Genomic DNA, 72,089 nt, shown 5'->3' on the forward strand with positions numbered 1-72,089 from the left:
AAGGGTCGGCCTTGGTGTCGTAGACCCTGTTGATATAGTGAGGAGAACTCACCTGGCACTGCTGATGTCCCGCAGATAAAACTCCAGCTGCTGGTTGACAGATTCCCGGACTGTCAACATCAAACAATACTCAATTAATAATTAGGTTCCAAGCCCAAGGTCCAACTCACACTCCAAAGGCCCAAAAGTCAAGTAATGGGCCGAAGCCCAACATATGGCCCAATTTTCCAAATTGGGACCAGACCTCTACATGGTCTTTCCTTAAGGCCCATCCATTAATTCTAGTCCAAAATCTTGGTATTCCAATGGCCCAATATCTCATAATCATCAAGGCCCAATTATGGCCCACCTATGGCCCAATTTTCCAAAATGGGCCCAAGTCCTTCACATGGGCTTTATCCAAAAGACCATCCAATTATTTTGGTCCATTTACTTGCTCTTGGATAGCCCATCAATAGTCCAATCACCAAAGCCCAATAGAAAGGCCCAACTCAAGGCCCAAGTGAAATTAGGGTTTTCACATGAAATGACGATTAGGGTTAAGAGTTCTTACTTAACCCATTAAGGACTTAATCCATTAAGTCCAATATTGACTTAGGTTAATTGCCAATGATTATTAATTAATATTTTAAATTTATTAAATAGTTCCGGTGCGGGTCCCGATCAATCCCCAAAATTAGGGTTTCATGACATTAGGGTTTTCCAAACCCTAATTAGGGGTTCCAACCCAATACTAGCCCATTAGTCACATGGTTGGGCTTTTAGGTCAATTAGGGCTTCCTTGGGGCCATTAGGGTTAAACAAGTCAGGCCCCACCCACTACCACCTCGGGTAGTTGTAACATCCCTTTTAAAATAGAATAATTGAACAATAAACCCGGAACCCCGAGAAGTAATTTTATTATTATTTTATATTATTATAGCCCAAAATCAAATAATAATTACCGGGATGTTAGCTTCGGGGGTTAAAGAATAAATATCGGACTTAATATGAAAGGGTTTTGGATGGCTGGGGCTAAAAGGGTAAATTTTGTACCTAGGATGAAGAGAATCTGTCAAGCAGGGGCTGCTTAGTAAATATTTCAGACTTGATTTGCAAGGATTTTCAGATGGAGGGTGTAAATGGTAAAATATGGATCTAATTTGAAAGAAAAAGGAAAAGGAGGGGCTATTCATGTTATTATGGGATTAAGTTTGAGACCCGGGTATATAACCCGTGCTATCCCCTGTCGCACCTTGCAACTCTAACCCTAGCCATATGAGACAGCCTCCGCCCTCCTTCTTCTTCACTTCCGGTAGCCGCCACCCCATTGGAGCCCTCCTCAGCCATTGTTGGCATCACCAAGTCCGACAGCCATCGTTCCGCCTGCTGCCTTGTCAGAGAACGCCACACCACCACCCCTTTCATACACGTTTTCCGACCAGCGAAACTGTCCATTGTTGCTGCTACAACTCGCGTCGCTTCCTTCTCTCTTCGTCCTTCGCTTGTTGCGTTTCAGCTACTACCACTGCCACTATTCCATCCACTGCCGACGAAGACGAAAAGGCTGCCTCATGTCGTTATTCAGTCGTGGGGATCGAGTCCGACAACCGTGGAGACCATAGTGGTTCGTGGTTGTGATGAGGTTGCGTGTGTAGTTTCTGTCCAATGGGTGTCGTGAAGAACCACCATGGCAGTCGGCCATGGTGGCTGTCGCCGATGACAAGATGTTAACGCCATGACCGCCGTTATGTTGTTGTTACCGTCGGACCTCCATACGCCGTCGTGAGCTGGGTGGTCATGTTCATTCCCAAGCAAGAGACGTGTTTGTGTGTGTATTTCAGTTGTAGGTGTGTGGTATGTTTGGCCGGAAAACTAAGAAGAGCCACCACCACCACCGTGAGGTGGTGGCTGCCACCATGTGCCACCGTCGGCCACCACAAGGGTGGTTGTGTGTGTGTTAGCTTAGTGTGTGTGTGTGTGTGTTAATTGGGTTTTTGTGTTGTATGATGTAATCGGGAAAGGAATAATGAAAAGAAAACTCATAACCACCACCGTGAGGTGGTGGCTGCCGCCTCCTGCCGCCACCAGTCGCCGTGTTGGGTGGCGGTGTGCCTAGTTTGCGTTTTGACTCGTTTGGGATGCTTGGACAGGATGGGCCTGACGAAACCCTAGTGGGCCCAATGAAACCCTAATGGGCTAGTATTGGGTTGGAAACCCTAATTAGGGTTTGGAAAACCCTAATGTCATGAAACCCTAATTTTGAGGATTGATCGGGACCCGCACTTGAATTAATTACTAAACTGAAAATGTTAATTAATAATCATTTGCAAATTAACCAAAGGCAATATTGGACTTAATGGATTAAACCCTTAATGGGTTAAGTAGGAACACGTAACCCTAATCGTCATTTCATGTGAAAAACCTAATTTCACTTGGGCCTTGGTTTGGGCCTTTCTTTTTGGACCTTGGTGATTGGACTATTGATGGGCTATACAAGAACAGGTAAATAGACCAAAATAATTGGATGAGTTTTAGGATAAGGCCCATGTGAAGGACTTGGGCCCAATTTGGAAAATTGGGCCATAAGTGGGCCATAACTAGGCCTTGATGATTATGTGATATTGGGCCATGGGAACACCAAGAGTTTGGACTAGAATAAAAGGATGGGCCTCAAGGAAAGACCATGTAGAGGTCTGGGCCCAATTTTTTGGGCTTTGGTCCATTATTTGACTGTTGAGCATTTGGAGTGTGAGTTGGGCCTTGGGCTTAGAACCCAATTATTGACTGGGTATTGTTTGATGTTGGCAGTTCGGGAATCTGTCAACCAGCAGCTGGATTTTCATCCGCGGGACTTCAGCAGTTCTAGGTGAGTTTTCCTCACTATATTAAGGGGTCTAAGGCACCAAGGCCGACCCGTTGGATATGATATCCTAGCAGTTGGTAGTATGTTGAGTATGAGATAGTGTTGCATGTTAGTTAGGTAGATCTGTAGGACTACCTGTATTATTATGTGATTATCTGTATGCGCATTAGTTGTGTTATATGTCGACATATTATGTGGGTTGGGTTGAGGTTGTACTGCTCCGTGCGGTAGCCAACAAACCCTAGAGTATTCCAGATATGAGTTGAGGGCCAGGCGGGGCATACCAGACTCATACTGAGGACTCGGGAGCATTCCAGATACGAGCTGAGGGCCGGGTGGGGCATGCCGGACTCGTACTGTGGGCTCGGGAGCATTCCAGATACGAGCTGAGGGCTAGGTGGGGCATACCAGACTCGTACTGTGGGCTCGGTGGCAATCCAGATGTGAATTGTGGGCCCGGAAGGCAATCCAGACTCACACTTTGGGCCCAGGGGTAATCCAGTTTGTAAAGCTGTGGACCCAGTACATGCTATTATTTGTATATGTGTTATGTGCAGTGTATCGGTATTTTGGGGGAACTCACTAAGCCTTGGGCTTACAGTTTGAATTTATTGTTTCAGGTACATCAGGTGATCGCGGAAAGGCAAAGGCGTGATCGTACAGCTCCTCATATTTATGTTTATGTTTCTTGGATACTCTGATATTATACATTTTGAAAACAAGTTTTTGTAATGATTAATGGTTTTGAAATGTTTTTAAAATTTTAAATTTGGCATGATTTTTATGGGTGTTACAAGTTGGTATCAGAGCCCTGGTTTGATTGAATTGGATAAACACTTGTTTGAATCCAGTCTCAAACTAGGATCTGAGAGTTTTTACAAAATGTTTTTGGAAAAAGAAATTATAATAAAATAAAAGTTGGATTAAGGGCATGTGCTCGATCTCTTGTCATGTTCTTGTTTGATTGTTGGCTTGGGATCGGGAACGTGGACCTTGACTTAACTTTGATTTTTAAAAGGAGGATGCAGAGTGTACGATCAGTCGGAGCCAGTAAGTAGACCCCAAAATATCATACGGTTATGTGATATTGTGATATGATAGAACAACATGCTAGTACTAGGTTAGGGATCTTCAGGAATTGCATGATAGAATTGCCTGATTGTATGATGCCTGATAGCCTAGGGTGTTCTTTATATGAAATTGACATCATTACTGTAGTTGCTTAGTGTATGCATCACGGCTGTACATAATTAAGATCTTATAGCCTGAGAATGTTTGGTTTGGCCTTATTTCCTGTTCTTGTTTGATGAAGGGCTTAGGGTAGGATCAGGTATTCGAAAGTCTATAGGGTCCAACGTGATGTATGGTTAGCATACACGAGTGCTGCAGGGTTGGTGAAAGTTTCATGGGTGGGTCGTGAGAGGCCGGGAGGCCAGTGGCGGCAGAATGGCGGCGTGAGGTGGCAACCACCACCCAAGGTGGCGGCAGAATGGCGGCGTAAGGTGGCAACCACCACCTCACGGCGATGACGGGTCATTTTCTTGATTAATCCAGTCGTACAATACAATTTTACAACAATATCCAAATAACACACACACATAAAATAACACACACTCACACACACACACAGCCGCCCTGACTTCTAAAATCCTTTGCAAAATAAATCCCGAAGTTACACTTTAACCCCCAGAGATTCAAATCTTGTCATTTGGCTTCCCGAAACCAACACCCCGCTAATTATTATTTGATTTTGGCTATAAAATAATAATAAAATTACCTCACGGGGTTCCGGATTTATTATTTAATTATTCTATTTTAAACGGGATGTTTCAATTCTTATGGCTAATCAAGTTTTTGGATTCAATTGCTTCAATTGGATCCTTGACCTTGATTAAGGAGTGTTGTGGGTTTTCCCAACCTCCATACTACCTTTGAGGAATTTTGGTATATCATGTTTTATGATTGCTAGAACCAATTTGGGTTGAATGATAAGCTTACATATTGAATCCAAATGATAAACACGCAAATATTCATGGATGTGAATTGCCCGAGTTAACCAATTCTTTTTCATATTTGAGCATCTCACCATCTTGCCTAATTGCAAGCATTTATTGTTTTCAATTCTTTTAGTTTTCAAACAAATCGCAACAACCCCCCCCCCCTTTTTAGTTTAACTTTAGTTGTTTAGTTTTATTTCAGATGTTCGTTTGGATTGTATTGGTAATTAAATACAACCATTTCCCCGTTGATTTGATCCCCTTTTTATCATTATATTAAGTTTTAATTGCAAGCAAAATGGTGTAATTTTCTTGGTGGCTTGACATCCCACCAATCATCGTACATACCCACCTTCTACGCCAATATCCAAAGTCAAAACCCTAGTCAAATAGCCACCTTCTACGCCAATAAGGATTGGTGTATAGAATTACAACATGACCCAATAATAACACACCAAATGTCGAACCAAAACTTGCATAGAAGGATGTCACATCAATTTTGTTTCCTAAATTACTTACAAAAACACTTCAAATTAGTAGAGTTTATTATACATCATCATACATACATCACAAAAGAAGTCCATACAAAATATAGTTTCATTTATTCTATCACACATTCTTAAGGAGGTATTGTTTATAGAATAGCATGAACATTATGAATCATATATAAATGAAGTAATAACATGCAAACACTAGTATAGAAAGCATTTGTTGATGCGGTTAAAATGATTAATTGATGCGGGTATTTAACCGCACCAAAAAATACATTTATTTAATGGTGCGGTTCCAAAACCGCACCAAAAAATAGTCAGCTAAAGTCGCACCAATTAACATGTTCGCCATTGATGCACACCACGCTACTTATGAAGCTTCATTTTTTTGAATTTAGGTATGTTCGGTGAGTGTTTTTCAATCAATGGTTCAATCGTAATATCTTAATCTGATCTTTGAACTTTCTACCTATGATTCATCAACTTCGCTTTCCTCAACTGCAGGTCCATTAGAGGTTTCAATTGTTCCTTCTTTGATTTTAGTTTCTCCAAAAAGAGTGGTTTCAATCTCTCCAATTTCTTTTTCTCTTCCGGTTAAAAATCTTCTCTTGGGAAATCACATTTCACTAACGTTGTTTTCAAGTTCTTTTTCGACAACATTTTAAAACTCACTCTGCAAAAACTAGCTCTATACCCATTGATTGAATGTACTGAAGCAAAGTCTTTGGATCCTTTCTTGGAGATATATCACGGAAGAAGAACTGCAGAGATTCAGAACAAGAAAATATCGTTAAAACTTACCATAGGACATCCATTACAATTAATAAGAGAAAAATAGAGTCTCAAATGTCATTAATGAAAAAAAGATAAATAATGAACATACCTCACATACGTTTTCAAGCATGGAATCGACAAATCTATGATTATGGGAAGAGGCTGCATCTCCAACATTATACAAAAGAGGGAAGATTGAATGAAAATTTTGAACGAAATTTGGAGGGATCTCGTGCGAAATGAAAAATTCAAATGAAATTTTTAGAGGAAAGATTAATGATGTGGTTCAATGTTGTTTTTTGGTGCGATTCAATGTTTTTTAGTATGAATGATTTTTTGGTGCGGTTTTTACAAGATTTTTTGGTGCAGTTTTAGGAAACCGTATCAGAAAATGTTTTAATGGTGTAATTTTGGGAAACCACACTAACAAAACTATTTTATGGTGCAATTCTCTTATTTTTTGATGTTGTAGATATTTAATAAGACGGTTTTTAGACGTGACCACATCAAAAAATAAAAACCCCTCGCACTATTAAATGACTTGTGTACCAGTGAAGCGTACAATCTTCAACCCAATCTAGCCACCTTGTAGGCCAATGAGGATTGGTGTATAGAACTCTAGCAAATCCCAATAATAACACAACAAATGAAGAAATAAGGATGTCACATCAATTTGTTCCTAAATTACTTATGAAAACACTTAAAATTAGTAGAGTTTTTTATACATCATCATACGTACATTAAAAAAAAAGTAGATAAGCACATACAAAATCTAGTTTCATTAATTCTATCACACATTCTTAAGGAGGTCTTGTTTATGGAAGAGCATGGACAACTTTCTTATGAATCATAAATGAAGTAATAACATGCAAACATACAATCTTCAACTCGATCTAGCCACCTTCTACGCCAATGAGGATTGGTGTATAGAACTGCAGCAAATCCCAATAATAACACAACAAATGTCGAACTAGAACTTGCATAGAAGGATGTCATATCGATGTTATACCATTTCTCAGTGTCTTCTTCAACTAATGGATTGGTAAACAGTGAATTAGTCTTGCATCTATTCGCAAGTGGCGGTCCACAAAGACGTGGGTTCTCTTCATAGCTCGTCTCTGTGAAAGTACCAAATTGAGCTTTCATTTCTGGGAGTCTTCCTGATAAATTGTTGTGAGAAACATTGAAAATAGATAAAGAAGTCAACTTAATCAGTTCTGATGGAACTTTTCCAGTCAAACCATTTGAAGAAAGATCTAAGCTTTCAATATTTGCAAGATTTGAAAAAGTCACCGGAATGGGTCCAGTCAGATGATTGTGAGACAGGTTCAGAGCACGAATCTGGATCAAAAACCCTAGTTCTTCTGGGATTTCACCTGTTAATTTGTTGCACGAAAGATCCAATCCTGACATGATATCAAGAACATCGCCCTTGTAGGGGAGAGAGAGGCCTTTTGTTGTAAACTGAACTTCATCTTGTATTTCAAACATTTCACTGCGGTCGTTACTAGTAAATTGTCTATCTAGAACACCCTTATAATAGTAATATGAACTTATAGGGTATGATGAAACAGTTTCTTTCATGAAAGCAAGGTATTTTGGACCCGTGATGTTTCGTAGGCAACTAGGTATCGAACCAGAAAGGGTGTTACCCGATAAATCTATCAAACTCGCATCACTTAACTGACACAAATGATTCGGCAAAGAACCAGTAAACTTATTTTTTCTCAAAAGAAGAATCCTTAGTGTAGATAAGTCACCAAGAAATTCAGGAATGATTCCCGACAAGTTGTTGTTGCCGATGTCCAAAGTCAAAACCCTAGTCAGATTACGAAAGAAGCTCGGTATTGGTCCGATGAATCTATTAGAACCCAAATGAAGATGCTCGACATGTCGCAGGTTTAAGCAAGAAGGTATCGAACCAGAGAAAGAATTATGTGAGATATCAAAAAACGAGAATGAAGCTGTTCCACACGGAAACCGACCTTTAAAACTATTGTTTCTTATCACAAGTTGAGAAAAGGCACCGATTGTACCCATGTTGCTTATCCAAGAGGGGATGACACCTGTAAAAAAGTTATTGCTAATATCGAGAACAGTCATGAATTCAAACTTGTTCTTGCTCTTGATTCCAATCTTCCCTGTGAAATAATTGCTATCTAAATGGACCCTTTCGATGTTGCCCAAGCTTAAGTTTCCTGAGAGTATCTCGCCGTGAAATTTGTTGTTTGATAGTTTTAATATACTTAAAAGAGAGAGATTTGTAAGCAGCCCCTTTGGTACTTCTCCTGATAACTCATTATCGGATAAATCCAGTATCTGTAATTCACTCAAATCACCTATAGAAGATGGGATAACACCATTGAAAGCATTTCTTGAAAAATTGAAGTGAGTTATATTGGGAAGAAACTCTGGTATATCGCTAGGAATAGAATTTATTATGTGATTTCCCGATATATCCAACCACCGCATGTAAGAATTTCTATAAAAAGGCATAGAAATAATACCACCAAATGAGTTGTTCCTTAGATTGAGAACTTCCAGATTTGTGTTATTTTCAATCAACCAATTTGGAAAATTTCCCTCCAACGAGTTGTGAGGTATGTGTAGTTCTTGTAACTTGTGCTGGTGAAGTAGAAAGGTAGGAACAACACTTCCTTTATGTCTATTTATATTGCAGCTTGATAGCACAAGAACTTTCAATTGGAACATTGGAATCCAACCTATAGGATCTTCTGTTTCCATCTCAAATTTGTCATTTGCGCTTATGAATTGAACTGCTTGAAGGTTTGTAAGATTGGAGAATGAGCTAAACGGGAATGAACCTTGGAATTTGTTATAACTAAAATCAATGTACTCGAGAGATGTGAGATTAGCAATCAGTGATGGTGGAAGTTTTCCCCTGAATCGATTCGAAGATATGTCGAGCAGTTTAAGAGATGATAGATTGTTGAAACATTGAGGCAGGATTCCATCGAGCATGTTGTGACTAAGATCCATTTCTTGGAGGTTCTTCAACTCACATAATCCTGCCACAAAGAAAAACTATTGTTTATAGGGAACAGTCGAACACATGCAAGATCATTAGAGAAATCATATTTTGGAGAGAACTAGCTAGGCAACTCAATCTCGGCCTGTGGATGAAAATATATTTATCGGCCCAGATGACAAAGTGGTTGGGCTATTACAAGTAGTTACAAAACGGTTGACTTCACTTGCATGGTAACAGGGCGCGCATAGAAACATTAACCATCGATCCCTTTTAGATTCATAAAAGTGTGCATGAATGATTGAGGTAACTTACCATGATCAGATAATGAGCCATTAAGCTCATTGTTAGTGAATGAGACAACTCGAAGAGAAGATAATGCTTGTATTGATGACGGGATGCTCCCAGCAAAATTGTTGTCACTCAAATCTAAGACCTCGAGATAGTGGAAAGATGACAAAGCTAGATGACAAGAGATGATTACATGTATAGGTTACCGAATATAAACTATGAAACCAATTATGTACTAATCATTTTTTAACGGCCCAAAGTTTTAATAGAAAATAACTAGCAAGATACTAAAGAATGCACGAATATAAACTATGAAACCAATGAAGAAAAAGCATTTACCCTTCATTGGTAGGGTTCCATTGAAACCATTATTTGTCATGAGGAGGACTTCCAAATCGTGCAAATTAGGGAGTTCTGAAGCAGATAATACAATTTAATAAAATGATTAGCCAAAAATATATAATATGAAGATGATATTTAATTAGTATTTTTAGTTTATTTAATGATGACTCTTTTAAGATAAAACATGCCTTGGTCAGGAAAGGATTCTCCCAATGAAACGGAATATGAAAGATCAAGAATCTTGAGGGATGGGAGGGAACTTAAGCATGATATGATGCTCTTGTTGAAATTATTATGTGAAATAACTATACTCTCTAGCTTTTTCAATCTTGATAAGCTCTTACAAACTGTAAAATAAATAAATAAATAAAATAAAAAAATAAATTGTTACTAGAAACCATGCATGGTCTTACAAACTTTTATAGCTATGAAAGAGATTAGGATTTATTAGTGTTCAAGAACTTTATATATTCTGAACTATTTACAATTAAGTAAATCACCATGAATAGCTAGGGGAAGCAAATTCTTCATTTACCTTGGATATTTGGTGTGCCATCAAGCCCAGTATAACTTAAATCCAACTTCTCCATGTTCATTAACTTGGCTAATCCTGTCACACGAAAAAAAAAAAACATATATTATGTATTATGTATGCTATTTTTAGATGTACATTTACAAATATTTCAACGGCTTTATAAAGAACAATATATAAGTACCAGGAAAGATGTTCTAGGTAAATTGTAGTCATAGCCCGTACCTTGAACTGGAAATAGTCCAGATAATGGATTATTGCTAAGATCCAAGTTTCTAAGCGATGAAAGGTTATTTAAAAATGTCATAACACTTGCATTAAATTCGTTGGAGCCAAGATTTAAAGTTTTCAACTTGCTCAATATGGGAACCCTCTCAAAACCTATATTTAAGAATTGAAACAGTCATTCATATAACAGTATGCTCAAGTCTGATATACTGATAAAGTAATTTAGAAGAAGGTATACTTATATCAGTTTTTAATATGTTTATCCATTAATTTAAAAAATTTAAGTTTATAGCTAACAAAATGACTCGATTGTACATCTCTACAACAAAAAATTAGTCTTTACTACCAATTTTCTTTTCCCAAGAAGATGATCATATTTCGAATTTCAACACATGAAATAGTGGTTCTTAAAAGAAGGATTAATTTTTGCATGAATCCAAAATGACTATATTGGCATGATGGTTATAAGATGATATTGACTACCTTGAATCTCAACGGTACCATTAAATTCACATTGGGTTAGATCCAACATCTCCAAGTTTTCTAAAGCTGCGAATTCTGCAATTCATATAACAAGGGTATAACTAACTTTATAATATATATGCATTTATTACAAACAAAATTCTGTCCATTTCTTTTTTCTATGGATCAACAATAGAAAGAAATATTGTAGCCGGCTGAATTGGTAAGATTAATGTTGTAAAGTGGACCCCACATACACATACATGTCCCGTCCATGGGGTCCATTTAGCACCACGCATCGCATGTAGTAATTATGTACCGTAACCTTTGTAATCTCTATATTCTCGCTATATCTTTTACTTAAATGTTTTCTTTTGTTGAAAAAGAAGAAATGAAAAGACAAAAACCTATATACCATTGATAGGGAAGTATCCATTCAATCCAGTGTAGCTAAGATCCAAAACTATGAGTGAAGTGAGTGCCGTCAATGATGGAAGTATGTCATTGTCAAGATCAAAATTTTTGCTGAGGTCAAGTGTCTCTAACTTATTCAAACTCGATAACATTCCAAGTCCTGAAATAGCAAAAAGGTTTTAACTTTGAAAAATGTTACTCGATTATATTATTCAAGAATATGATCTCACTATATGGCCAAAGGAAATAGTACTAAGTCACACTTAAGGCAATTAAGCATAAAGTTACCTGTCTTCATAATCATCTCTTTATCAAGAAAATCATATGACAGATTGAGACTTTTCAACTCTTTAAAATGAAGAAACAAGGACACATTCAATGGCCATAATTTGTTCCCTTGGTATTTGGATTGAAGCTCCATATCAACATCATTCATCCCTCTCAAATTGTACAAGAAAAGATCTGTCACATGTCCAGTGATTATGTTGCAGTTGACCCTCTCCCAATCACAACAGTCGCCACCATGATCAACCCAAGTGGGGAGAAAATGGTCCATTTTAGAATCGTATGTGGATGCTTTGATTTCGAGCAGTGCATTTCTCTCCTCTTCTATGCAATCTCCTTGTGTTTGCCAGACCACAAGAATTTGTATCATCAACGACCAATATAACCATGATTCACACTTACTCAAACCCCAACACTCCATTTTTTAACTTCCGGTTTGCTTTGTGTGTGTGTGTGAATATATATATATATATATATATATATATATATATATATATATATATGTGTGTGTGTGTGTGTGAGAGAGAGAGAGATAAGGAGAGACGTGATATACGATGCATAATATATCATAATTCATCAGTCAATGGTACATTTTCAAACCAACCACCTTCGACGTACGTGTCCCTTTCGGATTATGACACACTCCTAAAGTTTTGTATGACACCGACATTGATGGACTTTTCAGCAAACTTTCATGTTTTTTTTTTATTGCATTAAATATCATTCATTGTACTTTTAAATTCTTTTGGTTGTTTATATAAACAAAAAAATTTATTAATTTACTAGTATATAAAGTTTAAACAACCGTAGTTGTAACAAACCATCCTGTTGACTGTAGTTGAATTTTCAATACTCAACCAAAACTTCCTTCCGTCGACAACATTTTTATAAACAAATAAAGAGTTTGATATATATAAGAATGGTAGGTCACATTTGGAAGAATCCTAGACGATGATGACTTGACTTTAGCCGCTTGCAGGCTTAATGATATGCAGTGCTGTTAAAAATATATAAGTAAATGCATACAGTAGTAACATATTTTATATACTTATGTAAGCAGATTTTACATAAAAGTTTTCACCAATTAAAAACTTTCATGTTGTAATGAACATGACTAAGATATGCCTCTTAATGAGATAAAGTCTGATTCAGTAAGTAGATTCAGACTCTTTGATTCAGGTTTTTGTTACCTCTAATTAAATTGGGTAAGTTATGTATGATTCGGCCAAAACATGTTGCTGGATAATAAAATTCCCACATTTGCCCTGACACCCCCCACCCCTTTTTCATGTCCTTTCTACATATCATGACTTCCTCAATCGCAAGAAGCACTTGCACTAGCCGTTGCTCTAACTCCCACCGCCGTCCCTCCAGCTCTTCCTCCTCCGGCACTGGTCAGGTTTTTTCTGTTTTGACCAAATTGACGGGTTTGATCATTCATGTCTCTCTGTAAAATCGATTTTTCCTATGCTTCAAATCGATTCTTCAATGTTCACCAGACCTTAATTCTTAACATGTGTTGGTATATATACTACAGTTGCTTTTGATAATGTTGATGAAAGTTCAATTTTATCATGGGTTTGTTGTGATTGTTGCACATAGACCCTTGTGATTTTAACCCAACATGTATGAAATTTGATGTTTGTGTGTGATCTATCTAAACAATGATTTGTTCAAAATGACATGTTTGGACTTTTAAACTCAAATGGGTTTTTGGGAAATTGTAGATTAGTGATAGATGAAATTGAGTTCCTGATCACTATGATGACAAAGTTTTCTTGACCAAGCTTTTTCACCCAAATCCTAAGTTGTTGATAGTCATCAAAAGTCCTAATGGCTACAGATACTACATCAAGGTTATTTTTGTCAGTTTAACTTGATTTTCCACCAATGTTTGATGGTTTTAAGGTGAATTGTGTTGATACAATGGCTGCAGGTCATTCTTTTATTGGAAGAGTCCACAAAAAGTTTTCAAGATTTTTCTTTGAGTTTTGTGTGGTTAATATATGGGCTCAGGGTGGTTGTAGCTTAGCATCAACGCTTTTATTAATTTGTAGTGCAAATTCATTTGATGTTAGAATAGTAACCTGTTTTGGTAGTGTCTAGTGGTGCAAAATAGATAAAGGATAGTAGCTTGTTTTGATGGTTTTTTGGTATATATTATAATTATATTTTAAGCAGAATAATAAAATGGACATTTTCATCATATGGTTTAATTCATAAGCATAGTCATTCAAATACAAATGATGAGTAACTATCAAACACCCCCAACTTAAAGTCGTTAGACAAGACAAAACAGACCAACTTATCAAATCAGTGATTTCATAAATAACATCTTTAATAAAATTGTAAGCGTTAAAATACATTTAAGGGTTTGTCATGATTTAGGAAGGAAGTGAATCATTTTTTTGTTAATTTCAATGTTTGAAATGGTAGCCAACAACCAAAGTTTTTCAAAATGTATACTTATAACAGGTGTTATTTGGTATGTTGTGTCTCCACATGATGGCGTGGATGTGGCAATCCTATTCAATAAATAATTATTTTGTATGTGACGAAGAGGAACTCAACAGAACTGTGGGTTTAAATCCCAACCTGCAACACCCATTTCATTTAGGCATCTTCTTCATCCCTTCAAGAAATAATGCATGAAGACTCGGACTGCTGAAGGGGCCTATGGTTGCTCCATTTTTATTAGTTTATAGATCTAAATATTATTGATATGATCCTTGATTAGATTTAAACATAAAGAAAACAACATTCAATGCATTTAACTTAGTTAGCTTTGTTTCTTATGTCGCCAGGGTTTTAATTTTAATTATCAGGGTTTAGTGTATAATAAGATATACGGTACCTGCTTCTCCCAAACCATTGCAACATTGTCTACCTGCAAAACCAAAACAACCAAAAGTAAAAATTTAATGTGGGGCTTAAATACATTGCTTCAATCAAAGATTTATGCAACCTAAAAGATTGATCAAACGTATAAAAAAAAATTTCCTCTTCTAATAGCAGCAAAACACAAGCTGTAGAACTCAAAGAAAATAAAAATGAATCATTATTTCAATTCTAGAAATCAAGATTTCAAAGTATTATTCAGCGTATCATGTATCCACTACAAACACAAGTGGATTTTCTTTCTTAATGTAGCATATACGTTTGGAACTTTCAAGTTAGAGGCAAATGAAAGAAATAGCAATGTACTTTTTATGGATTGTTTATTATGGCCTTCTACTTCCATTTTTTTTCTTATTACAGCATTGTACTTTGAAAAATGTACCCAATCCAATTATAGCAATGTCATCCAAACATAAAGCAACTTTCATTGCGATAATTGGATAGATGCTTCAAAGTAGAATATCCTCATAAGAATAGAGAAAAAAACTGAAACTACAATGTTATAATTGGGTAGCTTTCTCAATAAGAAAAAAAGAAATGAAAGTAGTGCTATAAGGAAAAAAAAAATTAAGGTAAGCCTTGCTATTTCTTGCATTTAGCCCTTAAAGTCACTACTAAAGGGTTATATGACGAGCCTAGGTGAAGAAGGGGCAGAAAGTAACCAAATTTTATGCACTAAAGGAATTGTTTTAACAAATAAATTTATCAACTGACACAATATTCTATAGCAGAAGACGATAAAAGTCAACCTAAGGAAAGCATGTACTCTTCACACTAAGCAAAACAATGTAATGTTGATTGTAAGAACAAAGGCCAGAAACATAGTTATCTATTCTATAGGAAAAATATATATGTCAAAGCCCTAATAAACTAAAAGCTGTTTAACAAAGGAAACCTCCAAATTCCAATAGGAGTAGGACATGGAGAACTTGATCCTTTGACTGAATGTGTCAAATGAAATCCTATTGCTTTCAAAGTTCAAGCCATAGCACATGTTTGGTTGGTGGATTTTGGAGGGATTCAATTCCTTCAAACTCCGTCTTTGATGGATTTCACCATTCCTAGGGGTGGGTGGAAGGAGTTCAAATACATTCTTCCTTTTTTATTAAAGACAGAAATTCCCCTCTACATATTCCATAACTATTAAACCTAATTATAAATAAAAATCTATTTTTATTACTATTAAGTTTCACTGCATTTCCTACCAACTAACCACTTGAAATATTACAATTCCTTCAGATTCCAAAACCAAACACCCTCTTAAATCTTAAAAGCTAACCTTGCAACTCATATCTCCTTTGGGCTTTGGCTGTATAACCAGAAGTGTTTTCATTATTTCCTCCAGTGGCGATTGGAGATAAGCTGACTAAATCCAAAAGCAACAAGCTTACTCATCTCTCATGTGCTTTGAACTTGTCAGAATCTTATCCAAACATCCGAATCATTTGTGTCATCTAATATCACAAGTGATGAAGCATCACACTTCCAGATAATATAGGGACCTAATGTAGAAACCATGACATTGTCTAAGGGTACCTAAAAGGCCAAATCTTTGCCAGATCACTGCACTGGCATGAGCAAATTAGGCATATTATTTCGTTTTCAAAAAACCACCAAACTGCAGCAACAAGGTAATCAACAGTCTTGGCTCGTGAAAATCACACCATGAGTTAGTAAAATCTACACAACAAATAACCCTGCCCAAAGGAGAAGTGATATAGATTATAGATATAGGGGGTTTCTGATTCTGACTATGGAGATTCTAGTAAGATAAGAGTGGGTGGAGGGGTTGATGATGTTGTAAGATCGAAAAGACGATTTTGTTGTAATGTGATTGAAAAAGAAGCATATAAAAATTAGCAACCTAATCAACCCTAAAAGATTTTAAAGATGCATATAAAATTAACAACCCAATCAACCCTAAGAGATTTAAAATGAGCGCACACCTAACAGAGAAAATCATCCAAGTAAACGATAATAAATAATATATAAATAGGGTAGCTAAAAATTTATGTACACATAAATGAGAACCTATTTTACCCACAAAACTGAGACAGAGTACTTGCCTATATGAGAGAGAACTCAGCCCCATGTGAGATGGCCAATCCACCTCCCTTCCTCCAGATGTGCATGGTGATCCCCTGAGTTCTGAAGCATTACAATCAGGTGAAATAAGAACCAAAACAAGATACACGAGATTCACCCCCTTCTGCTTCAGAGTGTCTTCCAAAGTCTCTTCAAATTGCTTCACATGATTTATAACTCAAGAAACCAACCTCAACAAGCCAATAAACAAATTTTGGAGACATATACCAACAATCCTCTTCTCCTAGTTTCAAACACTTGCCATACACAGTGGAAACCTAAAAGTGATTCGCTGCATCATACTTCCACAAAGCTTCTCCGCTAACTTGAAAAAACACTGATGCCATTCAGCACCTAATGACACACCTAAATGGACCTCACAATACCACTACTCATATCGCCTCTCAATGTTCATGGGATGTCAAATCACTAGTAAAAAAACATGAATCTAATAACTTTACTTGAAAAGATTATCAAGTCCCATCGTCCTTAAATGGATATCAACCACATCTGTCACAAAAAGATGCACATATAGGTCAAATCGTGCATAATGAAACTAAATCTTCCCTCTACAGCGATGTCCTAAACAGCTATCTACTTTAAAGTGCCACTCTTCCATACTTCTATCACCTCAAAAGTTATACTCTCCAATTTGATATGATCATTGCTTCGATACTTGGACCTCTATGTTCTAATGTATATGATATAAATGTTTATATTCCAACTCAACACAAGCTTTTGTGTAGTCAGTATGCAGAGATGATAACTTTCATCCAATACAAGTAATTCTCTTCTTCTGCACCACCAAACTGATACTTGTGCACTTCTACTACACTCAGAGCTGAAACAGTTAACTTTGGATATGTAACAACGATGAACCACCAAGTCCAGTTAGCTTTAACTATGTTGGTGATGCAATTTCAAGTAAGAGGATCACAAATGGAAGGGGGAAATTTTGAATATAAATAAAAACAGACACGGCTTAATAATTTCTAAATTATAATACTTTACTACGAGTCTATGACGTAAATGATAGCCACAACAGAGACCCATTGTTGCATTTTGTGGTTAAAAGCAACTCAATATTCCTATTTTACATCACAACGATGGCCAATGAGATTAAACAAAGGATTACCGATGTAAACACAAACTGAGAAGAACCATACACTTCTACCCTCTCCATAACAGATAGCCATGATAACTGAGGGCAGATGGGACATTTGTCACATTTCAACTTGTAAAATAAACCATTTAGATTTCAGCGACGTGTCATTCGGGATTTTTCCACCTCTGCCCATGGTGTAGAGCTTGAACCATACAATGGAACATTGTCACCAGCACCCTGAGGGCATTGAGTAAACTTAATCAAGCAAATGAAAGTTGAAAACTGAAATTACATGTGTGGTGATCAGATGGATATGTAAGACTTTGAATGATGTAGCAAACCTACCATTGGACGCACGTATCCATCACCATAAGCACGCGAATAATTGCCATCAGGATTGCCATAATTCATCCTGTATGATCCACCTAAACAACCAAGTATCAGATAATAGTGAGAAACACTATAAGAAAGTAGAGGTAACTAAGTATATACCAGCACCCCATGATCTAGAATCAGAATTTGTAAGTTCTGCCCGAATCTTTTCAACCTCACGAGCCATGGAAACCAAATTCTTTTCCATTGATTGTTTTTGATTCATCAACTCAGCACTTGCCTTCTTCTCATAATCAATAGCAACTCTACAGGAGGGATCACAATAGTTAAAAAGATCCCATCTTTTAATACATACAAGACATTTACAACAATAACAGGGATGTCAATTGTCAATTGTCAATTGCCAAACCTAACATGCATAAGCTCCTTGTGTAGTCCCTCAACCTCTGCTCTTAAAGCTGGAAGTTGCTTGTTTTCAGCTTGCAGTTTTGCAAGGTCTTTTGTGAGAGTCTGAACTTGCCCAGATAGATCATGCCTAATAGAATTAAGTCTCTCTACTTCACCATGGAATTGTGCAGCTTCTTTTTTCAGAGGTTCAGTGGCACGAAGATCAGCTTCAAGCTTCAGGCCCCTCTCAATTAGCTGTCTTGAATGCATTTCATTTTCTGCTTGAATGTCAGAAATCGCAATGTTCATTCGCCTAAGTTCTTCTCTTGCAGCACCTAACTCTTGTTGCAGAGCAATGCGATCATCAACTAACCTTCGATTTTCACCCAAAAGTCTACGGATTTCATGGTGTTGTATTTCAAGTTCTTCTTCCAACATAATGGGATGAGGTGGCATGGGTCGAGACATAGGAATACGAGAAGGAGGCCCTTCTGGGGGATACCCACGATGATTCTCACGAGGATATCGGTTTCTCCCAGCCATTTATGCTGACCATGATGGAGGGAAAAAACACATAACTCAATAGAAGTGGTGAAGTATAAGTGCATGATAAGGTATTGATAGAATATACACCAACTAAGAGATGGCATGATAATTAAGATCGCATAAATCTATAGTAAGCTTCAACATAAATGCAACGACGTAAATGATTCAAGAATGTCAACTGGTTGATGTTCTAGCACCAAATACGTGTATGAAATCAATGTTAATAAGGAACTTCTTTCCAGAATCAGCAACAAGTAATCAACTTAAGGGGAAAACTTATCTATACTGTGTTACAAAACGAAAACTGCATCTCAAATTTAACCTATATATCCACTGCATAACAAAAACACGGCTATGATATTTCCCAATTAAAACCAATTGATAAATCAGATGATGAACCAAACTATTATAAAATCCAACACAGCTACAACTACATAATAGATCTGTTTGTGTCCTCCAGAACAGAGGTAAATCAACATTTACCGCAAAGAAAACCAATAAATACAGTTACTTTGCCCAAGCTAACACGAAAATCGATCGTTTACAGATATTGAATGTAAAACCCTAGTACGAATGAAAAGAACATGTGATTACGTAGCAAGATGAATTTATCTATGGGACAAAATTTGAAAACAGTAATAAGACTGTGAATCAAACCTTCTTGAAGGTGATGGAAGCGCCGATCGGCGTTTAGATATTTCCTGAGATATTTGCGTTGCGGTTTCTAGCTTCTGCTTGCGAAGAAGGCTCGTAAGTCGTAGGTTCCAAAAGGACGTGATGCGAGTTCGACAAAAAAATATCTATTTTTCTCAAAAAAGAAAAGAAAATTATGTTGGACTTGCCTACAAAGATTTTTTAAAAAAAAATATGACAACGAGGGCACAATTAATAATAAAATAAAAGAGCAAATTATATTTTGCTGATATGTAATTTTTTTTAACCAAACGTTTGTAGTCCAGCGGAGTTAGTGGAAATGTGTCATTCAGTCATAAATGTATACGGAATGCATAGCAATATCATTTACTCACATCTTACAAAAAATCAAGTCACTAGTTTCTTACAAGATATAGAAAATGGTGTTCAATGGTAACTTGTGAGTTTGGGAAGAAAAAGAGAGATAAAGAGGTGAAGAAAAGTGAGAAATAAAGAGCATTTAAATCTTACGACAAAATATGCAATTTAATAGTAAAATATAGAATATGTGTTTGCCGTTGAAAAAAAAAATTACATCCAATTTTTCCTGATTTTAACATTGATCATCCCTAAATAAATATTGTTCTCACTCGTTTCATCCTTAAGTCATCTAGATGATTATTTTATCATTTTTATAATTTTATTATCACTTACTTCTTGAGATAATATTAATTGGTCCCCCTACCCCACCTCCACTCAAATCTCTAACCCGTCGTTTATTTCTTAAGGATCAATAATCTTTATATAGGCATTATTTTATAAAGACGAAATATGAATAATTATTGCTAGTCAATTACACATAGTTACATACTATTAATGATGTTACTGCCATTATTTTGTGTCATATCAAACACGTTGCTAGACTTAGGCATTATACAATTATATGACATACAACTATTATATATGGCATATTACTGTTACGCACTATACATGCATTATACAATTATATGACATACAACTATTATATATGGCATATTACTATTACATATGACTTATTCCACTACATTATTGTTTTTGACATCTAGTGATAATACACATATGGTGAGTGTTTCCCCACCTCCACCCAAATGCCTAACACGAAACGTCTCTTTAACAAGAGGCAACACATATTTCGCTTAAAAACCACAGACAAGATAGTAACATATTATGCTAGAGATACACAAACATTTACCTTTTTCAAGAGTTTTAGAACTTTCCCTTACTCTTTTATTGCAAAGTTGCACACAATCATCGAGTTGCTCCTAGTATGGAAATAGTTTCAAATCATGAACCACAACGATATAGCTATATAATGAGTCACTTATGCACCAACCATGTATGTAGACTCATAAAAGTAAATCAAGTCATCATTTGATGGAATATACTATTATCAAAATTAGATTGTTTTAACAGTCGATCAATCATTTTCTGCTATTAGGTCATTCGTTATACCCATCACATACCACATATGTGGTGGGTGCCACATCAGCATCACATTCCCCTACCACTAACATGGGATACATATCACTAACACACCACTCCACATCATTATTTTTATTTTTTTTAATTCAAAAATATAATAAAATTACATTTTTTATAATTAAAAAGCATTCATTTTTATTAAACTAGTTTTTCATTAATTATAAAAATAAAATTACAACTTCAAACTACATTACTTAGTTAATGTAGAAAAAAACATTACATTAATTAAAAAAACAAACAAACATACATATAAAAAAACCTAATCGTCGTTCATGCTACGTTGGTACAAATGTTCCGCGACATCTTCTCGAAGATTGAAACACGTTTCACTGTTATGAATTTCAACAACTCGCTCTAAAAACGCATTCGTTCCGGGTACGAACTCCTCAATTGGAACGACAACGTCGTTCGAATCATACGTGCAAATCGATCGACCTTCATCTTCAATAATCATATTATGTATTATAATACATGCTAGGACCATTCATTTAATTCTTTCTTTATCCCAGAGTCGTGTAGCATATTTCAATACATGCCATGTATACTTAAAAACTCCAAATGCCCTCTCGATATCCTTTCTCGCCGATTCCTGTTTTTTTGTAAACAACTTTGCCTTTTCACTTCGAGGAACCGAGTATGCCTTCATCAATGTAGAATAATCTGGGTATATCCCATCACCAAGGTAGGAACCGTATTTGTATGCGTGCCCGTTCACCGTGAACGTCATATCAGGTGCTTTGCCGGTCCAAATATCGTTTAAAAGTGGAGACTGACCAAGAACATTAAGGTCGTTGTTAGACCCCGCTACTCCAAAAAAGGCATGCCATATCCACAAATCTTGAGATGCAACAACTTCTAGGATGATAGTTGGTTCACCTATATCTCCTCGAGTGAACTAACCACGCCATGCATTTGGACTTTTTTCCCAAGCCACATGCGTACAATCTAGACTGCCAAGCATACCCGGAAATCCATGCCTCTCTTCATCAGCCGAATATAATCTCTCAATATCACGTTGAGTAGGTTTGTGCAAATAATCTTCGTGAAAAACCTCATAAACACATGCACAAAACCAATCTACACATTCAACTGCGATCCTTTCGGATACTTTCAAGTATTCGTCAAATGCATCAAATGTTATACCGTATCCCAAATACCTAATAGCAGCCGCACATTTTTGTATACTACTAAAACTCATTCTTCCTCTAGCGTCGGGTTTTTGTTTGAAAAAATCATAACGAGATTCTAAAGCATTACTAATACGTAAAAATATAGCTTTATTCAGACGGAAACAACGTTCAAACGAGTCGTCATTATAAAGACAATTATAGGCAAAGTAATCACGTACCAATAAGTCGTGTGTGGCTTGGCGATCACGATTGACGACCGCCCTTGTACGAGCAGCATTCGAACTTTCTTCGTCATGAATGTGTTGCACAACGTTGAAGAATGTCTCGACGAATTCTACGTCGTCATCCGAGTCAAAAGTTTTTAAAAATTTCATATGTTGTGGAATCCATGTATATGTGTTTTGTGGTTTTAGACAATGAAGGTGTAAGTATTCGTGAAAATAGAAGGTTTATTTATGTTATTGAATGGAGTTTGAAAAAAAAATAGGCAAAATAGCCGTTCAACGGCCAAAAAAACCAAGCACCAATCACCTTCTCCGTTTGAATTCGCCGTCAGGAACACGAAGGATCACGACCACGCCCGACCACGATTAGTCGGGGTGGTGTGCACGAGTTTTTCTCGTGGCCACATGGACCACGGATACTCTCGTTGAGAGTATACCACAAGGCCTTACCACCACCCTTGACAACACACAATGTTATCATTTGCGGCAATATATAACAAACAATATATATACAAGGTTTTACATCCTCGTTGTCAGGTAGCTCAATAAACATTACCATACGATTTGATAATCAACTCGACATAACTTTCTAGCCACCAAATAATCTAACCTAGAAAGGTTTATACTTGACAACATGTCCAATAAACATCCAACAAGTCTAATGTTATATGATCCAAACCATTGTTAACTTTCACTCACGTCCCTCCACAACCAAGAAATATTATGCATATCTCGTCTTGTGAAAAAACAAACGACTATAAAGAACAATATAATAGCATATTGAAATACCGTCAATCAAAACATAATGCAAAATTGTAGAATATTGAAAGATGGATACAAAATTCTCAATATATCGTTCGCATGGTATTCTCGAAACCTAAATAGGTAGTATTCGTTGGCTTTGATGGAAAACTAACGTCGTAAAATTAGTAAATATTGCAGAGATATGTTTTGGTGAGAAAAAAAATTACATCACATGCTAAATTTATATTCTAGAGCTTGAACCGTTGATCATTTAGACCGCTTGGTACGAGTAATGACATGGCACCCAAAAAACGTTGTTATAACGTCATGAACACCGCCCCCGGGGTGAATTATTGCTTGTTATGGTGGTAACGGAAGGTAACGTGGTTTTTTTCTTTGAATTTCGAAAATGGTCACAATTTCGACCGTCATAAATACTCACAATATATATATATATATATATATATATATATATATATATATATATATATATATATATATATATATATATATATATATATTACATTTTAACTCTACTATAAATACACATACATATCTAATTTTTACCTACACAATACATATATTTCACTCGATATCAATTTTTACACACAACTCAACCATTTCACATTCAACCCACTATGGATCAAACCCAAACACAACCACATCCCTTCCTCTCGGTTTTGCACAATATGAGGCGTACGCAAACACCCTCAACTCGCAAACTGTAGTCATAGACCGTACCTTGAGTTGGAAATAGTCCAGATAATGGATTGTTGCTAAGATCCAAGTTTCTAAGCGATGAATGGTTATTTAAAAATGTCATAACACTTGCATTAAATTCGTTGGATCCAAGATTTAAAGTTTTCAACTTGCTCAATATGGGAACCCTCTCAAAACCCATATATATTTAAGAATTGAAACAGTTATTCATATAACAGTACGCTCAAGTCTGATATATTGATAAAGTAATTTAGAAGAAGGTATATTTATATCAGTTTTTAATATGGTTATCCATTAATTTAAAATTTTTAAGTTTATAGCTAACAAAATGATCGATTGAACATCCTCAACTCGCAAAACTCACCACAACTACCATTTCCCGACAACTTTTTCAATCTCGCCTCACCCCCACTACATTTTCCTATACAAAACCTTTTCAACACATTTTCTTCAATGCCACAAACAACCACACAACCACCACCCACGCAGCAAACAGTTCCCGAGACGTAAGTTGGGGGTAGTCGGAAACCAACGGCCAAGAAAGGGAGAGCAAGAAGGAAAGGGAAAGAGGTCGTGGTAGAGCAATCGGAAGAAGAACCTCCAACATGGTGGACATCGGAGGAAGAGTATGCGTTGGTGGTGTCGTGGTGAGGGCATCAAAAAACCCAACTAAGGGAAACGATATGAGAAAAGTTGCTTTTTGGGAAGTTGTGATCGGCAAATTTCGTGCAATTTTAAAGAAGGATGACACATATCGCAATCGCGATATGTTGAGTGGCAAGTGGACTCAAATTCGTAAGAAGTGCAGCAAGTTCAATTTCATCTACAACAAACTTTCATCGCACAAGCAAAGTTGTGCGACCAATTTCGATGTTTTAAAGCGGCGAGGGAGTAATATCATGTCGAGACGGGTCACATTTTCGAGCACGAAAAATTTAGGAGATTGTTAAGGACGACCCAAAATGGTTTAAAACACCAACATCATCGGAACAACAATCCAAGAGGTCTTGCGGCTCGGGCTCGTTCGATGTTTCCGATGCACGCATAAATATCGACCTCAATGTCGACACCAATGAGCTCTCAGGCGACTTCAATGACATCGAAAAGATCTCTCCGCCTCAACGACCGATAAGGAGCGACAAGGTGATGCGTGCTCAACGACATGCGGAGGAAAGCAAAAGTAGGCTTCAAGAGTACGCGGAACTGAAACAGAGATTTGACGTCCACAACGACATCGCAATTAAAAGATATGACTTGCAATGTGAGCATTTGGTGTTCCTACGTCAACAAGCCGAGAAAGATCACATGATGAAGAACTTGGCAATTCTTCAAACTAGCAAGGATAATATATCATGGACACAAGTGGAAGTGTTCCGAAAAATAAAGGCGAAGATTGAACAGAGATATTTAGGCGAAGATTGAACGGAGATATTTAGGTCAACAAGCCGAGAAAGATCACATGATGAAGAACTTGGCAATTCTTCAAACTAGCAAGGATAATATATCATGGACACAAGTGGAAGTGTTCCGAAAAATAAAGGCGAAGATTGAACAGAGATATTTAGGCGAAGATTGAACGGAGATATTTAGGCGACGAATAATATATCGGTTTTATATTTTTTTTTAATTTATAATTATCGTATGTTTTTTTTTCAATGTTTTTTTTTTTTTTTTGCTTTGTAATGTCATTTTTAGTTTTTTAATGTTATTTTTAATTTAGAATTTAATTAAATTATATGTGTTTTTAATTTATATGTTTTTTATAAATATTATGACAAATTAAAAATATAAAACAAATTGGAAAAACACAAATTACAAACATAAAAAAGTAAATAAAAAAAATAAAAAATAAAAGGTGTTATCACATTTTATTTGGTGTTTTCCATTTTCATATTTGATGTTATAACATCAAAGTGTGACAATGATGATGAGAAAACATTTTGGATATGATAACATATAATAACATGTTGCCCACACTCACACCAAACGGTAACTCACTTAATTACTTTGTTGAAACAAGGCTCCCCTTTTCGTCGTTTTTTTGTGATCAAACCAATTTGAAAGTCCATATTTATATAACCATCCTTCATTTCTTACTCGTTTATACATAATTCTACATTCACATTTCAAATGCATCAAAAACCACTTTGTTACACAAACGGGTAAAAATGTGAAACAGCCTCCATTTAACCGTTTTCTGAGTTATAACTCGTCAATAAAAAAAATTACTGACGCTTATATATGTTATTTGGTCATTTTTACTTTAATAACTTTGTTATTATTAATGTTTTTTTATCAATAAAAATGGTCATAGTTGGGATATCTAGAGCATTGGACCAACTGTAGGGTACTCCAACCAAAGAAAAACAAATTACAATTAGAATGTTCATAAAATGGATTAAGTGCCTAATAAGCTACAAATACCAGTAATGAAAAAGACAACAAGTGGCTCAAACAAGCATATAATTAAAAGTTCCACATACCAAGTCCTTCAACTGTACTACTAACAGAGTTCAAATAACTGCAAGAAGAAAAGGACGATAATACCCACCCGGTTACAATGAAAAGACAAAAATACCCATTGTGTGATTTTTCTTGCTTCTCAGTTCCAAGAGGACCGACCACCGCCGTAACCCCGCCCACGATCACGGTCACGAAAACCACCATGGCCTATATAAAACCAACATCAAGTCTCAATAACAAAACCAAAGGGCAAACCAGTCATTTTTTGGAAAAATAAAACTCGGACAAACCAACCTGATGGTGGAGGAGGTGCACCTCGCCCCATTGCCGCTAAATCAGGGTTGACTTTCTGACCGGCCTCCTGAAGTATGGCAATAAGTTCCTTAGCAAACCGAGCATTTGCTGCTGTAAAAAAAGTGTATGCTGTCCCTTTAGCCCCGGCTCTTCCTGTTCTCCCAATCCTATGAACATAATCTTCCAAGGAACCCGGGAAATCATAATTTATCACATATTTCACGTCCTTCACATCTGCATTTTCATTTTCATTTTCATTTTTATTAATCAACAATATGAATCATTAAATATATAATAATAATTAGTTGAGAAATTAAACGTACCTAAGCCACGAGCTGCAACGTCTGTAGCTGTCATTATTGGACTTTTACCAGCTTTGAATTCGGATAAAACCCAATCTCTTTCTGCTTGACTTTTATCTCCATGGATTGATAAAGCGGGCCACCCGTCCATTCTGAGCTGCCGGGTGATTTGGTCACACCCTTTTTTCGTGTCCATAAAAATTAGAATTCTACTCCCATCCATGATGTCATCCAGCAGTTTCACCAATCTGAAAAAATTTATCAAATTTTATTATTTTAAAGCGTCTAAAAAGTTGAAAATAAAAAATCATCTATAAAAATGATCTGCTTACTTGTTATACTTTTGATTCTCGGTAACAATATCCACATGTTGTTGAATCGAATGGTTAGCTTTTAAGTCTTGTGAACCAATCACCACCTATACAAATTTCAAGTACCAATATAACATGTCCACAAAATACAAAAATATGGATTAAATATGAATATATGGTGAAAATAGAAAAAAAGTAATTACTTTGTATGGGTTGTAAAGAAACTGTCTTGCAAGTTGCTCAACTTCCTTTGGCCATGTAGCACTCCAATACAAGGTTTGACGATCTGGTCGAATCTGCATATATACAAAAACCCATAAGATAAAATATATATATTTTTTAGTTTTCTCTTATTATAAAAGGAAGATTAAAAACTACTAATCACAATTCACAAACCTGTGAAACAATTTTCTTCATTTGAGGTTCAAAACCCATGTCAAGCATCCTATCTGCCTCATCCAACACAAGGTAAGTCACCCTCCTCAGGTTTGTATGATGAGACTCCAACATATCAATCAATCTTCCAGGTGTAGCAATGATAATCTCAACACCTAAAAGAAAAAATTTAAAAAAAAAAAAAAATGATGATGAAACATGTGCTTTAGGCACAACAAAGATAGATAGCTATAATGCTGGAAAATGTTAAATAAGCTGAAGAAGCATTAGGATATACCCGATCCATAGTAGTAAAGTCATCTTTGAGCTTATCACCACCTACCTTTCTGTAAATCACGAACTTGAGGACCCTTTGGAACCCCACCATAAATGCAGGTATTCTTAATCTTTGAAGATGCGCCAAATTTAGTTGCTTCTTGTTGTATTTGAACAGCAAGTTCACGAGTTGGAGCTAAAACTAACACAATTGGTCCATCTCCTGGAGCTGAAAAAGAGTAAATATATGAGACTGATGAAATGGATTGGATGCTGAAAAAACTTGAATGTAAAAGGTTGAAAAGAAGAGAAAACTGCATACATAAGATTGGTTGAGCATTAACATGCACAATTGCAGGCAATAGATAAGCTAGAGTCTTTCCAGATCCTGTTTCAGCAATTCCAATGAGATCACGGCCCTTTAAAGCCATTGGCCATCCTTGAGCTTGAATTGCAGTAGGCTCTGTGAAGCCTGCTTTCACGATTTCTTGCATAACATAATCTGTAATATACAATGGATCATTGAAACTAATTAACAATTATAATTTATAAACCCTCTGAGAATGCAGTAACGATTCACCATTCATTCAAGCATCTTCAGTATTTACCTGGAAATCTTGCATCGCTGAATGTTTTAACAGGCTTAGGAACATCACGACCTTCAACAGTGATTTCTCTTCGTGTCCTGTATTCTTCTACCTCGCTTTCAGACATTTTAGCAACAGCTGGAGACTCCACGTAGAAGTTCTTCTCGAAAGGAGTCAATCCTTCCAAATCCACCTTGCGCTGAGTGTCAGAACTTTCATGGTCCCTCTTGCTAGATGAAGAATTATACCCGCCAAGACCAGAACCTCCGCTGAACCCTGAATCACTGAACAAACCAAGAAGAACTTGGGTCAGGAGCTTTTTGCTTTCACCAATAGAAACCCCAGGCTAATAAAATTCAACTCAATATGAAACCCTAGATTGAACCCTAAATAACATAAATCAACCTATGGCATAATACTCGGAATTCAGAAACCCTAGATGTATAAACCACGCTTCGTTAACCCCATAGGAACAGATAAGGAACTCATAATCCATGTGTACAGAAAGACGAATATGAAACTAGGGTTTACCTTCTGCGGTCGCGATATGAAGCGGGATCGCCAGAACGGCTGTCATAACGACTCATTTTGTGTTTGTACACGCTGCGAGGAGGTGATGATGGAGATTGGTTGTATCAAGGCCAACAGAAAGTTTTGAAATTTCAGCTAACGTGAAAATTTTGTGAAATAATGGCGGAATTGTAGCTAGCTGCGATAAGAATCTTCGCTCTCAACCTCACCGCCTGGTTTTGTTGTTGCCTGTTGGTCTGCTCGATTGCTGTGGCTGCTCGTGTATTTCTGGTGGTGAAGAGGCTGAATGCAATCCCTACGCCGGGCTAGGGTACATTCACGCAATCACGCTTTTGATAATATATTACCACAAAATGTGTAGTTAATTTTAGAGTAAGTTGCACTTTTTGTTCTCTCTGGTTTAACATCGATATGAATTTTTAGTTCAATTTCTGAATTTTGATATGGCTTGAAGGAAATGACTCCGTTTTGGACATGACGCAACCATATGACGTCGTTTATGACTTGAAGGAAATGACGCCGTTTTGGACATGACGCAACCATACGACGTCGTTTAGAGTATAACCCTTAGGGAGCAAGTTTCGGACTGTTCATTACCCGAAGTGGTTATAAAACGGATGATGGTGCCCTAAAACGATCACAGCCACTAACTTTGTTGCCCGAAATTCGCAAAGCAAATTGTACCCTAACTAAGCCAAAAATGCCTTATGTGGCGTCGTCGCGCAACAGTTGGTCCTTTGAAGACCGACGTCACATTCCAGCTAACGGCTCCATTACAGGCGAGCCACAGGACATCCATATCACTCTTCTCCAACTTCAGTTTGAGGTTTCACTCGTCAGGGAAGAAGTGAATGCAGACCAGCGTCAACTCAAGGAAAGTCTGCGCCGAGAGATGGATTCCATGAATCGTGAGGTCGATGATGTAAGGGCAGGGGTGTTGGAGATGTCCTATTTGACCGATGACCTGAGGAACCATTTTTATTCACTCCGACCGGCGTATGTCAGGGCATGATGAAGAAGATGTTTGTAACGCCCGCAGATTTGGGCTAGTCAATTTAGAGACAATAAGCGTTAAAAATGACTTTTTGATAGAAAATTATTTAGGATAAATAATCTTAACAAAAGTTATAGTATATGTCTGTAACGCCCCGATTCTCAGGTATTGATTTTGTTTATACAAGACTTTTCTTGATTTCAAGGCCTACTCGACGAGTTGGGTACCCGACTCGTCGAGTAGCAGCGGGTTGGTCTGCGTGCTTAAGTGACCTACTCACCGAGTCCAAGTAGGGACTCGACAAGTAGGAGCTGAATGATGAAACCCTAATTTCCGGGGTTTTGCACCCTATTTAAAGGATCATTGGCCTCCCCTTCACAGCCCCTTGACATTTCAAAACCCTAATTCGTGTGTGTATGCTTCTTTGGTGTATTTAAGCTTTGAGGAAGGATTTTTGGTGAGAAAAGCTTGGGGAAAGCAAGTGATCAGAAGCAAGGAACTCATGGGAATCAGAGATCTACTTCGGTTGGCACCCTTTTGAAGGTATTAAGCTGTTATCTTGGCTCATTTCTTCCTAGATCCCTTTTTGGGTGTTTTTCTTTGGAAACCTTTCTTGTGTTTGAGCTAAGATCTGAAGTTGCAACTTCAGATCTGAGCTCTTCTTGGTCTCTAGATCCATAAAGTTATCAGCTTTGACAAGTATGAGCTTTCCCTCAAGTGTGAGACTTCTTTATAAGCTTGGTTTTGTCATTTTAAGACTTTAGAGCTTTGCATGCACGTAAAGTTTGCAACTTTACGTGATAAACATGTCTTGGGAAGTTGGATCTACAATTTGGAACCTTAGCATGGCTTAAAAGCGTCTGTATGGATGAAGGACTGAAGAGACTCGGCGAGTTGCATGGTCAACTCGGCGAGTCCGATGAAGATTGTCGTGGGCTCGGCGAGTCAGTTGAGTGACTCGGCGAGTCGGATAGGGTTTTCCCAACCTTTGGATACGTATGGACTTGGCGAGTTGCAAGAGGAACTCGACGAGCTGGCCAAGGAGTGTACGGCCACCAACATTAGGAACTCGACGAGTCACTCAAGTGACTCGGCGAGTCGACGAGTTATGCAGGAACTCGGCGAGTGGTTGGTTGTACTCGACGAGTTCAGGTCAACATGGACAGTTGACTTTGACTTTGACCAAGGGTTAACTATTGGACTTCTGGGGCATTTTGGGAATTTATAAACATGGTTTTTATGGTAACTATAGGTGGTGGAGTTCGTGTCAGTGATCCGAGAGGTTGAGCTTATCTTTCGAGTCGACAGTTGCGAGGTGAGTTATCCTCACTATATCAATAGGGTCTAAGGCACAAAGGCCAGCCCTTTGTGGATTCGTATCAGGATTATCGCATGATATGTTTATTGTTTACATCCTGGTAGTTAGGAAGGTGATATGCTTATGCTTAGTGACCTGGTTAGGTCAGTGTCCTGATTATATGATGATGCTATGCTAGTGACCGGTTAGGTATGTACCCTGATTATTGAGATGTTGCTATGATTAGTGATCTGCTAGATCGGTTTGACTGTTATATGATATGAGCTAGCGTATGATATTTATGTGCACATGTTTGTCGATTGGGGGTTGGGTTGAGGCGGTCCTGCTTTGTGCTGTAGGCCAACATACCCGATGAGCGGTCCGGATAGGCTGTAGGCCCTGTGAGGCGGTCCAGTCATGCCGTAGGCTCGGGATCGGTCCAGATAGGTTGTAGGCCCTGTGAGGCGGTCCATTCAGGCTGAAGGCTCGTTATGAACGGTGTTCTGTATTTGTTGATACGATATGATTATAGTTATATGAGGTTGGTATTTTGGGGGAACTCACTAAGCTTTCGGGCTTACAGTTTTAGTTTATTGTTTCAGGCACATCAGGGGATCGCGGCAAGGCAAAGGCATAATCGTACAGATCCTCATGTTTTATTTATGTTTCTGAGGAAAAACTCTGATATAGACTATTTTGAAAACAAATTTGTAATAACTGTTGGTTTTAAATGTTTTGAAAAGTTTTAAATTGGCTTGAATTTTTATAGGTGTTACAAGTTTGTATCAGAGCCTTGGTTTGAGTGAATTGGAGGAACATTCGTGTGAATCCAGTCTCAAACTAAGGAAAATGATTTTTGAAATAATTTTAAATGGTTTTCAAAATAAGGAAGGAGTTTGCGAAGTGTACGATCAGCCGAAGCCAGTAAGTAGACCCCAAAATACCATACAATTATTTGATATTGTGATATGTTAGAACAACATGCTAGTACTAGGCTATGAAGCTCATAAGTCTAAGCTATCAATACATACTGGTACAAGTAAAATGTACTATGATGTAAAAGCTGATTATTGGTGGCCTGGATTAAAGAAAGACATTGGAAGATACGTACATGAATGTTTAGTATGCTTACAAGTCAAAGCAGAGCACCAAAAGCCTTACGGAATTCCAGAAAGTCTTAGTGTTCCCGTGTGGAAATGGAAGAGCTATCCATGGATTTTATTACCAAATTGCCAAAGACTGCTAGACAGAATGATAGCATTTGGGTAATTGTCGATCGGTTGACTAAAAGCGCATATTTTCTTGCCATGCGTGAAACGGCCCCAATGGAGAAATACGCACAAGTGTATTTGGATGAAATTGTAGCGAGACATGGTGTGCCACTAACGATTATTTCCAATCGTGATACTCGCTTCACTTCTCATTTTTGGGTGAGTATGCAACGTGAATTGGGATCTCGAGTTGCTCTCAGTACAACTTATCATCCCCAGACAGACGGTCAGACGAAGAGAACGATCCAAACAGTAGAAGATATGCTTCATGCATGTGTCTTGGAGTTCGGTGGTAACTGGGACAAGTACTTACCTCTTGTTGAATTTTCATATAATAACAGTTACCACGCTTCAATCAAAATGCCACCGTATGAAGCATTATATGGTCGGAAATGTCGTACTCCATTATGTTGGTGTGATATAGGACAGAAAATCCTTGGAGGCCCTGAAATGATTCAAGACACCACTGACAAGATTCAAATTGTACGAGAAAGAATGAAAGCGGCCCAGGATCGACAGAAGTCCTATGCATAAAATAGGAGACGACCCATAGAATTCCAGGTGGGTGATTTCGTAATGCTGAAGGTATCCCCGTGGAAAGGCATTATGCGATTTGGGAAGTAAGGAAAACTAAGTCCTAGATTTGTTGGTCCTTTCAAAATCATCCAGAGAATTGGTAACAAGCATACCGCTTGGAATTGCCTGAAGATTTGGCAGGTATTCATGATGTGTTTCATGTGACTTATCTGCGTAAATGTTTAAGCATATATGATGAAACGGTTCCATTATCCGAGGTGAAAGTGGATAATAAGTTAACATATGTAGAAGAGCCTGAAGAGATCGTAAACGAAAGAACGACTAATCTACGTAATAAAGAAGTGGAGTTGGTGCTTTTCAAGTGGAAACACCATCGAGACCCAAATTATACTTGGGAAAATAAGAATGAGATAAGTGCGAAATATCCCTATTTGTTTAAATCGTAGTAATTTCGGGGACGAAATCCTCAAAAGGAGGAGGTATTTGTAACATACACGTTAATAACCTTGTTCGATTATCGTGTTTTGTAAAGCTTATTAGCTTAAAATGAATAATATTATATGTTTTTGAGCATTGAGTTCTAACAAGATAGTTTTTACGAGATTTGAAGTAAAACTATGTTTAGAATCACTCGAAATGTATTGGAAGTCTTATGAGATTCCAATCAAAAGTCAAATATTGAAATTTAACGAAAATATAAAATTTGAAATAAGTAAAATTTTATTATTGAAAGTTGTAGATAATTTCGTTAGAAACATTTAGGCGAAAACCTCATCGAAATCCGAGTTATAACGAAGAAGTTATTACCAATCGAAGATCCGCGACAAAACCGGCAAACACTATTTAGCGTAAAAAGTGAGTTTTCGATAAACTACTTTTTTAGCCTTAATGATCTAAATGAAAGTCGTAGTACTCGTTAAACCGAGAATTTTCATAAAAAGAACGTCCAAATCTGACTTCGTATGACGAGGTTATGATTTTTCTAAGTTTCGGTATAACAGTAGACAACTAAAAACTCGAAATAAAGATCGAGTGATTTTTAGCTGACACAACCTAAACGAGAATCAAAGGTCTCGTCAAGAGTAGTACAACGGTAAAAAGACAGACTAAAACGGACGTCGGATGAAGAAGTTATGAATTTTTTAACAGACTTTTTCTGTCCCGGCCTGTTAAAAATTAAATAATAAAAATAAATTTAAAATTAGCCGACGGATTCTAAACGAAAGTTGTAGAGCATAATTTCACCTACGTGTGCATATAAAGAACGTCGAAAACGGAGCTCGTATGCGAAAGTTATGGATTTTTGAAGTTCGGGACACAAAATCTGAGAAATCACGAGAACCGAGAAATTTCGCATGGCTAGGGTTCGGCCACGTCGCCCCATTCCTCGCGAGCTTGCCCCGTGTCCGACCCGATGACTCATCTGAAGCACGGACCAGCGAGAGTCCGACGCGTGTCGCATCCGTGGCGTGTCCGAAGCGAGCCACGTCTCGCATGCGAGCCTCCGACGCGTGCCCTCCCTCTCGCTTGCGAAGTTGCCGCGTGGCTTCTCCTCCTCCCTCCGGATCCGAGCCTCGCAGCTATATATAGAGGGTGCGAACCCTCCCGGTTTTGGTTGGAAAATTCACACTTTTTACACCTTTTTCACATTTTTCACTCCCATAAACTTTTTTACAACCCTCGAAGTCCCGGGAACCTACCTATGAAAAACATCCCGAAGTGCCCGAAGACCCCGAGAAATTTATCTTTTCGGTTTGAAGCTCAACCCTCGCAAGGCCCGATTTTCAATAAAACTCCCAGGTTTCATCGAAGAAAATTATTTATAGGAACGAAGTGCTGCCCAAATTACTATTTTAACATCCGGTTATTTCACGGTGAGTTCAAATTATAGGAACAATTATATGTGTATGTGTTATATGTTCAATATGCTTTCCCGTGTTTTTATGAAAATGTGTTATACCTTTGACTTGAAGTGAATGACTAAGCATCACTTGCGTACTGATATGTAGCCTTTGACCATGAAGTGTATAAGTAAGCATCACTTTGGCACTGGCAAAATGCTGGATAAGGCTGAAAGCCTGTAAATTCTAGCAAAATGTTTATTCAAAAATAGTTTATTTTTTGTGCCACTTGGGCTAAAGTCTTATTGATGTATATCAAATTGAAATTGTTAGATCTCATTGATTGTAAATCTTTGAATCAGATTATTTGTTGATATGGAAAGCATGACATATGATACCCATCTGCCTTTGTTGTTCTTTGTTCCTCTTTTCTTCTGCCATATTGGTATATATATGGCATAACGTTATATTGTATCTATTTTTGAACTCACTAAGCGTCACCGCTTATCCCTCTCAGTGTTTAACTATTGCAGGTAATAAGGATCCAATATAAACATATACTGTTGGAAGATTTAGAATAGTTAATTATATTACTTTTGTTTTTAGTAATCGTGTATGTATAAAATTATAATTTCCTGGGTAGTTATGTAATATACTAAAACTTAGTCGGTTTGTATCCAATCTTTTGTAATTAAACTATCAATGTAAAATATTGTTTATAAATATGCATGTAGCATGTTTTGGAGTAATATGATGTAATTATAGAAAGGGGTTCTCTCAACTGGATATTCGAAAGTTTATAGGGTCCAGCGTTATGTATGGTTAGCATACACTGGTGCTACAGGGTTGATGGAAGTTTCATGGATGGGTGAGTTGTGTGGGACCGGTAGGTCATTTGTGAGACAGTTAGCCTTCCTCTAGGGGTGAGGATTGAGCGCTCGCTATGCTTATGTATATTGTTAGGGTGTTGTGGTGATACTTGAGACAAATATGGGTAGGTGTGGAAGGTAGTATGGGCTCGTACTACTGAAAGCACAGGACCCATACGCGTATCAAGGAAGTCACAACCCCTAGGGTTTAGTCGGGAGTTGGTTCCCAGTTATTTATGTGGATTATCTGATATCTTGTGGTATGTTTCATAATGGTGATGACGAGACGCTTTGTGACTGGATCCGGTTCAGGATCAGGATCGGGAGACGGAGGCCAGGAGGGGCCAACAACACATGAGCCTGTGGTGCAGATGGGTACAGAGGAGCTGGATGCCAGGATTCAAGAGATCCTGCATGATGAGGTTGCTGCTATGTTCCGGGCACAGCTGCCAGAGATGTTTGGGTCTATTAAGACCGCCATGGTTGAGTACTTCGACGAGCGTTACGCAGCCCTTGCAGAGACGGCTGCCGCTGCAGCTGCATCGGCTGTTACAGCGGCAGGAGGAGGTGGAGTCAGTCGAGGCTTCCAGTACCGGGACTTCGATAACACGAAGCCCCCGACATTCGATGGTACCCAAGATCCGATTAGAGCCATGAGGTGGTTATCTGACGTGGAGGGTTGTTTCTTCACGTGTTCATGTCCTGCTGACCAGAAGGTCAGGTGTGCCCTAAACATGCTGAGGCTCGGGGCCAAGGATTGGTGGAGGTTGACGACAGGGTCGTACACTGATGAGCAGAGAGCTGCTGTTACTTGGGAGCAGTTCAGGGATATGTTCCGCGCCCGATACATTCCACGGGTCGAGCGGGAACGTTTGGCTCAGGAGTTTTTCAGTTTGAGATAGGATGGGGAGTCGGTGCCGGAGATCACCCGCATGTTCACAGAGAGGGCGATGTTCTGCCCATATTTTGCTTCTGAGCAGGCTCAGATGACCCGTTATCTGAGCATGCTCAACACTGACATCCGTCAATTTGTGTCTACCCAGCGATGTGATACTCTACTGGATCTACAGGAGGCAGCTAGGCGGCGTGAGTTGTAGATTGAGTTGCAGTTGAGGGAGCAGCGTCAGGCCCCGGTACAGTCTCAGTCGGCGCCAAAGCGGTCTAAGACCGCTGATTCTAGGACCAGGGGTCAGCAGGGCCGCACTTGTGGAAAGTGCGACAAGAGTCATTATGGAGCTTGTCGAGCGGGTAGTGTGTGCCACAAGTGTGGCAAAGAGGGGCATTATGCTAGGGACTGTCGCCAGTCTGCCCCTGCATCGGATATGAGGATATGCTTGTTGGATTAATGTCTAAGTCCATAACTATAATTGGTAAGACTTGACCCGACCCGGCATGGTCCATTTGGGTTGCATGGCATCATGCATTTGTATAGACTATAATGAGAGAAATAACACTTAAGGTTGGTTAATATATTATAAGTTCTAATATATTAATAAGGTTATTTAATTAGTATTGATCAAGAATTAATTTGGAATTAATTAAGTGATCAAAAGGAGACTAATTAAATATATGGGTTGATTGTGTAAATCATTCATTCTTATATATGTGGGCTTGTGATCCAAGATTCCTTATGTTGGACTAAGTCCATGGGGTGACCCATGGATACTCCATGGAGGTTAAAATCCATGGAGCATAAGGAATGGGTAAAGTTATGAGTTACATGGTGTAACCCTAATAGCCACCATATAAAAGAATCCCATGGCTCAAGAATGCGTGCACTAATGTGTGAGTGTGAGGGCTAGACGATTTCAAGGAGTGTTCAAGTTTCTCTCAAGTTATTCCAAGTGTATTTGGTGTTGTGTGAACCATTTGAGGTGTCACACTTGGGGCACTAGGCACTCAAGCTTCATGAAGACATTCTACATCAAAGAGGTATGTATTCTATCTTGTTATATTTATTATTTTGTATGCTAGATTAGGATAATACCTTGGATGTTCATAATTGTATGTATAATAGAGAAAACATAGATCCAATGTATTTAGGGTTGCATGTACACTTAGGAGTGTTAGAATGCTCATAACCCAACAGTGGTATCAGAGCCTAGGCTTGTTTTCTTGTTATACTTGCAAAAGTAGCTGAAAAATCGAGTTGGATGCATATATTCGATTGTTTTGGCTGGAATTGGACTAGGAACATTACCCTAAGATGTTTTTGGACTTATAAACTTGTTTTTGATGTGGTAATGTTCATGCTAATCCAATTTCTAAGATAATTGTCATAATTTCAAGATTTGTATTAGTTTGTATGTTCATGCTAATTTCTTGAAGATTGATGATTTGAATTATCTTGTTCTTATGAGGTTCTTAGATTAATAGAAAAGTTGTGTGAAATAGTTGTTTTCAATCCATTTTAATCTAAGAGTTGATTCCAAAGTGTGTTTTTGTAACTTGTCCTCAAGTTATATGAAAAGTCACATTTAAGAATCATAAAACTCATAAAAGTTGGCAAAGGTTACAAAATGAAGAGTCTAGTTCTAATTAAATGGTTTTATGACACCATAACTTGTCCTCAAGTTATGGAGGTTCAAGAGTCTCTTCATTAAATTAAAAAAAAAGTGTAACCTTAATTAGTTCCATAAGTTACAATAAAAAAAAGTTATTTTTTTTATTAATTAGTTTAAAGTCTTCCATAACTTGTCCTCAAGTTATGGAACTTGAAGAGTTTTTTTTTTTTTTTTTTTTTTTTTTTTTTTTTTTTTAATTAAAACTACTTTAAACTCATAAGTTATGAAATTAATTAGTTTTGAATAGTTTCAAAACTTGCCCTCAAGTTATGGAATTTGAAAAGTTTTCACTTATGAATACTTTAATTCCAAGTTAGCCCTTAGAATTTTAAAAGTTAAAATTCAACCCTTATACTTTATAATATTATAAGTTAATAATATTTATATATATGTATAAGAGTAAAGTCAGTCTTACCGTTAGTAGGCCTCATTCACGAAGTCGGTCTATAAGGGGGGTATAAGGTTACTGCCTATAAAATGGCAGTGTAATGGGTGTCCACTCTCACCCATCGCTTCCTTGACTGGTGGAGGGTCGTTAGCCGAACGGGTAGGACAATGACTATAATTCTCCTTTCATTAAAAGTATTAATGATAAATACTAAGTAACTAAACTCTTATTAATACCCAATCTTAGTTACTTAGGAAAATGTGAATTTGGTGCTAACCCATGAAATTACACTTTGCACTTTGCTTAAGTCGTTAGTGGAGCGTGTGTGATTAACCGGCACACTAACCTGGACTTAACAAGGTAGGCAAAGGGTAACTTAATATTTATCATAGTATCGGTGGAGCGTGTGTGGTTAACCGGCACACTGATTAAGGGGTAAATATTAAGGGTACCAAGTATATTTGCATGGTTATTCACACCTTGTTTTGTGATCCTCGGCATCCCAGTCACAAAACCTGAAGGGCACACTCGGGATTGAAACATGCCTTTGAACAGTTCAATGAATCTCAAAGATCTAGGACTTTCAAATCCAATTAAAACCTAATAAATTATTTCGTTTTTCATGGTGGAAATTGGTGAATCGTCATTCACCTACCTTCAAATATTTTATAGCTTGGATTACGTCATCCCTCTTCTAAGTTATAAAATAGTTTGTTGGGTCCTAGCCTTAATATTTCATATTGGGTGTCATATTAAGGACTTTAAATCAACTATCTTGAATATCTCCCAAAAAGATGTCTGGTCTAGACATTTATGATCTTCCCAAATCTCTTGAAACAAGCTTTCCTAAATGAAGATGATGTCCCATGGATATCATACTCCTTTCACCTCCTCCAATTATTCTCCCTAACCCACAAGTTCCTAAAAAGTTTAAGGTCACTCAAGCCCTATTGGCAAGGCAAGGTCTAGGTGTGATCACATCTTGGAGATGTAGTCACATATTGACAAGTCGGAAGAGTTGGGTGTCAAAGTCTTGAGAAAGTTGGTGGCTCAACTACTTTCTAAGTCACATAGTGAGTTCTTTTGGGAATCCTATGAAACAGACTAAGACAAGACCCTTAATGATCTTATCTATTTGCTAAGATCAACTTCCTAAAACGCTATGGACATTGACAATGATGACATTGGATATCCAGTAAAGCTCTCTCTTCCCAATGGAAAGGGATCGGCCATAGTCAACTCGGTTGACCCAATGGTAAAGAGAGAGGCGAAGTCTGAGATAGTCCCATTATCAAGGGTCCATAGGTAACTATTGCTAAAGGAAGGGGCATTGGTTACGAAGCTGCCAAATTTACCTAAGGATGTTAAAGTCAATAAGTTTGGCTCTACTTCAGGTAAAGTCCATTGTCTAACTCTATTAAGTACATGCTGATTCTGATCGCGAAGATGGATTTCAATCGCATGGTTCGGTGATCAGAATTTTGGGCTATTACTTAAGAGTTATGATATTTATATTGCTTAGGAATAGATAACAACAAGGTTTTCGTATGGATTGTAAGGATAAGTTTTTCCGCAAAGTTTTAAAATAAAAGAAAAAGGTTTTGATTTTATTTATTTTAAGTATCCTTACAATGGCATTTGTGAAAAATTGTTGCTTATAAGATTCCATTGATAGCAATATTGGAAAAATGGATTTGATTCTTTCGGTTGTGGTAGTGTCTAATATTACCAAATAAGGAAAGATTCTCATCACCCAAGGTTCAATTGGACCGAAACTTGGAATCATGCAAGTTGTATAGTATGATGAATGAGAACTTTCAGCTTGGAAAATTAAGACTAATTCCTTATGTGAATAAGGAAAGGACTAAGGGATCGAGTACACATTCTTGTGCACTGGTCAAGTCCACCACAAAAGATCAAGAAGACTATTCGTCATGATTTACTTAAGTTCAGTAAATATGGTTATACTTATAAGTTTAAATATAAGTCTGTAGCATTGGAGAAGTTTCAATGTGAGACAGAACGAATAAGAAGAATCAAAGTATGGCAGAAAGATAAAAGTTTCTCAAATCTGAAAAGATGGGAGAGTACTTTAGTATCATGTTTATGATCATCTTAATGATTAAGATACCATATCACAATTGGTCCTCTAAATTCATCTTAGTGCATTCTTATGACTAAGAAGAGGAGTCATGAATTGTTGAAATGGTTAAATCAAAAAGATGAGTCATACTTCGTTCCAAAACAATTCTTAGAGTCATACTCCAAGATTGTAACTTGAGTGACATATCTTAAAGAGGGTTTGTTAACACTAGTCAAATGTAAGAGTAAAAGGTTATCTACTCTTGTACATTTGAAATTGGTAAGTTGTGATGTTTTGGATAAAATAGAGACCAACTTAGGCCAATTGTGTAAAGTGTTAGTCTTGATAAAGAATCCGCACTATCTCTTGAATATTTGACAAGGGAGTCTTATATGTCAAGAGGACAGTGGGAGTCTTAAAGCTCTTGAAAGTTTCAAGACTTAATCAAGAATAAAACCTAAAGTCTTTCACTAGCACACGACTTGAGGTTTATAACCTATCGTGTTGAAATTTTTGTGCCTATTCAAGTTGGCTTTGCATAGGAGTTCTGAGAGTTCTCAATTGGTTGCACAACTACTTGGAAGCAATGGCAGGCACCTGAGCTGCCAAATGGCAAGAATTTAAGATTGCACAAGTTTAATCAATATGAGTTTGGATTTGTCACTAACCTTGTCTTGTGATTATGGTTTTGACAAATTCACATGGATAAGAACACATACACTATTAAATCTAAGTGTCATAAGGTTTCTCTCCGATTCATGAAAATGATGGTGAGGAAACACTTTCACTAAGTAGATTTTAGCTAGATAGCAATTGTGATATTTGCATTCTCAAAGTCGTTAGTGGAGCGTGTGTGGTTTACCGGCACGCTAACATGGACTTGTGAGAAGTGGCAAAGGTCTAAACAATTGAGACTATGATTACGGCATCCCTTTTCATAGTTCTAAAATTGTTTAGACACACATGTGAGCTATCTAAGAGAGGTGTATGATTTTGATAAAGTTTTATCAAAACAATCTAGTATCAGAAATCTAAACTTTGGTAAGAAAGTCAGCTGATTTCTGAGTACATGTCAAAGCTAGTGGGAGCATAAGTGTTATGCTAATAATCATCATGTTAGTGGGAGCATGATAATTATGACAAAGGTTGCAAGTTACCAATGTTAATTATAGAAAACAAAAGTTTCAATTCGTGAGGTTGCAGGGGTTGAAAAAGTTGTTTTGCTATAATTAAGGGAGAGGAAATTATACTTCATTTCAATTCTAAAAGCTTAGATTGAGATTTTAATCGTATTTAATCAAGGATATATATATGAATTTCATGTTGGAATGACTCAACATAAGGAAATTCTATATATGGGTCCATTATTTGCGTTCTAAAATTCGATTATGATTACGGCATCCCTTTTCATAATCTGAATTTTGAGAACTTGGCAAATTGAAATGGAAATATTATAGCAAAAGACTGGTTTAGTCTTTATGTGAGACATCATGAATCGTGTCCCATATGCTTCGGATATAGGATCGATTACATGTGCTATATTCATCCTTTCTAAAATTTTCCAAATGCCTGGGGCATTATGAAGGGAAAAGGTCTAGAACTGCATATGACTAAAATGATTAAGCAATTGTCGAGGACAATCTAAGGTTTACCAAAGATTGGTTGCTCAAGGACAGTTGGAAGTATAATGTAAATTCTGGAAGGACCATATTGACATAATCTGTAAGGAGGCAACTCTTGTTCAGAAGTGATAGTCAAAATGGAATATGGAAATGTTTCAAAGTTAGAAATTATTCAATCTGTGTAAGATTAGGAAACTTAATGAAAGAAGGATGTTTCCAAGGAGCTGATCTCCTTTGGAATGCTCTGTAATGATTGTTGTCAAGTCTTTCTGACTTCGTGCATAATCATTAAGAGGATCAATGCATATAAGTTTAGAATCTAACAGATTTCAGTAAATGGCATGAATTTGGAATTCTTGCATTTGCAGTAAGGATTTGGGACTGTGAACAGAGGATCATTGGAGTGATGTTCAATTGATCTATTTTACAAAGTAAAGATCATAGACAAACATAGTATGCATACTTGGTGTATGGCATGACTAGTGTTTAGAAAACATAGTGTACATGCTTGGAGCATGGGACAACTGTTGTTTTAAATTCAAGTACAAAGTTGATAAAACCGAAACAATGAATAATGAGTAATCAGTATGGTGATAAATAAAAGTGTTTATTTATATTCATAGGGTTTGATACCATATTTGATTCATTTATTCTTGTGTTTCACTTTGCATGTTTTGACTTCCAGAATAACTAAGTCGCTCTTCCTGAATGATTAAGTTATTCAAACCATCCACAGTCGGTCATATGTTGGAAGTAGATATGAATCAAGATTGTCATGGGTTGGTTTGTAGAGGTCCAAGTTGGTGGACAAAGTGGTGCTACAACACTCATGAGTGCTCATAAGTTCTGAGTATTGGATTCAACCCGCGCTCATTTGAATCACTTCATGGATTTTATCACGAGTGATCATGAGACGATAATATCTTATATTCTTCAAACCTAGAGATATGAGTTGTTACTATGAGTTGGTTATACATTGATTGCACGAAAACGCATTGGTAACTCGATGTTATAAAACGTGCCTTTGTGTATGATTCAACAAGTAGTAGAACAAGCCATATGAGTCGAAGTTTATCCATTCCTTTTACCTTCGGGATAAAAGCGATATTTGTGGGCCCCTCGATGATTTAAAGATGATACATGTGAGTGCTTGGCCAAGCCAGGACTGATTTGATTTGTTCAATCAGTCAGTCATCATGAATCGGAAATCGGGAAACAACAAATGGACAGAGAGAATGATTGATAATCCATGTCTCAGTCCATATGATATCTAGAATGGAGGAATATATGATCCCTTATCTAATGGACAAGTCATTGACAAAGGTCAGAGTTCATCGACAAGGTCAGAGTTCGACAGAAGCTTTTGAGAGCTACGATTGCTGATCGGTTCCTGAAGTCATATGCAATAATAGTTTTAGACTTATCCAAGTGGGAGACTGTTGGATTAATGTCTAAGTCCATAACTATAATTGGTAAGACTTGACCCGACCGGGCATGGTTCATTTGGGTTACATGGCATCATGCATTTGTATAGACTATAATGAGAGAAATAACACTTAAGGTTGGTTAATATATTATAAGTTCTAATATATTAATAAGGTTATTTAATTAGTATTGATCAAGAATTAATTTGGAATTAATTAAGTGATCAAAAGGAGACTAATTAAATATATGGGTTGATTGTGTAAATCATTCATTCTTATATATGTGGGCTTGTGATCCAAGATTCCTTATGTTGGACTAAGTCCATGGGGTGACCCATGGATACTCCATGGAGGTTAAAATCCATGGAGCATAAGGAATGGGTAAAGTTATGAGTTACATGGTGTAACCCTAATAGCCACCATATAAAAGAATCCCATGGCTCAAGAAATCGTGCACTAATGTGTGAGTGTGAGGGCTAGACGATTTCAAGGAGTGTTCAAGTTTCTCTCAAGTTATTCCAAGTGTATTTGGTGTTGTGTGAACCATTTGAGGTGTCACACTTGGGGCACTAGGCACTCAAGCTTCATGAAGACATTCTACATCAAAGAGGTATGTATTCTATCTTGTTATATTTATTATTTTGTATGCTAGATTAGGATAATACCTTGGATGTTCATAATTGTATGTATAATAGAGAAAACATAGATCCAAGGTATTTAGGGTTGCATGTACACTTAGGAGTGTTAGAATGCTCATAACCCAACAATGCTATCATTGTCATCAGGTTGGTCACGTGAAGACCAACTGTCCGCAACTCGCAGCCAGGGCGACGCAGGTTCCAGCGCCGACTACATTGAGGATTGCAGATGGGAGGCCAGTTAAGGCAGAGCCTCCAAAGGCTCAGGGGCGTGCCTTCCAGCTTACAGCCGAGGAGGCCAGGGCAGCACCGGATATGGTTGTTGGTATGTTTCTATCATTTCTCTAATTTATTATATATGTTTTATGTTCATCCGTTGTACCTGTGATTAGGTACGTTTTTAGTGAACTCTTTGTCTGCATTGGTTTTATTTGACTCGGGGGCGAGTCGGTCTTTCGTATCTCAGTCGTTTAGTAGTGAGTTCAGTGTGCCAGTGGGCAAGTTAGAGTGTCCGTTGCGAGTCTCTATCGCCAACGAACACGAGGTTTCTACTTCTTCGGTCTACCGAGGGTGTGAGTTGGAGATTTTCGGGGTGTCCTTTTTCCGATAGATTTGATTCTGATCCCCATGGCGGAGGTGTGTGTGATTGTAGGGATGGATTGGCTTAGTCGGTTCGGTGTCATGATTGACTGTGAGGGCCAGCGAGTGGTAGTTCGAACCCTAAGTGGGGGAGAACTGATTGTATATGGTGAGGGCACCATAGTGGGATCAGGGTTTTGTTCAGCTGGTTATCTAGCGTATGTGGTGGATACGCGGGTCGGGGATCAGATTTCAATTTCAGAGGTTCCAGTGGTTAGGGAGTTTGCTGACGTGTTCCCGGAGGAGTTGCCAGGGATACCTCCGGAGAGGCAGGTCGAGTTCCGGATCGACCTGGTGCCGGGTGCGGCTCCAATCGCCAAGGCGCCGTACCGGTTGGCGCCACACGAGATGAAGGAGCTGTCTTCACAGCTGCAGGAACTGTTGGGCAAGCAGTTCATTCGACCCAGCAGTTCCCCATGGGGAGCACCGATCCTTTTCATCAGGAAGAAGGACGGTTCGCACCGGATGTGCATTGATTATAGGAAGTTGAACAAGTTGACGGTGAAAAACCGTTATCCACTCCCAATGATAGATGATCTTTTCGATCAGTTGCAGGGTGCATCTTGGTTCTCCAAGATTGATTTGAGGTCGGGATATCATCAGGTCCGGGTCAGAGAGGAGGACGTGGAGAAGACCGCGTTTCGGACTCGTTATGGTCATTACGAGTTCGTGGTGATGCCATTTGGGCTCACCAACGCGCCAACAATATTCATGGACCTGATGAATCGGGTTTGCAGACCGATGCTTGATTACTCGGTCATCGTGTTCATATATGACATCTTGGTGTATTCCAAGACCCGAGAGGAGCACCTCAGGGAGTTGTTGGGAGTTCTGAGACGAGAACGGTTGTATGCCAAGTTCTTAAAGTGTGAGTTTTGGTTGCGAGAGGTCCAATTCCTTGGACATCTCGTTAACCAGGAGGGGATTTTGGTCAACCCAGTCAAAATCGAGGCAGTCATGCAGTGGGAGGTGTCGAGGTCTCCTTCGGACATCAGGAGTTTTCTGGGTTTAGCAGGGTACTACCGGAGGTTTATTCGGGATTTCTCTAAGATTGCAGTACCCCTCACTCATCTGACGAGGAAGGGGGTGGATTTCCGGTGGGGTCCTGAGCAGCAGAGGGCGTTTGAGACTCTCCATCGGCGTCTGTGCGAGGCTCCAGTACTGACACTCCCGGAGGGAGTGGAGGATTTTGTGGTGTTCTTTGATGCATCCATCACAGGTTTGGGGGTGATCCTCATGCAGAGAGGACAGGTGATAGCCTACGCGTCGCGGCAGCTGAAGCCGCATGAGACGAGATATCCTACTCATGATTTAGAGTTGGGAGCGGTGGTGTTCGCTCTTAAGATATGGAGACATTACCTATATGGGGTCCGTTGTACCATATACACGGATCACAAGAGTTTGAGACACATCATGGATCAGTCGAACCTGAACATGAGGCAGCGCATGTGGCTGGATGTAGTCAAGGACTACGACTGCGAGATCCTTTACCACCCCGGTAAAGCGAAGGTGGTGGCGGACGCTCTGAGCCGCAGGTCCGCTGGGTCTTCCACCCCAGCGGTATGTATGAGGATAGCGGTGGATTCTTCGCTTGTGAGTTTGATCAGGGATGCTCAGGTGGAGGGCATGCGACCAGAGAACTGGAAACTGGAAAGGATTAGGGGTGAGAACACCCGGTTTGTGAAGGATAGCCGAGGGTTATTGACCCCATGCGGTCGGGTATGGGTTCCGATGTCTGGTGGGGTCAGACAGACAGTGATGGAGGAGGCTTATAAGCCTCACTTCTCCATTCACCCTGGGGCCACCAAGTGATGGGTTTTGAGCATTCTAACACTTCCTAAGTGTACATGCAACCCTAATAACCTTGAATCTATGTTTTCTCTATATACATGCAAATTTCTTTTTCAAGGTTATTTCCTAACTAGCATGGCATGGGGATTACATAGAACATAAAAGTAGTAGAAATACATACCTTGTTGTTGCTTGGATTCCTTCAAGACTTTGTGAGCCGAGCACCCCAAATGTTGTGCCTCAAATGCTTCACACAACACCACAAGACTTGGAATAACTTGAGAGAATACTTCTTGCACTTGAAAATCGGTTATGCCCTCACTAGAAAACTAGTTCACCATTTTGCTAGCCATAGGGTTCCTTTTATAGTGTTGTCACATTTAGGGTTTACACATGAATGCCCTTAATTGTCATGACTCTTGATTTCTCATGACCCATGGGTTTGTAACTCCCATGGACTATCCATGGAGCTCCATATGGTTATAACCAAACCCATAAACCATGGATCATTAATCCACCATAAAAGAATTGATGATTGTCATAATCAACCCTATATATTTAATTAGTCTCACTTTGATCACTAGATTAATACTTGATCAATACTAATTAAATAATACCATTATTAATATATTAGAACTTATAATATATTAATAATCATAAGTGCCTTATTCTCTCATCTAGTCTATCCAAGTATTGCAATGCCATGCAACCCAAATGGACCATGCCGGGTCGGGTCAAGTACATACCAAATAAAGTTATGGACTTAGACACTATATCCAACAATCTCCCACTTGGATAAGTCTAATAACTATATTTGCAAATATGACTTCAAAATCCGACTAGCAATCGTAGCTCTTTCAAAGTCTCTCGGAACTGAGATGATGATGATACGTCATTTAAGATAAGTGATCATATAATCCTCTGTTCTCATGATATCAGCCGGACAAACACATGGAACATGGTCTTACTTATCGTCCATCATTTGTTTCTCGATCTCTGATTTGTTTCGACATAGAACTAAATTGAACACATCAATTAGGTTCTGACCGGGCCCGGTACATAGGTCAAAACCAAATCATCAAGGGGCCCAGATATCGCTTCTATTTCTAGAAGGAACAGATAAACTTCGACTGATATGCTTGTACTAACTACTTGTTGAATTATTCACAAAGGCACGTTTTATGACATCGAGTTACCAATGCGTTTTCGTGCAATCAATGAATAACCAACTCATAGTCAACAACTCATATCTCTAGGTTTGAAGATTTATATGATATTACCGTCTCACGATCACTCGAGATAAATTCCATGAAGTGATGCAAGTGAGCGTGGGTTGGATCCAATACTCAGCCCTTATGAGTACTCATGAATGTTGTAGCAACCATTGCATTGTCCAAAGCACTTTTAGACAAATCATACAAGCCAAATTCATGACAGTCTTAAATCAATACTTACTTCCAAAGTTTGACTGACTGTGGAAGGTTTGAATAATAACATAATTATTCTGGAAGTAAAAACATGCAAAATTGAAACATAGTAAACAATCAACACAAGATAGTAACACCTTACTCATAAATAAATAACAACTTTTATTTATCATCAAATGTCAATTACATTTTACAAGTTTCAGGAATCTAATTATTGAAACTAATATCATCCTTCAGCCCAATGCGCCTTGCATGCTGTAAATGCTTAACCCTGCTCAGTCCCTTCGTGAGGGGATCTGTCGGGTTCTCATCTGATGATACCCTCTTAGCCACGAGGAGTCCTTCTTCTATTCGATGTCTGATGAAATGGTATTTTTTGTCAATGTGCCTAGATCTCCCGTGATCTCTCGGTTCCTTAGCCAAAGCAACCGCACTTTCGCTGTCACAGAAAATTTCCATTGGCTCCTTTATAGCTGGTACAACTCCAAGGTCTCCGATGAAGTTCTTTAGCCATATCGCCTCCTTAGCTGCTTCACTTGCTGCTATGTACTCTGATTCACAAGTAGAATCAGCTACTATCTCCTGCTTGGAACTTTTCCAAGTAATTGCCCCTCCATTTAGGATAAAGACCCAGCCTGACTGAGAGCGGAAATTATCCCTATCAGTCTGGAAGCTAGCATCGCTATATCCTTCCACTCTCAAGTCATCACTGCCTCCGAGGGTAAGGACCCAATCCTTAGTCCTCCGCAGATACTTGAGAATGTTCTTTACCGCTGTCCAGTGTGCCTTGCCAGGGTTACCTTGATATCTACTGACCATGCTCAAAACAAAGGCCACATCAGGGCGAGTACAAGTCATAGCATACATGATCGAGCCCACAGCGGAAGCATATGATATATGACTCATCTCAGCTATCTCAGCCTCTGTACTCGGACTCTGAGTCTTACTCAGCTTGGCATTACTCTGGACGGGTAATTCCCCTTTCTTGGATTCTTGCATGCTGAACCTCTTCAGCACCTTATCCAAGTAAGTACTTTGACTAAGTCCAATTAGTCTCTTACTCCTATCTCTAAATATCCTTATCCCTAGGATATAGGCAACTTCCCCAAGGTCCTTCATAGCGAAACACTTCCCAAGCCAGGACTTAACCTCCTGCAAGGTTGGGACGTCGTTTCGTATGAGAAGTATGTCATCCACATACAACACCAAGAAGCTAACTATGCTCCCACTAGCCCTGACATACACACAAGACTCATCCTCACTCCTAGAAAAGCCAAACTCTTTGACTTTCTCATCAAAGCAAAGATTCCATCTACGAGATGCTTGTTTCAATCTATAAATGGATTTATCAAGCTTACACACTCTATTAGGGTATCTTGTATCGACAAACCCCTCTGGTTGAGCCATGTAAACATCCTCAGCCAACTTTCCATTAAGGAAAGCGGTTTTGACATCCATTTGCCATATTTCATAATCATGAAATGCAGCTATGGCTAACAATACTCTAATAGACTTAATCTTAGCTACTGGTGAGAAGGTCTCATCATAGTCAACTCCCGGAGTTTGAGTAAAGCCCTTCGCAACCAGTCGCGCTTTGTAAGTATGTACCTTCCCATCCATGTTGGTCTTCTTCTTGAAGATCCATTTGCACCCAACTGTCTTATGACCTGGTACATTGTCAACCAAGTTCCAAACTTGATTGTCATACATGGACTGAATCTCGCTGTCCATAGCCTCCTTCCATTTAGCAGACTCAGGGCCTGCCATGGCTTCCCTGTAATTATTAGGTTCATCCAAATCTATTAGTGTACTATCACTAATAAATGTATCACCTTCAGTGGTGATGTGATAACCATAATAAAAATCAGGTGTGTTCCTCACCCTAGTGGAACGTCTTGGAGGTACAGACTCATCTATCGGATCAACAGGAGTTTCCTCCTCAGGTTGGTCGATAGCATTTGAGGTTCCTTCACCACTTGACTCTTGAAGCTCTTCAAGGTCAATTTGCCTCCCACTGTCCCCTTGGCTTATGAATTCTCTCTCACGAAAGACTCATCTTCTTGCTACAAAAACCACATTATCACTGGGTCTGTAGAAGAGGTAACCAAAGGATCTTTGTGGGTAGCCGATGAAAATACACCTCTCACTTCGAGGTTCAAGCTTATCATGAGTCTCACGCCTCACGAAAGCTTCATAACCCCAAATCTTGATGTGGTCCAAATTGGGAACTTTCCCAGTCCACATCTCGTGAGGTGTTTTGGCAACCTTTTTAGTAGGGACTAGATTAAGGATATGAGCGGTAGTCTCTAAGGCATACCCCCAGAAAGAGATTGGTAACGAAGCTCGACTCATCATGGAACGAACCATATCCAACAAGGTTCGATTGCGCCTCTCAGCTACACCATTCAACTGTGGTGTTCTGGGAGGTGTCAATTGTGAGACAATCCCACATTCCTTAAGATAGTCAAGGAACTCAATGCTAAGATACTCTCCTCCCCGGTCGGATCGGAGCATCTTGATGTTCCTGCCCAATTGATTCTCCACTTCCTGCTTGAACTCTTTGAACTTTTCAAAGGTTTCTGACTTATGCTTGATTAAGTAAATATATCCATATCTACTGTAATCATCAGTAAAAGTCACATAATAGCGATTAGCATCCCTTGTAGCAACTTTGAAGGGCCCACACACATCCGTGTGTACAAGGTCCAACAAACCTTCACCCCTATCACAAGTACCTGTGAAGGGTGACTTTGTCATTTTTCCAAGTAAACAAGACTCGCAACTATCATTTGACTTGAGGTCAAATGATTCCAAGACTCCAGCCTTTTGGAGTTGGTCTATGCGCTTCTTGTTAACATGTCCAAGACGACAATGCCACAAGGATGCTTTATCCAAGCTATCTGAAGAATCAATATACAACACATTATTTCCTAGATTGTCTACAACATTCACGGCTTCATATACACCATCACAAGGTAATGCTTTAAAGTAAAATACATCATTGTAATAAACATTAATAGCACCATTTTTATTATCAAATGAAAATGAAAAACCTTGTTTGTACAAGCCATGAAAAGAAATAATATTTCTCGCCATTTCGGGCGAGTAACAACACTTATTCAAATCTAACATTAACCCATTATTAAGCAATAAGGAATAAACTCCTATCTTGGTAACAGGTGATGCTTTCATGTTGCCCATGACTAAGTTTATCTTCCCGTGCTCCACTTGCTCACTTCTTCTTAGTGCCAGCAAATCAGTACAAATGTGAATACCACAACCTGTATCAAGCACCCAAGAATTAGCATTAGATGAGTTGTTAGACAATATTGTGTAAATACCTGCATGGGTGGGTTTAACCTTCCCATCCTTTATATCTTGCAGATATTTAGGGCAGCTTCGCTTGAAGTGTCCCTTATCCTGGCAATAGAAGCACTGTGCTTCCTTTGGGTTTGAAGAAGGAGTAATGGGACCTTTCTTTGTCCCACTTGAAGAGGAACCATCAAGAGTCTTACCCTTGGTACCCTTCGAAGGGCTTTTCCTCTTCTTACCCTTTCCCTGCCCAATAGCCAGAACAGGGGTTGTTGAAGGAGTAGAAGTAGCAACCGCTTTACCCTTAAGGCCATTTTCAGCTGTCCTTAAGAGTCCTTGAAGTTTGCTAAGTGTGACTTCCTCCTTGTTCATATGATAAGTCATACGAAACTGATCATAACTTGGAGGTAAGGAATGGAGAATGATGTCAATCGCCATTTCCTCAGGAAAGTCAACATTTAGCTTCAGCAACCGGTCAACGAACCTTTGCATCTTCTGCAAGTGACCGGTGATGGGTTCACCATCCTTTATCCTTGCGGTTATCATGGAGGAGATGATTTCATACCTCTCCTGACGCGCGCTCTGATGGTACCTTTCCATCAGATCCAGGTGCATCTCATAGGGGTAGAAATCTTCATAGGATTTTTGAAGTTCAGGAGTCATGGTGGCCATCATGATGCATGCTACTTTAGTAGCATCCTTTTCATGTGCAACAAACTCCGCAAACTCTTCAGGAGTAGCAGTGGCTTCATTCACAACCTTAAGCTCCCTATCGAGGACATATTCTTTGTCCTCATAGCGGGTAATCATTCTGATGTTTCTGATCCACTCATTGAAATTGGATCCATCAAAGATGACCTTACCACACAAGTTCATAAGGGAAAAGGAGCCTGTTGGGTTTGAGCCATAAACATTGTTGGAAGACATCTGAAAGGAAAGAAAGACAAGTTTCATTAGATTAGGAATCCTTAATAATTCACCCAAATGAAATATTAAGGCTAGGATCCAACAAACTATTTATAGTTGGAAGAGGGATGCCGTAATCCATACTATAAAATATTTGAAGGTAGGTAAATGACGATTTACCAATTTCCACCATAAGAACGAAATATTTTATTATTAGGTTTTATTGGTTTTTGAAACTCCTAGATCTTTTGAGATACATTGAACTTTTCAATGACATGTTTGAATCTCGATTGTGCCCTCTCAAGTTTGTGACTGGGATGCCGAGGATCACAAACAAGGTGTGAATAACCATACAAATTGACTTGGTACCCTCAACAATATTACCTAATCGATGTGCCGGTTAATCACACACGCTCCACCGATCTATAATAAAGTTAAGTTACCCTTTGCCACTCTTACTAGTCCATGTTAGTGTGCTGGTTAACCACACACGCTCCACTAACGACTTGGTAAGGTACAAAGTGTAATTTTATGGGCTAGCACCAATTTCACATTTTCCTAAAGTAACTAAGATTGGGAATTTATAATGTATAGTTACTTTATAATTCATTATACTTTTAACGAGTATTTAAAGTCGTATCCTACCCGTTCGGCTAACGACCCTCCACCGATCAAGGAAGCGGTGGGTGAGAGTGGACACCCATTAAGTCACCATTTTATAGGCAACAACCTTATACCCCCCTTATAGACCGGCTTCGTGAATGAGGCCTACTAACGGTAAGAATGACATATTCTTATACATATCTATATAATAAAATTATAATAATAGTATAAGTGTTGATTTTTAAACTTTTTAAAAATCTAAGGTTTAATTTGGAATTAAAGTATTAAAGTGTAAGACTTTTCAAATTCCAAAACTTGAGGGCAAGATTTGAAACTATTCCAAGTCTCTTCAATCTCTTCAATTTGTAACTTATGAGTTTTAATGGTTCATAAAAAAATGAAGACTCTTCATTTTCTGAAACCTCTTTAGTTCTTTAATCATAATTAAAAGAAGTGACTTTTGGTTATCCATAACTTGAGGACAAGTTATGGACACCATCATAGCCATTAAGATCATGAATTAAACACACATGGAGGTTACACATAATTCCTATGATCTTCTAAACTCATATGAACACAAATTCATGTCAAGCAATTTCAAGAAAATCATATAAACATATACAATACTTGAAAATTGATAAAAGTCATGTAAAATGGGTTAACATAATCATTATCATTTTGAAAAACAGATTTTACAAGTCCAAAACAGATTGGGATAATGATCTTAATCCATTTTCAGCAACAAAACTCGAAAAAACTGTCCAGCACGCTCCTACTCGTCGAGTGCATTATTCTACTCGTCGAGTAGGATGAATTTGTTCATGGACTCGGCGAGTCCTCCCCATGGACTCGGCGAGTCCAGTCGTCAGAGTGCAGAATTTTCGATTTTTAAGCAGTTTTGCATCAAGTATACAGAAAACAATCCTGGTGCTCTGATACCACTGATGGGTTTTGAGCATTCTAACACTTCCTAAGTGTACATGCAACCCTAATAACCTTGAATCTATGTTTTCTCTATATACATGCAAATTTCTTTTTCAAGGTTATTTCCTAACTAGCATGACATGGGGATTACATAGAACATAAAACTAGTAGAAATACATACCTTGTTGTTGCTTGGATTCCTTCAAGACTTTGTGAGCCTAGCACCCCAAATGTTGTGTCTCAAATGCTTCACACAACACCACAAGACTTGGAATAACTTGAGAGAATACTTCTTGCACTTGAAAATCGGTTATGCCCTCACTAGAAAACTAGTTCACCATTTTGCTAGCCATAGGGTTCCTTTTATAGTGTTGTCACAATTAGGGTTTACACATGAATGCCCTTAATTGTCATGACTCTTGATTTCTCATGACCCATGGGTTTGTAACTCCCATGGACTATCCATGGAGCTCCATATGGTTATAACCAAACCCATAAACCATTGATCATTAATCCACCATAAAATAATTGATGATTGTCATAATCAACCCTATATATTTAATTAGTCTCACTTTGATCACTAGATTAATACTTGATCAATACTAATTAAATAATACCATTATTAATATATTAGAACTTATAATATATTAATAATCATAAGTGCCTTATTCTCTCATCTAGTATATCCAAGTATTGCAATGCCATGCAACCCAAATGGACCATGCCGGGTCGGGTCAAGTACATACCAAATAAAGTTATGGACTTAGACACTATATCCAACACCAAGATGTACCAGGATTTGAGTTTGAGCTACTGGTGGCCGTGCATGAAGTGAGAAATCGCTAGGTACGTCGAGAGGTGCTTGACCTGTAGGATGGTCAAGGCCGAGCATCAGAGGCCGCATGGCAAGCTGCAACCCCTGGAGATTCCCATGTAGAAATGGGAACAGATCACGATGGACTTTATTACCAAGTTGTCGAGGACGACGAAGGGGTTTGATGCTATATGGGTCATCGTGGATCGATTGACCAATAATGCCCATTTCTTGGCCATACGGGAGAGTTCATCGGCCGAGAAGTTGGCCGACGTGTACGTCCGCGAGATCGTGGCTCGCCATGGGGTTCCGGTATCCATTGTCTCCGACTGGGATGTTAGATTTACCTCTCGTTTCTGGCAGAAGTTCCACGAGGAACTGGGCACGCGGTTGCACTTTAGCACAACATTCCATCCGCAGACCGACGGTCAGAGCGAGCGCACCATTCAGACCCTCGAAGATATGTTAAGGGCGTGTGTCATTGACTTCGGTGGGAGCTGGGATTCCCACCTACCCCTTGCAGAGTTCGCCTACAACAACAACTATCATTCTAGCATTGGTGCCCCGCCTTTCGAGCTGTTGTATGGGCGGAGATGTCGCACCCCGGTTTGCTGGGGTGAGGTCGAACACAGGGTGATGAGACGGATGGAGGTAGTCTTGCAAACTACCGAGAAGATTCAGCAGATTAGGCAGCGACTGCAGACCGCTTAGAGTCGGCAGAAGAGTTACGCCGACAGACGCCGATCTGAGTTAGAGTTTCAGGTGGGTGATATGGTACTCCTGAAGGTCTCACCCTGGAAGGGTGTGATCCGCTTCAGGAAGAGGGGAAAATTGGGTCCCCGTTTCATTGGGTCGTTCAGGATCATTGCCAAGGTTGGCAAGGTGGCATACAGGCTAGAGCTACCGGAGGAGCTTAGCCAGATCCACAGCACTTTCCACGTTTTGCAGTTGCGAAAGTGCATTCTGGATCAGGAGGCAGTAATGTCGTTGGATGATATTCAGGTCGATGAACGCCTGAATTACGTGGAGAGGCCTGTGGCCATACTGGAGAGGAAGACGAAAGTTCTGCGAAACAAGGAGATACCTTTGGTAAAGGTACAGTGGGAGCATCAGAGGGGATCCGAGTGGACGTGGGAGCCGGAGGCAGAGATGCGGGAGCACTATCCGGAGTTGTTCGCCGCAGCAGAGTTCGAGGACGAAGTCTAGTTCAAGTGGGGTAGAATTGTAACCCCCCGATTCTCGGGTATTGATTTTGTTTATACAAGACTTTTCTTGATTTTAAGGCCTACTCAACGAGTTAAGTGCCCGACTCGTCAAGTATCAACGGGTTGGTCCGCGTGCTTAAGTGACCTACTCGCCGAGTCCAAGTAGGGACTCGACAAGTAGGAGCTGGAGGATGAAACCCTAATTTCTGGGGTTTTGCACCCTATTTAAAGGATCACTGGCCTCCCCAGCATCCCTTTCACAGCCCCTTGACATTTCAAAACCCTAATTCGTGTGTGTATGCTTCTTTGGTGTATTTAAGCTTTGAGGAAGGATTTTTGGTGAGAAAAGCTTGGGGAAAGCAAGTGATTAGAAGCAAGGAACTCGTGGGAATCAGAGATCTACTTCGGTTGGCACCCTTTTGAAGGTATTAAGCTGTTATCTTGGCTCATTTCTTCCTAGATCCCTTTTTTGGGTGTTTTTCTTTGGAAACCTTTCTTGTGTTTGAGCTAAGATCTGAAGTTGCAACTTCAGATCTGAGCTCTTCTTGGTCTCTAGATCCATAAAGTTATCAGCTTTGACAAGTATGAGCTTTCCCTCAAGTGTGAGACTTCTTTATAAGCTTGGTTTTGTCATTTTAAGACTTTAGAGCTTTGCATGCACGTAAAGTTTGCAACTGATCAACATCCTGGTAGTTAGGATGGTGATATACTTATGCTTAGTGACCTGGTTAGGTCAGTGTCCTGGTTATAGGATGATGTTATGCTAGTGACCGGTTAGGTTTGTACCCTGATTATTGAGATGTTGCTATGATTAGTGATCTGCTAGATCGGTTTGACTGTTATATGATATGAGCTAGCGTATGATATTTATGTGCACATGTTTGTCGATTGGGGGTTGGGTTGAGGCGGTCCTGCTTTGTGCTGTAGGCCAACATACCCGATAAGCGGTCCGGATAGGCTGTAGGCCCTACGAGGCGGTCCAGTCATGTCGTAGGCTCGGGAGCGGTCGAGATAGGCTGTAGGCCCTGCGAGGCGGTCCAATAATGTTGAAGGCTCGTTATGAATGTTGTTCTGTATTTGTTGATACGATATGATTATAGTTTTATGAGGTTGGTATTTTAGGGGAACTCACTAAGCTTTCGGGCTTACAATTTTAGTTTATTGTTTCAGGTACATCAGGGGATCGCGGCAAGGCGAAGGCATGATCGTACAGCTCCTCATGTGTTTATTTATGTTTCTGGGGACAAACTCTGATATAGACTAGTTTGAAAACAAAGTTGTAATAACTGTTGGTTTTATATGTTTTGAAAAGTTTTAAATTGGCTTGAATTTTTATGGGTGTTACAATGTCACAATGATTTCGTACGTATAAAGAGAGCTGAAATCCGACTTATAACGAAGAAGTTATGACCCGTTGAAGTTTCACGAATAAACCGACACGACTCAGCGTATCGTAAAAAGTAAATTTTTGATAAATTACTTTTTAGTCTTAGTAATTTAAACGAAAGTCGTAGTAGTCGTTAAACCGAGAGTTGCATACAGAGAACGTCAAAATCTGACTTCATTTGAGGAAGTTATGATTTTTCTAAGATTTAGCGTAACAGTGTACAACTTAGAAATCGAATTTTAGATCGGTCAAATTTTAGCCAAAAGGATCTAAATGATAACTGAAGATCTCTTTAATAAGAGTTCATCGATAAAAAGACAGCCGAAAACGGAGCTCGTATGCGAAAGATATGGACGAAACTTGGTTCATACTTTTCGAGCACGACGCATTCGATACAGTTTTGTAAATCTGAGATAGAATGAGAATTAGTCGATAGAGTCTAAATGAAAGTTGTAGCACTCGGAAATACCAACATGCGGATATAAAGAACGTCGAGAATAAAGCTTGTATGTTAAAGATATGGACGAAACTTAGTCCCTACTCTTTGAGCGCGATGAATTTGATACATATTTGTAAATTTGAGATAGAATGATAATTAGCCAACAAGATCTAAATGAAAGTTGTAGTCATCAGAAATACCTACGCGTTGATATAAAGAACGTAGAAAATGTAGCTCGTACGCAGAAGATACGAACGAAACTTAGGGCCAACTCTATTATCAGACCCCTATAAATAGATGATGAATTCTTCATATTTCCTTACTCAATTCCTCTAAACTCTCTCTAGAATTCTTCTTTATTTATTGTTCGATTTCTCCTAGTTTTAGGGTGTGAAATAGAAACTTTGAGTCGTCAAAAAGCCGACGATTAGATTTGAAGTTTTGCCCGCACAATTTCCCGATTTTCGTTAAAAGCCCTGTAAGTTAAGCTACACTATTTTGTTTTCAGTGTAACTTATATTTATAGTCATAATTCGTTATTATGAACCTATAAATAAGATTTATCAGTAACTCCAAGTCATTATACTGACTGGTCTACTTACGGGAGAGGTGTCTAGAATGGTCACGTTAGCTTGGTTGTTGGATTTCAGAAAGGCTATACGCCGAAATGATCATGCCTCCCAACTGTCATACCTGGTTGATCCTTACTTGATAGATCTTGAAGTAGACTTTGAATTAAGGATGAACCTATACTAATAATTAGTCGCAATAAATATTAGACTAAGACTCAGTGATAATGATATTAGGTTACGTCAAAGGAAAAAACAGTTGCTAGAAGCGAAGCGTTGTCCGAATTTTGAGTCGTCACTTTAACAAGTGAGTGCATAGTTACTTTCATCTTACACATAGATATGAAGTATTTAATATTAATACATGCTATATGTGCTTATTATCGGTGTTCCTAATATCTATGTTAGATGAACGATTTATACATGTTTTACTTGATTTAAAATGTATATTTATTTTTATACCTATAAATATATTGGGTAAAGATAGGTAGATGAAAGATGAAAGATCATATAGATGGTGAGAGATGAAAGATGAAATAGATGATGAGAGGCATTGACTTCAAAGATGACGTCATCTAGCAGAGTATAAATGACAACCACAGACTATTGTAGACAGTCTAGTGGAATGCTAGCAGGCTCGCAGTCTGTAGGTGTTTTTAAACTACGTGTTCACCAGATGTAGTCTAAAAAAACCCTGGCAACTATGGACTTAGTGCCTTATAAATGAATATTGGCAGTTGTGCCTAATATGTAACATTGGTAGATGTGCCTAGTAGATAACATCGACAGCTATGGACTTAGTGTCTGTAACATAAACCCTGGAAGCGATGGACTTCATGTCTATTCCTTAGGAAAATCCTTAAGAATAAATGATTCATAGGGTAGATCCTTAAGAATAAATAAGCTAATGGGGACGAGAAATTAGGTTAATTGTTTGATGATTAAACATAATAATTATATTATTGTGGGTTGAAAACTCTATGTACTCACCAGGTTTCCCAACCTGACCCACTCAATTTATTGTATCACAAATAGCGATATTAAAGATACATTCTATTGAAAGATTCAATGAGTATTAGGCCACTAGTTTAATTACTGTAAGGATTGTGATATTTCGTTATGCTTATGTTTCTGTATTGACGATGGCATCTCAATGTCTTAATATAAATAAAAATACATTTCTTCGGAAATGATTTGATAATATCATTATCATGTTTTCTGGGAACAAATTCCGCAATGTTATTCCTCAAAAAGGAAACTCTGTTTTTAAATAAGCATAAACAAATCGATCTTTTTTTGTCGTGAAATTGGGGATGTCTCAATGCTTGATGTTACAAGTCTATTCGGAGTGGTTGTTGTTGCGGGAGTGGTAGCAGCTTACAAGTGGTTCTGATGAAGGGTCGTTGCTTTGCTTTGTTTGGGTTTTGATTTTTGGGTGTTAACTGTTAGTGTTTTGGTGGAAGCCGGTAGTTTAGTTATGGCTCTTCTTTTGGTATGGTAGATATTGTGTTGTTTGTGGATGGAAAATATGGAAGCCACTCTTTTGGATGTCAATGGTATTATGTAGGATTATATACAAAACCCAGATAAATGCAAATGACTATTATGGCATTATACATATTGTGCCTTTATTTTAGTATATGTCAACGCATGTTGTAGGACCCAAATGTTGAACTTGTGGATGTGTGTTGCTATATTTTAAAGAAAAGATTCTTGTTCTATATACATATTTGGGACCACATGCTTTACAGGAAAAATGTTTGTTTTGTATGCTCACATGTTGTAAAGGTATATGGGGAAAAGGTTTTTGTTTTATATGGCACAATGGTCATCAGGCCCCTCAATCCCCACGACTTGCATATGCAAGTTACTGAATAAAGTAACCAGTTATATAGATAGAAAGTTACCAAGTGTGACAACTTTGGTAGGGCCAAATATCTAAAAAAAATTGCATCGACCAAAAACTGTGACATGCACTTATTCTTGATTGGTAAATGAAGGGAAATTATGGAAACTATTTAAACCAACATCTAAAATAACAATTAAAATGCAATACAAATTACATAAACATTTTAAAACCAATTCAAAGTACATAGATATTTAAAAACCAATTCAAAGTACATAAACACCCTTGCGTACAACTAGCCTTCAACATATTCCATTAAAAGCAAAGGAAATTATGTAATTACCCCTCCACCATACACTACTCCCACACTACTCCACTATAACGTCCCAAAAATAAGACCCAAAAATTTCCTTTTTAAATTAATAAAAACAGTATCCCAAAACATCATCATAAATCCCAAGTGGAACAAATGTATCAATACATCATAAAATATCAGAGTTATCATGAAAATGTGGAACAATATCGTGTGTGCACTGCAATCACCCTGAGCTTTTCCCCTTTGCACCAGAAGTACCTGAAACATAAACTGAAAACCGTAAGCACGAAGCTTAGTGAGTTTTCCCCAAATACCACATACCACACATATGAAACATATAATGGGCCCCGCCCGATGAGTGTAACGGGCCCTGCCCTAACTCGTATAACGGGCCCCACCCACTGAGTATAATGGGCCCCACCCACTGAGTATAATGGGTCTCGCCCAACATACAAACATACAAGTAAAACAAGTAATGACATACAGAATACCCGTTGGGCCCCGCCCACTAAGCATACAAACACATATACATGCAAGAGTCATGCAGACATCTAGCACCCTAACATAATAAATCATGGGTCGGCTTAGGTGCCTTCGACTCGCTAAACACGGTGAGGAAGACTCACCTCAAGCTGCTGAATCACTGGAATAAATCTTTGGCTGATGGTCTGGTAAATCCACGCGCTATCAATATCAACAATATCCAATTTATTAACTGGATCTCAACCCATAATCATAGGTCTAACCTATTGGTCCAGACTAAGGTTCAATACATTTGTTCCACTTGGGATTTATCTTCCAAATTAGGCCCAATTATGGCCTAATCTTCCAAATTAGGCCCAAGACCCACCATGGGCCTAAAATCCAATGAAGCCCAACAAGCTAGTCCAAGTCCAACACATAAGTCTGGTGGCCCAACAAGGCCTAAAAAATGGAAGCCCAAACAATGGCCCAATACCGAGAACATCTAATCCAAGCCCATCGGTTGAGTACGCAGGGCATACTCAGCTTGTACGCTAAGCGTACTCCTCCTGGGGCTAGTACGCGCAACGTACCAGTTGGGTACGCCCAGCGTACTCCCCAATGTGCCACCCCACTTCATTAAGCACTTAAACGGTTCAACCCCTACTCCATACTCTCAGACCTTGTCTTAAAAGATGACTTATCACATAAAGTTGGCAACTTTACGTGCATGGATGGCTTAATGGCGCTCTAGAGCTCAAAAGAACTTAACAAAAGGGTCTTAACATATGCAAGAGTCAATATACACCATAAAGTTTGCATTTTTTATGCATAAGGGACCCCTAAAATGTCTAGATCTAAAGGGTTAAGCTTCTGAAACGACCTTAGCTCACAAGGACCAACCAAAAGGGACCAAAATATCCATAAACAAACCCAAGAGTATATCTATACAAGGAGTTGACAAGTTATGGACTTTATACCTCAAAAATCACGAAATGATGATGCCAACTATGGATCTCTAAGCTCTTCTCCAAAGAATGAGTCTTCAATCCCCTTCTACCACTTCAAAATACACAAAACACACCAAAATGATTCACAAGAGCTCAAAAGCACCAAAACAAAGGCTAAGGGCGAGGTTAGGGTTTTCAGGGTATGGAGGCTGGTCTAAAATGGCCAGGAGGTAGGTTTAAGAAGCTTAAATAGGGCACAAACCCTAAAAATTAGGGTTTGTCCCAAGCCAGCGTATGCCCAACGTAACCCCACGTACGCCCTATGTACGCGGACGATGCCCGCGATCATGGTCTAGCTAGTACGCTAAGCGTACTCATAGAGTACACCCTGCGTACTAGCCTGAGGACCAATAATGCAAATATTTTGTTTCGCAAGGTTAAAAGAAAACTTACAAGGTCCGAATGTTACATTTATCCTCGCTTGAATCAGTCTTCGTCCTCGAAGCTCGCTACTCCAAATAACTCCGGATAGTGCTCCTTCATCTCATCTTCCGGTTCCCACGTCCATTTAGAACCTTTTGTGATGCGGCCATTGAACTTTCACCAACTCAACAACCTTGTTCCTCAAGGTTTTCGTCTTCCGGTCAATAATAGCCACCAGTCTCAATATAGTTCAAGCGGTCATCCACCTGAATATCCTCAAATGGAACCACTGCAGAATCATCTACTAAACACTTCCGCAACTGAGATACATGGAACATGCTATGGATCCGATTAGGCTCATCTGGAAGATCCAAGCGATATGCAAATCGACCCACCCTGGCCAAAACCCAAAAAGGACCGATATACCTGGGGCCCAGTTTACCCCTCTTCCTGAATTGGATTACACCTTTCCAAGGTGACACCTTCAGGAGAACCATATCCCCCACCTAGAACTCTAGGTCTAATCAGCGTCTGTCGGCATAACTTTTCTACCGACTCTAAGCTGTTTGGAGCCTACTACGAACCTGATGGATCAACTCGATAGTTTTGAGTACCACCTCGATACTCTCCATAACCCTCTGACCGACCTCACCCCAACATATCGGGGTCCTACATTTCCTCTCGTAAAGCATCTCAAAAGGAAGTCGATCAATGATGGCGTGATAGTTGTTGTTATACGAAAATTATGCTAACCGAAGAAACGTATTTGGACTCCCATCAAAGTCCAAAACACATGCCCGTAACATATCATCTAGAGTTTAAATGGTTCACTCGCTCTGACCGTCAGTCTGCGGATGGAAGGCCGTGCTGAAATGCAAATGAGTACCCAACTCGTCATGGGACCTCTTCCAAAATCTGGAAGTAAACCTTAAGGTATGGAGTAGCTCATACTCACAAGAACCAAAATCACGGGACAATAAGCATGAAAACCAAGAAGCTAACAATATCTAACTCAATGAACCATCAATGTGAAAGCTTTATACCATCTAGAGTTGGTAAATGAAATGAAGGCTCTAGATCTACAAGCTTGTGCTTCACCAAGCTTCAAAGATGGGTTTCTCATTCTTCAAAATGTACCACAAAACACACAAGAGGCTCAAATCTAGCTCAAGAGGATTAGGGTTTCGAGTTGGGTGTCAAAGAAGGTGTAAGTTGATGATAAGAAGGGCCTCAAGGGGTTAGAGTTCTTAAATGGGGCTCAAAACCTCGAAATTAGGGTTTAGAATTTGTGCCATTACGTTGGCGTACATGGAGCTACTCCTCACATAAGGCATTAAGTCCCCGATATGACTGTGTTGACCTACGTCATGCATAGGTGATTACTTACGCCCCATATAGGACCCATTTTCCAAAATTAAAATAAAATAAAAGTTTTAAGATATGTAGCTGCAGAAACGGGTGTTACACACATAAATGTATACAAACGAGGCTATGTGCTCTAGTGTCGATCCAACCAAACAAACAATGACTAATGGATATAATGCACATCTATTCATAACGACGACGGACAACTTTACTGCATATCTATTCATCCTAACGGTTAACGGCTCTAGTTCACGTCTAACCTTGATACGAGTAATCTAGGCTCTCGACTCTAGTGTCGATCCACCGTCAACTCCTCAAACAAACATATTAACATAACATAGAATCAAACAATCAACATACATTATACTTTGCAAGCCAACTCATACAATCAACACACTACAATATGAATACATCCTAGTCATCAACAAGACGACGACTAATAGCTCTGGTGCATGTCTAGTCATCAACAAGACAACGAATAACAACTATGGTGTATGTATAGTCATCAACAACGAGTATTCTAGGATCTCGGCTCTAGTTTCGATCCACCATCAACTCCTCTAACATACTATGTCAATCAATCCAACAATCAACGGGAAAAGACTATACTAGCCCATCTGCCTAATCAACATACTATAGTACATTTATATTCTATCATACAAAGGATATATAGTGTAACACATACTACAATGATATAATCACCTGGAGAGTTACTTAAATGACAGACAACGGTCCTACTGGCAAGCAGGCACGTCAAACACGAACTAACCTATAATACTATAATTGATCAATAATTAGGGAAATCTAGTAACTAATATCCAGAGCTTTCACTAATCCCTTTAATATTGAAATGACTATCAAATAAGGATTAGCCAGTCAAGACAGTCGGGAGACAGGATCATTTTGACATATAAACTTTCTGAAATCCAACAACCAGGTCAACGTGTCTATCCTAGACGCCGCTCCCATAAGTAGATCAATCAATATAATAACTGGAATTGATGATTAATCTCATACCCGGGCTCATAAAAACGACAAATAGGTATATTCTATATCAAATTATACTTAAGAGAAAATGTAATGTACCCGATTGGCGAATAACTCAGAAAACAGAGAGCATAACTTCGATGCTTAATCCTTCTTTTAACGATCCTACCAAAACTTCGAGCACTTCGCTAATGATCTTTCAAAATGAGAAATCAAATCACAAGGGACTGAGATCTCGAGAGGGAGATAAGGGGGGGGGGGGGGAGGTTTGAGAGAAAGTGGCAAGGAAATGAGGAGTTTGGAGGTTTAATTTATGGGATGGACAACCGACCTACACGCCACGTCCATGTGTCACGACGATGGTTGGTATTTATTGGTTGTCAGTGGTTAACGGATGTTTAGCAACATTAATGGCCGTCGGCTGCACGTTTAATTCGTTAGGTTTCTGCTATTTTCTCGCTAACTTTGGATGGTCGTAACTTTCTCATACGAGCTCCGTTTTCGATGTTCTTTATATCCACGGGTTCATATTTACGTCTAATACAACCTTCCTTTATATTACTCTGGCTAAAAAGTAATATATTTTCACTTTTATTTTTATAAGCAAACGTTTGAACTTTATTATCCCAAAAAAGTGAAAACGATGTGTTACAAAACATGTCTTTGGGATGAGGGCTATTAGCCTATAGTGCTATTGAGGTGTTGACTAAGAACATTGTATGTATGCACTATGTATGCAATGTGGTATATGATTTTTGGGGGAACTCACAAAGCTTTATGCTTATAGTTGTGGAGTAAATATTTTTCAGGTAGTTATGTTGATCATGGGAAGGGCCCAACTTGACTATACTTTGTGTTCATCATTAATGTTTTCCATTATAGACTTTCGTTATTTTGATGATTTTGAAACATTGATTTTATGACTTGGTTGGTTTAAATATTTTGGTATTTCTATTTTTATGGAAAATAGATGTTTTACTTATGTTTTAAAAAGAAAAACTTTGCTTGAAATTTGTGACATTTCAAATGACCCGCTACCTCTTGTAACATGTTATTATTACCTAGTTTTACAACCAAAATACGTCAAGTATAGTTTTCATGGTAAGACGATTCTTGGAACATATTCTTGGTTTGTTCTATTAGTTTTGTACATAAATCCCTCATGAACATATTCTTGGTTTGATCAATGTTTGTTCATTTTTTTATCCTTTTCATGAGTTTTGACTGTATGATGGAGTATTTGTATATATCGACTTTGGACAAGGTGATATAACATGAATACCATAGAATGGTGTTCATGTGTATGTGTATTCATCATCCGACCATTTAAGTTATGTATCTCTTTTTTTCAAGGTCACATATGCTTATACAAAAATATATTGGCTCCCTATAAGGAAGTAGATTAATATCATCCACTAATAGAAGTAATTATTTGTGATATTTATCTTCCAATTTAACAACATATATATCATCACCTTTACCAACATCGTTTTCATATGTAGTAACAACATTATGACATGTATCATCACCATCGTACTTATAACTTTCTAGATCGACATAATTGATTTTTCTATCTAAAAACTTTGTTTCTAGGATTTTGTGGTTGTATCGGATCGTCATAATGAAATTGTGGTTGTATTTGGTATTTAATATACAACATATATGAGAAGATATATGGAGGACCATGAGAGATAGAAATTCTTGTTTGATTGTTGCTACCGCTTCCGCTAGATTGGTTCTCAACATATCCTTTTCTCTTCCACCAAAGCATTATCTACCAAATACAAATGTACAACATTTGGAACTTGTTGAATAGCCTTTTCAAATGTTTCACATCATTTTCATTGATTATCTTTATAACATACTTCATTACAGGATGTTGGAAAGACACACTGATATTAGAGTTGTCTTCCAAGCGTATCTTCAATCCAGTCAAATTCAATAAATCACATAAATTTATATCTAATGAATTCATACACCATATTTTTTTAACAAAATGTATAACGTAAATACAATTGTCATTTTCTAACTACCATGAATCACTAACACAAACAACAACAAATACTCTCTAGAAAATCGTATTTTTTTTATATATCAAATAGAGATAGTTGGTTTTTCTTTTTCTTTTTCTTTTTCTTTTTTTTTTTTATAAATTTTATTTCATATATGCCATATGTGAAATTCTCCTACATATATAGAAATGTTTTCGATTTCCCCTCTTAAATGATTTTCCCATGCAATATATATATATATATATATATATATATATATATATATATATATATATTTATTGTTGACGAGATTTGAATTCTCAACCTTCCGAAGATAAGATATATCACCATAATATTAGACCACATGTTTGATCGTATTAAATAATAACTTTCTAAAATAACAATTAGAAATTAGAAAAACATAATAATTAGGGTGCTTGATTTGAAATTTGATGTGAAAATAATAAATTGGAGGTATATTCAACAATTTGAGGAAGTACATTTAATAACTCTATTTATATTGGTAATAAATTTGATTTCATTAAATATTCGATTAGAATAAAAATTAATAATAAAATAATAATAATAATAAAAAAACTCAAACAAGTTATATCTTAGTTGTTTCAATCTAAATATTTTCTTCAACAATTATTTAAATAACCCCCCTTTCACATCTCTTTAGCTTGTAGGTTAATAAATAACTAGATTTTAAATTAGAATAAGTAAAGATGGTCATTATTGAGATCCAGCTTTCCATATTTGGAGTGTTTTAAAAATGTATAAATCTAGTGTCTTTTCACAAATTCTTGAAACTTCGTAACTCCCATCATGGCCAGTTTTTCATCCTTACAGATTTCTCACATTTCTTTGGTTTTACTCATCATTTTGATAAACGTTCTTCGTATCAAATGGATTTCATTTCATTCAAATGACAAAAAAAACTTCCCACCATCTCCACGAAAACTTCCAATCATTGGCAACTTCCATCAATTAGGATCAAGCCCAAACCAATCTCTTCAACTCTTGGCCCAAAAACATGGTCCAATCATGCTCCTTCACTTTGGCAGCACACCCATGCTTGTAGCTTCTTCTGCTGAAGTAGCTGGAGAGATCTTGAAAACCCATGATCTATCATTTTCAAGTCGGCCGAGTTTAACTATACCCAACATACTGTTGTACGGATGTAAAGACGTAGCCTTTGCTCCTTATGGGGAATACTGGAGGCAGTTGAAAAGCACTGTAGTAGTCCATCTTCTAAGTAGCACACGAGTTAGATCATTCCAACAAGTGAGAGAAAAAGAAATAAGTCGTATGATTAGTATGCTAGAAGATAGTCATGGTTCTTTGGTCGATATTGGTTCATTGCTTATTTCACTTACCAATAACATAATTTGTAGGGTGGCTGTTGGAAGGGCGTATGATGGGTCAAAGCTCACAGACATATTGTGTCGATTACTACATATGTTTACTGTTTTTAGTGTTGGGAGTTATATTCCATGGTTGAAATGGGTAGATCGAGTTAGTGGTTTAGAGGGAAAGGCTAAAAAAGTTGCTCAAGAATTTGATGAGTTTATTGAAGATATCATTGAAGAGCATTTAAATAATAAGAAGTCTGCAAATGAAGTTCAGGACTTAGTTGACATCTTACTTGATGTTCAAAGAGACAACACAATCGACTTTAATTTCCATAGAGATACCCTTAAAGCTGTTATATTGGTATATTGTTTTTCCCTCTTTGTTGATTAATTACTTTCTTGTAACACTAATAAAATTGAAGGTTTTGTGTGTGTGTTGTAGAATATGTTTCTTGCGGGGACTGATACGACATACACAAGTTTACAGTGGACAATCGCTGAGCTTATAAAACACCCAAGAGTGATGAAAAAGTTGCAGAAAGAAGCGACAGAAATAGCAAAAGGAAGATCCATGATTGTAGAGGAGGATTTGGAGAAGATGGAGTATCTTAAAGCTGTTATAAAAGAATCCTTGAGGTTACATCCTCCAGTTCCACTTCTGGTTCCACGAATATCAACACAAGATGTGAAACTCAAAGGGTATGACGTTCCAAAAGGGACACAAGTGATCATCAATGCTTGGGCAATAGGAAGAGACCCTGATATATGGAAACAAGAATCAGAGGATTTTATGCCAGAGAGGTTTTTGAAGAGTTTGATTGATTATAATGGTGTTAACTTTGAGTGGCTTCCATTTGGTGGTGGGAGGAGGAAATGTCCTGGTATTCAATTTGGTGTGGTTATCATGGAGCTTGCGTTAGCAAATCTGGTATACAAGTTTGATTTGACGTTGCCAGATGGAGTGAAAAAAGAGGATTTGGATATGAGTGAGGAATTTGGTATAGTCCTCCATATGAAATCCTGTCTAAAGGTTATGGCAACTCGTGCTACCAATTAAATCACAAAGACACCTAATTATCTATCTATCTATATGCTTTTCACTGTGTAGTTTGTCCATTGCAACTTGATGCAAGCAAATAATGAAATATATAATAAAAAATGCACCTCTTCTTACCATAAACACTAACAAAAGTTAAAACAAAGTCTGATGCCTGAATATATAAATAATCCAAGGGTTCATAATAAATCATTCATACACGTCTTTGATCTTACGAGTTCTGATTAGTCAAATCCTGGTGTGACTGTGAAGAGCAAGTGAGAATGTGAGATCGGAATTTATCCAACTCCGTGATCACCTCCTGCTGAGGACGATAGATTAAATCAATCATCCGCCATATCTGCACAGATTGTCGATACGAGCATAATTATTAATTAGTAGTAAGTAAAAGATGGAGTCGATCGATTATGCAAAAAAAGAGGGAAACCTGTAGGGTTCCACCACCGCCAGTAGTTTCATCATCATCAGATACGCTAACGATTGTCCATGGATCATGAGCGTTCCAGTGAAAATCAACCACTTTGTCCCTAGAATATTATTTACACAAATGCCATTGAGTATTTATGGATAAATGATACTAGTTTAAAAAATATCGGAGAATTGTGTACCTGTGCCCAGAATGGCGGAATAATAAACCTTTTGAGGCTTCACCAGAACGTTCGCCAATCTGGCTCAAGAACAAACATGTTTAATTAGGCTATGTTTCTAATGAGGGCAGATTTGTCAAAAGTAAAAAAGATTGCTTTTCACCTTATTATGATCCCAGATGTTCAACACTCCATCTTCTGCTGAACTGCCAAACACGGATGATTTGTCCGGGGACCACTGAAATTTGTAAAAAAATTAATTAATTAATTAATTATTCGGATAAAGGAAACATAAAAATGCATGTAAATGTTGAGTTATTATAATTTATACCTACCTGTACACAAAGAACGGCAGCAGTGTGATTTTGGAATATGTGGATGGGTGATCCAACCCCATTATTAGTCAGATTTCTTCGATCAAACAACCGAATAGTGTTATCAGCAGACCTGAAAAAGAATCATTTATTATTTAGCTTATAAATCTAGTTCCATGGGTTAATGAAGAAAAATAGACAGCCAATGATGAAAAGGAGACTGAAAGTACAAATTTTTTGAAATCTTGAAGCTCAATTGTAGAACTAAAAGATGGTTTTATTTGACAAGTTTGCATCTAATATTTGGTAATTACCCTGTGAGTATAAGGTTTTCATCAATGGGGTTCCAATCAACACAGTGAAGATCAGCATTGTGTGCTTTCTCAACCTGAAAAACAAACATATAAAAAAAAAAAAAAAGACTAAATAGATAATCTTTGACATATATTTTAAACGATATGAAAATATGTGGATATGCAATTTATTTAACGATATACAATGCTACAGTTGGGTAAAATTAAAGTACATTGTCTTAATCAATAAAAGATTAAAAGTACAGTGTTGTTATAAGAAGTAAAAGTTACCTTTACAACTGGAGAAGAACCTGTTCTTGCATCCCATAGTATAAGACAAGAATCATCGCCAACACTACAGAACTCTTGTTCACTTCACCAAAGTTTAAAAAAAGAAAACTTCCAGTTAGCTAATTAAATCTATCATTGCTATTGAATAAAGGGAATTTTGTTTCATATACCTAGAGGGGCAGAATTGTACATCTTCAACAGTGTCCTCATGCCCTTGAAACACACCTCTTGCTTGAATAACAGGGCTCTCACTAGGTTTATCATTGGTCCCACCACTCTTTGTTGCCAAAGTAGAAATATGATCATGAATACTCCACAACACAACTGACTTATCCTTACCTGTCAACACAACAAAAATTACATTCATTAAAAATCTCTCATTCTTGACTTCTTGTACATCAATCAGTATCAAAAACCATTAAATTAGCCATGTTTCACATAGTAGATCAAGAAAGTGTCTTTTCATATGTATCACCTCCAGAAAGTACAAAGGGTGCACTTCGGCACATGTCAAGAGCAAATTCTGCATTTTCTTGATGACCCGTCAAAATCTGCAAGGTGAATAATATAAATCAGCATCAAATTGATAAAGAAGCATATAAACAGGACAAAATGAGGTAAAGGCAAAAACAAGAAAGAAATGAAGAATATGCAGAAGATATCTATGCTATGGCTCTTATCAAAGGGACCCACCAAATCAGGACGAGACTCTGTAGCTCCCAAAACAGCATGGCGATTAGGCTGAGCTTCAACATCCCAGATAAGGACCTGGTTTATAAAAAGAAAGCAAAGGGAAAAAATAATTTAAGAGAAATAGGAAAAACAAGCTAAATATGGAAAGAGTGGAGTGTGTAAGTTGAGTGCATACATCAGGACTGTCTGTGTGTGTGGCTACTATATTCATGTTCTGAGGAAGCTCCCTGATGCGATTGACCTGATGCACAGAAATAACAAATGTCAAAGAAACATAAAAGTTACATCTTTAAGAGATATACATGAATGAGTAGCATGTTTGAACAAAGAAATACCTCTCCAGGATGTATGATGGTTTTAAATTTCTTAACATAGGGTGATCGTGCTTCTTCATTGAACTGCAGAAATAAAATTCATAAAAAGAGTAATCAAGTGGAATCAGAGGCAACAAGTTTGAAATTCGTATTGGACTCACCTGTGATATGTGTTCTGCTGCTGCT

At 38.1% G+C, this 72,089-nt stretch overlaps 5 protein-coding genes across 9 annotated transcripts in view; 1 reads left to right on the plus strand and 4 right to left on the minus strand.

Annotated features, from left to right (window-relative positions):
* Window positions 1–6,795: 6,795 nt before the first annotated feature.
* LOC145144851 (cuscuta receptor 1-like) lies at window positions 6,796–19,836 on the minus strand. Of its 5 annotated transcripts, XM_079074894.1 has the most exons (11): window positions 17,769–17,894; window positions 14,505–14,537; window positions 11,654–11,986; window positions 11,367–11,525; window positions 10,973–11,047; window positions 10,487–10,642; window positions 10,265–10,339; window positions 9,918–10,076; window positions 9,727–9,801; window positions 9,412–9,558; window positions 6,796–9,136 (listed from the first exon to the last, which is right to left on the minus strand). In XM_079074894.1, exons 1-11 carry the CDS (start codon window positions 17,851–17,853, stop codon window positions 6,948–6,950), a joined length of 3,486 nt encoding a protein of 1,161 aa, XP_078931020.1. In that variant the 5' UTR covers window positions 17,854–17,894; the 3' UTR covers window positions 6,796–6,947. The 5 variants fall into 5 exon arrangements, 4 of the variants coding, with proteins under 4 accessions (XP_078931020.1, XP_078931023.1, XP_078931022.1 ...); XM_079074897.1 differs by lacking the exon at window positions 11,367–11,525; XM_079074896.1 differs by lacking the exon at window positions 10,487–10,642.
* A 1,806-nt stretch (window positions 19,837–21,642) lies between these two features.
* On the minus strand, window positions 21,643–22,662 carry LOC145114907 (uncharacterized). The gene is made up of 2 exons (XM_079051031.1): window positions 22,122–22,662; window positions 21,643–22,034 (listed from the first exon to the last, which is right to left on the minus strand). The coding sequence occupies exons 1-2, from the start codon at window positions 22,660–22,662 to the stop codon at window positions 21,643–21,645; spliced, it is 933 nt and encodes a 310-aa protein (XP_078907157.1).
* A 3,645-nt stretch (window positions 22,663–26,307) lies between these two features.
* RH20 (DEA(D/H)-box RNA helicase family protein) lies at window positions 26,308–29,456 on the minus strand. The gene is made up of 10 exons (XM_079074898.1): window positions 29,116–29,456; window positions 28,606–28,868; window positions 28,320–28,499; window positions 28,065–28,226; window positions 27,743–27,897; window positions 27,550–27,642; window positions 27,368–27,453; window positions 27,057–27,283; window positions 26,734–26,967; window positions 26,308–26,646 (listed from the first exon to the last, which is right to left on the minus strand). The coding sequence occupies exons 1-10, from the start codon at window positions 29,169–29,171 to the stop codon at window positions 26,579–26,581; spliced, it is 1,524 nt and encodes a 507-aa protein (XP_078931024.1). The 5' UTR covers window positions 29,172–29,456; the 3' UTR covers window positions 26,308–26,578.
* A 38,346-nt stretch (window positions 29,457–67,802) lies between these two features.
* Window positions 67,803–69,534, plus strand: LOC145144918 (cytochrome P450 Tp4149-like). The gene is made up of 2 exons (XM_079074899.1): window positions 67,803–68,715; window positions 68,797–69,534. Exons 1-2 carry the CDS (start codon window positions 67,828–67,830, stop codon window positions 69,409–69,411), a joined length of 1,503 nt encoding a protein of 500 aa, XP_078931025.1. The 5' UTR covers window positions 67,803–67,827; the 3' UTR covers window positions 69,412–69,534.
* LOC145144935 (WD-40 repeat-containing protein MSI4-like) overlaps window positions 69,504–72,089 on the minus strand; it is a 3,431-nt gene continuing 845 nt past the window's right edge. Inside the window, exons 3-15 of the mRNA XM_079074900.1 lie at window positions 72,065–72,089; window positions 71,925–71,987; window positions 71,765–71,830; window positions 71,590–71,664; window positions 71,372–71,447; window positions 71,067–71,235; window positions 70,897–70,978; window positions 70,627–70,700; window positions 70,334–70,445; window positions 70,162–70,236; window positions 70,020–70,078; window positions 69,839–69,938; window positions 69,504–69,751 (exon numbers count right to left, since the gene is read on the minus strand). The exon at window positions 72,065–72,089 is cut by the window's right edge and continues 62 nt beyond it. Of these exons, the coding sequence (XP_078931026.1) occupies window positions 69,623–69,751; window positions 69,839–69,938; window positions 70,020–70,078; window positions 70,162–70,236; window positions 70,334–70,445; window positions 70,627–70,700; window positions 70,897–70,978; window positions 71,067–71,235; window positions 71,372–71,447; window positions 71,590–71,664; window positions 71,765–71,830; window positions 71,925–71,987; window positions 72,065–72,089 (1,105 nt within the window). The 3' untranslated portion in view covers window positions 69,504–69,622. The remainder of the gene's footprint in view (window positions 69,752–69,838; window positions 69,939–70,019; window positions 70,079–70,161; window positions 70,237–70,333; window positions 70,446–70,626; window positions 70,701–70,896; window positions 70,979–71,066; window positions 71,236–71,371; window positions 71,448–71,589; window positions 71,665–71,764; window positions 71,831–71,924; window positions 71,988–72,064) is intronic.

The sequence above is a fragment of the Lactuca virosa genome, chromosome 1, assembly GCF_052849685.1.
Source record: "Lactuca virosa cultivar CGN04683 chromosome 1, Lactuca_virosa_CGN04683_v6, whole genome shotgun sequence".
NCBI classification, from domain to species: Eukaryota; Viridiplantae; Streptophyta; class Magnoliopsida; order Asterales; family Asteraceae; genus Lactuca; species Lactuca virosa.

Coding starts and splice junctions, on each gene's coding strand:
- RH20 (XM_079074898.1), bottom strand. CDS start 29,171: ATGAGTCGTTATGACAGCCGTTCTGGCGATCCCGCTTCATATCGCGAC. Junction 28,869..29,115: donor TCATATCGCGACCGCAGAAG/GTAAACCCTAGT, acceptor TGGTTTGTTCAG/TGATTCAGGGTTCAGCGGAG. Junction 26,968..27,056: donor CGTTGCAGCTCGTGGCTTAG/GTACGTTTAATT, acceptor ATGAAAATGCAG/ATGTGAAGGACGTGAAATAT.
- LOC145114907 (XM_079051031.1), bottom strand. CDS start 22,662: ATGAAATTTTTAAAAACTTTTGACTCGGATGACGACGTAGAATTCGTC. Junction 22,035..22,121: donor AGAGAGGCATGGATTTCCGG/GTATGCTTGGCA, acceptor GAGGAGATATAG/GTGAACCAACTATCATCCTA.
- LOC145144851 (XM_079074894.1), bottom strand. CDS start 17,853: ATGTCCCATCTGCCCTCAGTTATCATGGCTATCTGTTATGGAGAGGGT. Junction 10,643..10,972: donor TGGTACCGTTGAGATTCAAG/GTAGTCAATATC, acceptor TCTTAAATATAG/GTTTTGAGAGGGTTCCCATA. Junction 9,137..9,411: donor TGGCTCATTATCTGATCATG/GTAAGTTACCTC, acceptor TCTTTGTGGCAG/GATTATGTGAGTTGAAGAAC.
- LOC145144918 (XM_079074899.1), top strand. CDS start 67,828: ATGGCCAGTTTTTCATCCTTACAGATTTCTCACATTTCTTTGGTTTTA. Junction 68,716..68,796: donor CCCTTAAAGCTGTTATATTG/GTATATTGTTTT, acceptor TGTGTGTTGTAG/AATATGTTTCTTGCGGGGAC.